This window comes from Heloderma suspectum, chromosome 5, assembly GCF_057233095.1.
Source record: "Heloderma suspectum isolate Gila_16-S chromosome 5, 16-S_ref, whole genome shotgun sequence".
Lineage (NCBI taxonomy): Eukaryota > Metazoa > Chordata > Lepidosauria > Squamata > Helodermatidae > Heloderma > Heloderma suspectum.
The window spans coordinates 46,853,348-46,925,436 of NC_139462.1; the positions used below are offsets into that span (position 1 = coordinate 46,853,348).

A 72,089-nucleotide genomic window follows, 5' to 3' on the forward strand; every position below is an offset into this window, starting at 1 on the left:
AGACAAATGAGTGAAGTCTGAGGCAGAAGGAATGATGCTGTCAAAAGAGCTGGGCAAGTAAGGGGCAAGAAGAGGGTGGTTTGGTGGGGAAACTTTGTTGTTCCTTCTCTCAGTCCCAGATTTGATCATTTAAAACCCAGTAATGTTACGATTAATCATTAAACTCAGTTATACTAGTGCTCCTCACAACACAACTGTAAACTTAGCACCACCTCTTTACCATTTCAATGTAGGTGAAGGCAAGAATCCGGTCCATGTCTCAATCGACATTTGCACTTCTTTGTTGTTGCAGTGCTAATGTATGTCATATTTCATAGCACTGTACAGACACAGGCTGCTTCAGCACTCTCCTCTGCATTGGGCCGCAGGGGCAAGATTGCTGCATGTCTGTTCACCATCTACTATTCAACCGCCAACATCCCCACAACTGGGGTAGTAAATGGCTAGCGCTTTTTTCCAAGTCTTTCTTCACTGCTCATTGTATGTGAAATAGCAACTCTAATCCACTTTACTGATGTTTGTACAAGTTGAAGACGACTTAATATCATCACTACTACTGCCACCCCCATCGCCACTGCCACACACACACACACACACACCCCTGGTCAAGCTATTGTAAACCATCTTGCCTGGTGGGAAGGTCTCATCCCCTGACCTTAAGTCAGGCTGCTGTGCAGCCCCTTGGAGCGTAAGAAGACCAGCACTAGGAAACTGGGTCTTTGTTTGTTTTATTATGCTAATATTGATTTTGCTTTGTACTTAATGAGTAAGTACATAATCTAGAACAGCTTTCCCCAACCTGGTGCCCTCTAGATGTGTGGGCCTGAAATGGCCATGCTGGCTGGAAATGATGGGAGTTGCGGTCCAACACATATGCAGGGCACCAGTTGAAGAAGGCTGTTCTTGATTATTTTCTTGTAATACTGAATTTATCCTGCGTTTATTAATTGCATATTGATTGTTGGTTTTGTCTTATTTAAATCTGTTGCAACACTTTTTATTTTCAAATGTGATGTTGTATTTCGATACGTTGGTGTTTAGTATGAATCACTTTAAGCACGCTGTGGAAAAAAGGCATATAAATAAACTAAAACTAACCCAGAGTAGGAGAATGCAATTGTGAATGCAGCCCATAGTTACTCAAGTAATGATTTTTTTTAATGTGATTCGATCAAAATTAGAAGCTGTGTAAACTCATCACAATACATAATATGTTTGAAAGTGACCCAAACCTTATAGTTTCCCACTTTTTATCATGATAATTTGTATATCTATGTGAGGATCACTTCAAGGGCCAATCATATTATCATTAGCATCATCTATATGATGACATTATCATTAATGCCTCCTACAATGACCTCCTCAAGGGTTGTTGGAATGGCTGGCGAGACCTCAGCCCTGTGCAGGAATGGAAAAACTAGTGTACTTAAACCTTGGCACTGAAGTCTGTTGGAATTCTGGGAAGGATCAACATAACTACTAGATCAGGGAATACGCATTTGAGTACATGCACCTGTGGAAAGTGTTACTCTTATGCACAGTCTATGAGAGAGATGATACAGCAAAATGTCACCTAAGACTAGGGATGTCGGAGAATTTCTCCACGAATCTCCAGGAGGCCGAATGCCAACGCATTCGGGCCCCCGAAATTGGTGGGAAAATTCTCCGCCCCCCGCCCCCCCCCAGGATGGGACTTACCTCTGTCGAATGTCCCTCTTGGCGGTGGGTCCCAGCAGCGTTTCGGCGGCGGTGGGGGCGGCGGCCGGTCTTCCGACTGGCTGCTGCCGCCGCCATTTCCCAGTGAAGTAAAAAAAAAAGAAAAAAAAGTGATAGGCTACGTAATGATTTACGTAGCCTATCACGGCTAGATTTTCAAAGTCAGCCGTGATAGGCTACGTAAATCTTTACGTAGCCTATCACGGCTGACTTTAAAAAAAAAAAAAAAGCTCATACGCAAATGGCGACGCCCATGGGCGCCGCCATTTGCGTTCCTTATTTGGGCATGGGTAGCCTGCGTAAAGATTTACATAGACTACGGCGAAAATAAGGGCAACGCTTATTTTAAAATAAGGGCAACACCGTAGTCTATGTAAATCTTTACGTAGACTACCCATGCCCAAATAAGGAACACAAATGGCGGTGCCCATGGACGCCGCCATTTGCGTATGTGCTTTTTTTTTTTTTTTCAAAGTCAGCTGTAATAGGCTACATAAAGATTTACATAGCCTATCACGGCTGACTTTGAAAATCTAGCTGTGATAGGCTACGTAAATCGTTACGTAGCCTATCACTTTTTTTTTTTTTTACAATTTACTTCTTTATTTCGTGGCTGGGGAGACGGGGCGCTCCCCCCCGGCCAGAATTTCGGTGGGGAGGGATGGGGCGCCTCCCCCCCGGCTTGAATTTCGGCCGGGAGGGGCAGGGCGCCTCCCCCCCGGCCAAGAATTTCAGGGGGAGAAACGGAGCGCCTCCCCCCCCACCGAAAACAGCTGCGGGACCAGGTAAGGGACTTTCATCCATCCTTAAGACATGAACCGTACAATCCTACACATGTTTATTCATGGCAGTGCCGCTGAAATCAAGGCACCTTCACCTTCTCTTAAGCAACAGAATGACTTCAAGGCTGCTTCCTTTATTACAATTCTATATATAGAAATTAATTTTTAAAAAATACTGCAGCTGTCCCCACCCTGGTGCCCTTTAGATGCTTTGGACTACAACTTCCATCATTGCTAAACAATGGCCATGCCGGCTGGGGTATTTGGAGTTGTAGTCCAAAATATCTTGAGGACACCAGGTTGAGGATAAGGTGGTCATACTGTATAGAGTACTGTACAAGTGTTTTTTGGGCCTCGTTATTATCAGGACATCAGTGATAAGAAATTGATTAAATAATAATTTTAGCCAAAAAACACACACATCAGTGTTTGTGTTAGAAAATACATGATCCAGTATTTGAACTGCATTCATCATTACAACTTTGCTGAAAACATTGCCATTGTACACTGATGGGCAGCAATACAATGCATAAGTTATTCCTGTTGTAATGTTTGTGTTTCTATTTGGCCAGTTATTTCAAGGCATATTGTGTACATATTACACAAAAAATAGATTTCCTTTAACAAAACTGCATGCAAGCCTACAAAACGTTAACAAAATCTTCCACTGTAAGTCAGGCTTTGGAGAGACAAACTCAAAAAGAACACTGGTGTAAAGTCAAGAGTGACAGAATACAGCATTAAACCAGTACATTGCTGTGAAAATCTAGAAAATGGTAGAACTTGACTTTAGGCAAAATCTAAATTAGTACAACGTGTTTACAATGCTCTATTCTTAATATGTGCAAAGAGCCCTCAAACATTATTATTGGGGTTGCCTCTCAATTAAGAACCTGTCTCTCCAAGCATCTTCAAGTTTATCTAAGTCAAAGGCAGTTGATTTGCCTAGCAGAGCAGACTTTTGTTCTTAAACTGGAGAACACATAAAAAACGAAATCGAAGAAGTGTGATGTGGATCCACACAGGAAGCTTTTCAAATGGATGGAGGAAGGAGGTTGAGGAAGGAAGAAAATGGCTACTCCATTCCCCAGCAGTAGAAATCAACACTTATATTATGGTGAGTGTAAGAGATGTGGAAGAGTTGGCTGAATGAGTTCTTAGCTCATTCTCAGGATCAGACTGATGCCATTGATCTCCTCACTGAAATCCAGTTCTTGAGGATACACCTCCAAATGACGTCCTTGACGTCAACAGGCTGAACTGGAAACTGGAAGAGCCTCTGGACTGACCAGGACTAGGATAAGGTTCAACCATTTTCAAATGTCAGAAGAAAAGGAAATACCCCGTAATGAAGCCAAAGAAGTACCCATTATGTTAGCATCCCAGTGAAGCCTGCCCAGCGGGTTGAGATGTAAAGAGAGCAAGATGCATCTTGGAGTTCTTTTCGGCAAAGGGCTGATCACAGAATTTTACTTCGATGTTTCCTTCACTGAATGCTTCTCTTCTGTTCTCTTCCAAGGAGACCAGATCTCTCCTACAAATGCCTTCCTTGTGCTGTATCATCGTAATTCCCAAGTTTCCACGTCGCCTGGATGGGGACAGGTTTTCTTTTATAATACAAAAGCAAATAGAAGAGAGGAAGTTTTTCTTGAAGTTCTCATTCATAAAGGCATAGACGATGGGGTTGCAAATGGAATTGGAAAACCCAATTACCTGAACTATACCAAAGATCATCTTAATGGTGACATCATCATACTCCCTTTCAAAATTACCTAGAGAGAGGAACATAAATGTTAAAAACTACCTTTGCAAAGCTAGGCATTATTTATCCATACTTACAGCTTTGTGGCATCCTGTTCAGCACCATGTAAAGTATTAATAACTTCTTGGTTTCAATTATCCATCTGAACCAGAAAACCAGTGCTAATTTTATCCAAAACCAGATTGCTAGCAAATGTAGTCAAAGGAGTATAAATATATGTTCAGGAAATTCACTAAGGAAGAACCATACTATTAAAACTAGAGATGCTGCATACATAATATACACTAAATAACTTGTGCTGAACACATGTAGTGGCTCAGCCTTACAACTGAGGTAGCTACTGTTCTAGCTAGCTCAGTTGTAGGGATAAACCATAGGTTACTACTCTGGTTAACTCTCCCCCGACTCAGAATATCTGGTTTACAATCACTATCAAAAACCCAGGGATGGGGCTGTTTAGCTCTGGAGCGGGAATGACCAGGTGGTGAGAACCAGCATGCTTGTTCCCTCTCTCAGTTGTTGTGATGTGTGAACCAGGCCATCTTCATCTGGTGCCAAGAAGGCATCACACTTGGCACCAGGAAGTGTGTTCCACAGCCAGGTGCCATGGCTGAAAAGGCCTCCTCAGAGGTCTCCACTCCCTTCACTTGAAGTAGGGCCTTGAAAGGTGATCTTAATAACCAGACAGGATCACATGGGAGAAGGTGATCCTTAAAATAACCTGGTCCCAAGCTGTATAGATTATAACCCCTGCCCCAACCACCCACTGGACTAGTTCTACATAAATGCAAGTGTTAAGCAACATGGAAAGGTATGGACATGGACATCTTTGTCACATGCTAGCATCACAACTGAAACTAAGAAATGGAACCAAGGCTACAGCTATGTAGATAGAAGTAAGCTTGATTCTCAGTGGTTCTTGTTAAGTACTATGCTACAATGTGAATGAGCTGCACCCAGCAAGATATCCGGGGTAGAGCAAAACCAATAAACTGACATCACCAGGGCAGATTTATCATAGGAACACAGGAAGCAACCTTGCAACAGGCCAGACTATTTGTCCAACTAGTCTGGCATTGTCTACTCTGACTGGTAGCAGCTCCTCAGGGTCACTGGATGAGGTCTTTCCTGTCCTCTGCTATCTGATCCTTTAAACTGGAGATGCCAGGGATTGAACCTGTACTTTCTGTGTGCAAAGCAAGTGCTCTGTCACTGAGCTATGGGTCTTCCCCTTATTTAGCCTTCACATCACCTGTGTACTTAAGAATATCCCACCCAGTAGTGTAGTGGCAAATTCAGAAGTGCAGGGTCCCTTCGTGACAGTCACAGCCACGCCCCCTCACAGCCACGCCCCCTTCTAAGATTATACAACCCTGTAAGATATACAGCCTTCACCTAGGATCCAAAAACAGTGCAGCTGAGAGTAAGGCAGGGGTATTTCAACCAGACGTCTGAGAAAAATATGCAGGGGTGTTAAGATCTTTTTCACTCACTCATTCCCTCAAACACAAACATTTTAGGTTTTCAAGATATGATACTCTATGGAAGCTTTACCCTCTCAACTCAGCCCTCATGGACAGATCCCTTCTCATTTAAACAGCCCCCTTAAACAGCCCCTTAGCACCCCAACATTACCCATTAGCCTTCCCTAAGCTCCTTCATTATATCTCCCCTGTCCAACAGAAACATCCACACACCCAGCTGGATTAAACTACACACACACACACACACACACACACACACACACAGTGGTGCCGTGATAAATTCGGAAATGCAGGAGCTCATTGTGACTGTCTCCAAGGGCAGTCCAAAAATTTCAGGCAGCTGTGTCGATCCATATCAACAAAGCAGTTCTAGGAGTTTTCATCTCCACCAGAAGCATGTCTTTAGTAAAGCGAGTAGGTCTTAATTGCCCATTCCAGATCAAGTCATCCCAAATACTTTGCATTCCAACATGGAACAATATATTCCATATTCATTCCCTCCACAGCTACATTGAGGATTGCAGCTAAGCTCAGAGGGAACAGGGAATTCTGAGGGGGTGGCAGATGACATCAGAGTTCCTGCTAATGAAAAAGTGCCGGGGCTGCGTCCCTGCGAACCCTGCCTCCACTACACCACTGATCCCATCCACTAATATGGGAAAAATGAGAGAACTGCATTTTGGGCAAGACTGTGATGATGGGTGGGCGGGACTTCCCTGTTGATCCTGGATGGCTGTCTTCACTAAGGAAATCACCATAAAGGAATCTGCAATATACGTGTCCTTTTCTGACCACTCCTATCCATCATAGTGACAGGCATCTTGTGAATACTGAATAATAAAGAGCCACAAGCATCTTGCTGACTTGGCCCCAGTCCTATACTCATGTTCCTAGCGGTAAGCCCCACTAAATTCAATAGGGCTTACGTCTAACTAGACATGTATAGAATTACACTGTTAATCTTCTAAGAAATGTGAATAGATTTTGTAGTTGTAGAGACTCAGACAGTTTTTACTGATTAACTAGCGCAGGAGCAGGAATTTGCAAGAATGATGATTAGGCACTGGTTGCTAAAAGTTTCAAATTGCTTTGCATTTGTCATAAGGAATTTAAATGCCAGCAGTACATGAATGTTCCATTAGTCAGGAGGAACAATCCTACCTTGAAAGACTGTTTCTATAAACCATCTTCATTCACTATGACAATTTCTGCCCGGTATCTGGCACACACATATGGCAGAAGCCTCTCAAATAGCTCCCCGCCCCCACATATGTTGATGTTGACATATTTCCGCCTCTCCCAATATATCCATAAACAGACTAAGAAAAGGGACCATTTTTACATGGCCATAGATCTTATTTATGGTATGTGTTATGTTAACCACATCGCTTCCACCAAACTGTCTGATCATTCTGTTGTTATCTTGGCACAGAAGCTCCCAGGGGTAGTGACTGTGCCTGATCTTAAAATGGTCCTGCATTGGGAAAATCCAATGATGTCCTACTGGATTATATTGAAATTCAGATGTCTTTGTTCAAAAAGGGACAGAGAGATAGATTACAAAGTAAATGTGGCATTTTATTCCTTTTATATTGTCCTTCTTCATTCTGTCACTGAATCATAGAATAGTAGGGTTGGAAGGAGCCTACAAGGCCATCGAGTCCAACCCCCCGCCCCTGTCAATGACACAAGTGGTCAAACAGAGCATCAAAAACACATATACAAATTTAGTCCTGTCCCCTTCCCCAAATCCATCACAAACTTTGAGATGCAGAATCATAGCGGTCACATCTGAAGACATTCTGGGAACCTCTTGCAAAAAACCCCATGAGGTGAATCAGATCTGGATTGTGGAACATCTGAGAACTGGGAAAGTGTATTGAAGTCCCCATGCCATCAACCACCTACCATTCACACAGCTTGTACTCTAACAAATTATCCAAGCGCTTTTCACCAAAAACTGATTGCAGCTGAAAAAATCCTTGGTAACCCATGGCCCAGTTCACATGTAATGAGAAGCCACTGTGTGTGAATTTCTCTGTGGAGCTTCTTGTTGAGGCCAGCTGCCACCATTTTAAATATTTGAGCCACGGCAGGACCGTGCTGTAGCTTGTTGTTACATGCAAACCCGGCAAGGACAGGTTGCTGGGATAGTTGACAAGCCATCCAGAAGTAGGGATGGGGGAGAAATCTGCCACGGACCCCAATAAGGCCGGATTCCAAGAATATGGCCCCATTGGGGCCCGTGGCAGAACGGAGCACTCAGCTCCACCTCCACGTGGAATCCTTCCAGGTCAGATCCGTTGCTGCCTTCATCCTGTGGAGCCGGCCGCGTCCCTGGCGAATGTCAATACGGCCAGCAGCCATTGCCGTGCCGTATTGCTGTAAGTCAGGCTCCAGATGCAAATGGCCATTTTGGTAGTGGGTGCCATTTGTGGCCATTAAGCTGGTAGATTACCCTAAATACGGCACGGCAATGGCTGCCGGCCATATTGACATTCAACAGCGAAGTGGAGCTGGCGGCTGGCTCCGCAGGATCAAGGCGGAGCAGACCCAGCCTGGACGGATTCTGGGGGGGAGGAACGGATCACCTCCCCCACCCTGCGGACACCCCACCACCCGGAATGGGATAAGTGATCTGCCCATCCCTACCCAGAAGCCATGGGCTATTTTGGGGTTGCAGGTGACTTGTTAACTGCCCCAGCAACCCACTGTTGATGGGTTCACATGTAACAACAAGGTATGGCATAGCCCCAGACCAGTTCGAATATTCAAAACACTGATAACAAGAAATCCTGTGGGGAAATTCACCCAGGGTGGCTTCTTGTGACATGCAAACCAGACCATAAGCTTAGTTTACTAAGGATTTTTCAGCTGCAATCAATTGGATAATTTTTTGGAGTACAAGCTGTACAAATGGTAGGTGGTTGGCAGTGTCTATAATTCACATTTTCAGAGAGTTCCATAATTCTTGACCACAGTGAACTCCGGTGATCTGTTCATTTACTCCTAACAGCAAAGCTTAACTGAGAGAGTGCACTGTAATTCAAAATGAAAAGGACCAAAACCGAAGTGGAAATTTTGGTAATTCAAGGAGATTGCTAATCTAAAAACTACACAGGAAGAAAGGAACAAAAGGGGACAGCACAAAACAGAAAGCAGCAAGCAAGCAAGAGGCAAAGCCACAAAGTAGTAGTAGGAAACTGAATGTTACAATATGATAAAATGTATTAACTTAAAGTATGTTCTATGTATAATACAGTTTAACACAAGTTGTTCTATTGTTATTATGTATAGAACTAGGATGAACAAACACGTTTCCCTTTCTATAGTGTTTGCATTGACTGAAGTACAAGTTTGTTCCATCCCATCTGTGTTTCAGTTTGCAAATGTATTTATTAATTTTATTTTATTTTATTTTTATACTGCCCAATAGTTGAAGCTCTCTGGGTGGTTCACAACAATTTTTTAAAGTCCACATGAAAATTCATACCCATTTTCATACACAGGGAAATTTTCTCCTAATATATGCATTTGTTGCAAGCAATTTGCCCGAACATTTACCTTTTTGTATATTTTTCATAATGGACATATTTTTTGTATGCAACTTTCCCTAATGTATGCATTATTGTATGCATTTTTTTGACTGGAGATCTGCCATCTCAAAACTCAGAGGGTGATTGCATTCCAGTTTGTATATTAGGTTCAGGAAGTGTAAATTAGGTTGGGCTGTATTACAACTAATTTCTCTCCCATTCCTTATCTGTATTATGGTCGAGTCCTTTATATATTTCAGTGTTCCTGAAGAAATTCTTTACAGAAACACATCAGGCATTTCATACAATTCAGTATTCCAGTATCATTTTAAGGATTTCCCCTCCCCCTCCCTTGTTTGATAAAAATCCTGACCACAACAATTTCAGAAGGGCAAGCTACTCACTGTACTCTATTATCATGTGCATTACATGAAAAGGAGCCCAGCAAATGGCGAACAAAACCACAACAGTTACCATCATAATGATTGCTCGTTTCTTCTTCCTGAAAGGAGAGAGAGAGAATGTGCTTGTACTGAGAATTTCTAAACATAAGGGTCTGGAGGGGATACAGATGACATGGATGGGGAATGGCTAAAGGTCAATAGAAAAGCACATGCAGAAGGTATCCAATTTGGCATCTTCAGCTAAATGTTCATTAGCAGCACATGGTGGGGAAGACCTTTCCTGAGTCCATAGAAAGCTGCTGCCAGTGACAGTAGACAAGATTAGACAAGATGACCCATGGGTCCAATTCAGCACAAGGCAGCTTCATAGGTTCATATTTTATTACATCTTTGCACCTGATCTGTGGCAAAACCTCCATTGCCACTTGGCAGATGATATATATGATCAAACCACAACAGGGTAAGAGAGCTTACCTGGGGTAGCCCATCCATATGTACTCCATGGGCTGGTTCACATGACACGACAGCCCATGGGTTACACAACTGGGAGAGAGTGGGAGAGCGTGGACACGCTGCCTGCAGAGTACAACCACTTCTATTTTTACTCAGCAACCCATGATCGGCTTCTTTGTAAGTTGCTTAGCGTGTTGAGAGTGCTGAGTTTAGGGGCTAAACAACACAGTGGTTAACCCAACAATATACCATAGGTTAACTGCTGGGTTGTTTAGCCCCTAAACAACCCAGCACTCTGGGTTCAAACACAAAGTTAAGCACCCTACAAAGGAGCCAACCATGGGTTGCTGAGTAAAAGCAGAAGTGGCCGAGTGTAGGCAGCACGTCCGCTCTCTCCCACTAGTGCATGACTGCCTGTGGGTTGTTTAACCAATGGGCTTGTCTTCTCATGCAAACCAGGTCTCTCTCTTTTCCAGTTAATGGAATAGAAAGTCCGACCTGTACTACATCTTTCCTGCACTCTACACGTCTAAGCAGAATGTGTCTACTTTTACAATGAGAAATAGTATTTCAGAATTAAACAATAGAAAAAACAAGAAAGTTTCCGCTACCATCAGAAAAAGAAGATGTTGCCACCACTTCCTAGAAACTGGAGCAACACTGTAGCATAGGCTCCTCCCATCTCATGCGGGGCTTCACACATTACCCAAGTGGAGCTTATCCCAACCGACTGCCCTCGAGATGTGTTGGAGTACAACTCCCATCACCCCGAGTCATTTATGTTGGAAGCCATGGTGTGTCTGGGGGTGACAGACGTTGCAGTTCAACACACCTGGAGGGCACCAGGTAGGGGAAAACTGTCCAAGTGAAAGAAGCTGCATTAAACCAATTCCAATGTTACCCAAGGTATGCAAAAGCAGGGCGGGAGGCTAAGTGGTATAGAATTAAAAAAATATGATTGTGCTGAGATGTTTAATATCATCAACATTTAAAACTCTTAAAACCTGTTGTTAAGTTTGGTTTTTAAATGTTGTTAATCTCCCATGGCTGTAGGTAATCACAGTGTTAAGTTATTATTTTGACATTGGGTGTTGGACAGGACAGGGTTAATAGAGCCAGGCGGGCTGATGTAACCTCCTTAATATTTAGTGGCAAGATCACTGGCTGAATTGCTCTCAATAGCTGGATCTTCCTCAAGTCTTCTGAATGGGGTAGAAAAGAGCAGCTTCCCCTACCCTTAGCTATAATCCAGGTTTCTGTGGGAAAAGGAACAATAGAAACTGCAGATTTGAATTGGGGAGCCAGAACGTGCTTCCTAGAGCTACCAATGAAAAGGCATTGTGCAGCTGTTCTGTCTTTTTTTTTTCCTTAATGGTTTTTCTGCGGTAAGAAGAAAAGATGGAAGAAGTGGTGGGAAAACATGGGAAGATTATGAGTGGAAGACGATGACGTCTGGACCCACCATAAAATACTGTGAATGAGGCCGGATGACAGTGTGATTAAAGCTATGTCTGGCAGCATCCGGACAAACAGAGGTAACAGACAGCATCTGTTTCTAACATCTTATTTGGCCCTAAATATACCCTGTTGAAAAGATAACCCTGTCTACATGCTCGTAGACATTCCAGAAACTCAGTGAGGCCAGAGGTCCTTTACAGAAGCCAATAAAATAAAGCTAAATACATTTAAGAATAATAAAGAATGACAGTACACACCGTGATATTTTGGACATTTCATTCCCATGAATGGTTTGCAGAACAGAAGCATCTCCAACTCTTTTCTTAATCCAGAGCTCATAACCAATCTTACTGTAGAGCAAGAGCATCAGCATCAGTGGGAGAAGGAAGAGAATGACCAAAATGAAAGTAGCATAGATCTTCTGGTGAACAGGACTTGCCCATTCTTCCAAGCAGCAAACATACTCTTTTTCATAAAGGAAGTCATATTTATTCTGAAACAAATTAAATGGAAGTCACACTTAATACAGAAAAGAGTAGTTCCTTTGTCAATGGACTGTAAGAAAAAAATGCATAAATATTTAATTAAATATATGCAAATGCTGACATGCAGACAGTTCATCATACCGATGAACCTATACAAACTGCCTTGTATTAATTCAGACCACTGATCCATTTAAGCCAGCGCACATTAGGGTATCAGGCAGAGGGATGATTCCCAACCTGGAGTTGCTACTCAAGATCCTTTCACTGATAACACCAGCCACACTTTACGCCAAGAATCCTAGCTTATTAAACCAGAGTGTGAACAAGTTGCATGCTATCGCATGCAGCCCACAGCCCATTTGGTCCCACTATGCTCCTCTTACAAGTGGGTAAACAAACAAAGCATGGACAGCTTAGTGTGACATCCAAACCTGGTTTTTTTGTACCCAAACAAGCCAGGATTCATACGCCATCTTTAAACCAGGGTTTGTTGTTGGTTTATAATTCTGGCTCATTTGGGTGAAATAAAACATAATCCCAAACTTGGACTTCACTCTAAGCTCTCCATGCCTGGTTTACCCAAACAAACCAGGAGCAAAGCAGGAACAAACCTTTCCATTGATTTGCATGCGTGTCCTTGGAACTAGATTAATCAATTCACCTTTGCTGTCTTTGTGAAAAGTGGAGAAACTCAAAACATTTTTACTTGGGAGGGGTGGGGGAATCTCACTATAAGAAAGATAGAGAATTACTTACTAGAAGTTAATACACATGCACAGCTTTTATAACATGTCAGTATTTTTCCAATGAGCTATAAACTAAACTAGTATAACAAATTGCAAAGTGGGTTTTGTTTTTTAAAAAAACACTCCATAATGCCTAGTAGCCAAACCATGACTTAAATCAGCTTCTGAAAAGCAGAATATAATGCTTCATGAGCCAACAAGCTCAATGAAACAACAAGGAAAGTTATGGCAAAAGCAAGGTAAACTTAAAAGGGACTATGTGAACTCATTTTGTTCTATGGCCAAAAACAGTAGAGCTAAATTGCAGCAGACATAGTTAAATCAAGTGTTTGACCCAGATACTGTGGCAGGTCAGAGGAAAATTATCTTTAAAGGTCATTCTATAAATCCAGTTGTCTCATAATTATCTGTTTTGTGTTCTTACAATGAAGCCTGATTATAGCAATGGGATATTGTCTTCAACTGACAGAGGTCTCAGTTGTATGTGTACAATACCTGTTCTAAGGTGATTATTTTAAAATATTTTACAAATACTTGAATTGTCTAACCCTTGTACAGTTTCCTATAGCACATGATATTCGTCTTCTGAAAGAAAAACACAGACTACACAAATACTCAATGTAATCATTGGTCTACATAGGAATAATTGCATAACACAACATACCATACCTCTAGTCGCTGTACATGCCACATAGGTGACCCAACAACAGCCGCCAGCAACCAGACTATGCCTGAAAATAAAGAAAGGGTTGTTGTTGGTTTTTAAGAAAAACAACACCAGAAATTAAAGTAACCTAGTAACATTTTTGTTTAAATTAGTGATGTGGCCATATAGAACATTTGGGCCTGGTGACATGTATTAAATTTCTTAAACTGATATTCCGCGTTCCACCAAAAATGGCGCTCAAGGCAGCTAATGAGTAAAATACATATAAATTAAAACATAAAACAAATCAGTTAAAAACACAGCAAAAGAAACAGACAGCATCTAACCAGCTAAAGACCATCAGCTGCAAACCAGCTTACATGTCAAAGGCCTGCCTGAATAAAAACACATTTGCCTGCTGGTGGAAGGGCAGCAAAGAGGGAGCCCACCTAGCCTCCTTCAGCAGGGAGTTCCAGAGCCTGGGAGCGCCATAGAGAAGGCCCTCTCTCACATCTCCACCAAGCGTGCCTCTGATAGTGGGGAGACGGAGAGAAGGCCTCCCCCGAAGATCTTAGAACCTGGGCAGGCTCGTATCAGAGAAGGTGGTCTTTCAACTAGCCTGGTCTCGAGTTTTGTAGAGCTTCATAAGTCAGAACCAGCACTTTGAATTGTGCCTGGAAACAGAGCAATAGCCAGTGAAGCAGTTGTGAAAAAGGAGTCAAGTGCTCCCAGTAACAGCCCCCAATCAGCAACTTGCCCCAGCATTCTGGAACTTCCCCAGCTGAAGTTTCCAAACACTTTTCAAAGGCAGCACCACATAGAGCATGTTACAGTAGTCCAAATGGGAAGTAACACTACAACATGTATTTTAACATTTAGCAAGCATGCTGAAGATGGTTAAAAGTAGGGCTAATTGTGAGACACACATCTTGCCTTTTTAAAATTATTATTCTGCATACTCTTAATTGTATTTCATTTTCCAGACAGACATTTTTACAAATATTACAAGTATTGAATCATACAAAGAATCAGCAAATGAAAAATCATTCATATTCCATTTTACAAATAAAAAAATCAGCTGCTTGTCAGATATAAAGTACAGTCTATACAGCCTCATAATACCCCTAATAAAGAATGTGGATTGACACTTTCTTGCACTTCATTAGACCAATATATTAAAAAGGTCAATTTTTCAACAAAAGGATCATATGACTGCTTGTCCTCCCTCACTCTGATCAAATTTGTAATTTTTACCATAGACGCTATATTCCATATTTTGATCAGCCATTCATCTAAAGTTTGGGCTTGTGCTTTTTTCCAATTACAAGATATAGTTAACTGAGCTGCTGACAGTAAATACTGAACCATTTCCATATCCTCAGCTAAGACCACATCTTTAACTTATCCAAACAATAATACTAGTTGCTGTTGTGGTAATCTATAACCCGTGATCAAATCAAGTTCTTTTATTATTTCTTGTCAAAAGAATTGACAAGTTCTCAATTTTGGGGCAAGAAAATATGAAATAGGTCCACATTCTGGCTGTTACATCTTCAGCAAAGATTATTTATAATTCTGTAAATGTGATTAAGAAATGCTGGGGTTAAGTACCATCTAAATAATAACTTATAGAAGCCTTCCTTAAGGGTGATGCTAGTTACATAACATGTGACATTTTGCCATGGCCATTTCCAAATATCCATTGGAATATCAAAACCAATCCCTCTGTTCCATCTTGCTTGATAAGCGTTAACTAGAGGCATCCATATTCATAATCAGTTTATAGATACTACTTGATAAACATTTAGGATGACTTTCTAACATTAATTTTTCAACCACTGCAACCTCTCTTATTGGCCCATGTTTAATAATTAAAGTATGCATGATATTCCTAAGATGGAGGTATGGAAAAATTGTGGACGGTTATAATGCATTTAGGCACAAATATCCTGATATGATTTGAAAACACCATCTCTAAATCAATCACTGATTTGCAAATATCCATATCGTACCCACAAAGTCGTATCTCCAAGAAATGCGTCTTCCCTAATTTCCTCATTATAAAACGGTGCTGTTAGAGGCAACAGTCCTGGGCTTAATTTTTGTTTGTGCTTCCTCCACATTTTGTATATGTATAAAGTACAGGGGTTTCATTTTATTATCCTTAGGATGCCTTGCCTATTTATGCTGTTTGGTGATATACCAGAATTGCCTAGGACCTTACCAAGCATTGTGTATGCCCTTCTGTTGGTGTACTGCCATTTCATTTTTAGAGGGTGGACAATCCCGTTGTGTCTTTCTACAGCAATGCAGCTCATTGTAAGAATCTCAGTAACTATCGCAGTGGATTGGACAAATGGCACCATCTTGCAGGCAAAGGCACCTAAAAAGGATTGGAATAAAAAAATCTAAGTCATCAACAGCCTCAGTATCCATACTGGTACCACAGAATGAAAGAAATATTTTTTCATTTGTGCCCTGTCTCTGAAATATATTTTGTAAGCTGAAGTGAACTGAAACAATCAATATTGTATTCATACTGACGGCACATTTGTTTGTTCTAACAGGAAGTAACAGTCAACATCAGTTCTGAGATCTGTATTTACGCCCTGGAGTCCCTGACATTGAGGTCAATAGAACAAATATTCTATTATAAATATTAATACCATCTTGCCTGCCTGTCTGTTCTGTATTGTGCGCAAATCAACACCTGTTATGACCCAGCCAAAGTTAAGCACTGATCCCACTGATTTCAATGTGATAAAGAGTGAAGCATATGCTGAATTTTACCATCAAAATCAATTAAATTAACTTTGGCTGGATTTTGTCCAGACTTTATAAAGATACCTTGATCAATAGAGCCCATAGAAGCTAAAATTAAAACTTCGGAATCAAAACTTTAAAACTTACCAGCAACCATTTTAGTCAAGAGTAAACACTGATGGACTTCCGGTTGGAACCAATGTCACTCTGGCAGCTTCCCACGGGTTCTCCCGTGGGAGCTTTCTCAAACAGCTTTTTAAAAGGTTGAAAAACGTTTTCATCTCCCCCCTGGAATTAAAGGGGAGGCAAGGTGGAATCTGGACAACATCTTGGAGAAAAGTACCCCCCTCAAGATAGTGGGGGGCCTGAATTCCAGGATTATCTCCCCAGAGCTTTACTAATGCAAAAAAGCTGTGATGAGACTCCTATTTCATAGGAGAAAACAGGGCTGACGTGTTCCATAATAATATATGCTTCAAGAAATATCAACAACTCCTGTGGGATGATTTAAGAAATATTAACAACATCTGAGGACCTGTAAGATCCGTTTGACAGAAACATGAATGCACCGAGGAGAAGAAAGGGGATGGCTTCACCGCCAACTCCCCCCATACCTCCTGTGTCAAAAGTTTCAAAAACAGAAGATATAGGGGAATTAATTACTCTGATAAAGACTTTATCTTTGCAATTTACGGAGCAAGCCAGAAGGTTGGATTTAATTCCATCACAGCCTTGCAAGGAGCCGTCAATTTAATTAATGCATCACGGCAAAAAATGGAGACGAGAACTAACGAGCTAGAAGACCGAATAGCAGCAAATGAAACTTTGACACAAATTTGTTTTAAAAATACCTCTGACAGAATTTCTCAACTGGAGGCCTTCACGAGAAGATCCAATGTACATATTATTGGGATTAAAAATCTTTCTAATGAGGTAAAATTGCCTATTTTTGTGGATAAACTTTTGCATGAGATACCCCCTATCCCATCAATATTTACTTGATATTGAGCAGGCATTTTGTGTGTCAAATGCGAAAGGGACTGACTATGACATCATAGTCCAATTTGCAAAAGTCTCCACAAAGAATTATATCCTGCGTTTGGCAAGAGAGGGTGGAAGCCTTTCCTGGAAACAAGATAAAATTATGTTATTTCCAATTACATCAAAGAGGTGGCGAATAAAAGAAGGCAATTTATCAAAGCAAAAAATATGGCAAAACAAATGAACTCACAATATTACTTAAAATATCCTGCTACACTTTGTATCGTGTCTGAAGGTCAGATGAAGAAGTTTATAAATCATGAAATGGTGGAGGCATGTCTGAACGTAAAAATGCATGAGATTCCTGTTACAACCCATGAACTGGAATCTTTAAACAAGCTTTGTTAACTGTGTTTAGTCTACATGATCCAGGCTAGGTCAGAAGATAAATTATTTTTTATATATATATATATATATATATATATATATATATTCATTTATTCTCTTTCATCTTTTGTTTTTTCCTGCTTTTCTTTATATTTTTATTTCAAAATAGATATGGTATGTTGTATTTAAATTAATTTGAGGGTACAAAGTGTACTTATATATCTAATATAAAATATAAAATATATTACTGACTGTTGAAGGTTTATTTTAAGTTTTATTATTATATAACACTATATTCCTTTTAAAAAATTATTATTATTAATATTAATAATAATCTAGGCTACTGGGAATGAACTGTAGACCTGTTTCTTGGATATAAGATTGATGATATGATATTGAAATGTAAGGTTGTTTATTAAACTGTAAGATGGTTAAGGTTATAGATACAGTTTGTAAAATAGAATGGCATCAGAGGCTGTGGGGTATTGGCATTTAAATTTAATTCTTTAAGGGGGAGGGAGAGGGGGGGAAGGGGAAGGGGAAGGAATTGTCCTCCTTTTTCTTCACTTTTCTCCTTCCTTTGCCTTCCCCCCCCCTTTTCCCCCTTTCTTTTTCCTTCTCTTTTTGTTATTATGGTGTCCTTATCAGAATATTGTATTGTTGGGAAATTCTAGTATCGATCAGGTTGTTGGTATGTTAGGTATTGTATATTTCATTTATAAAGATAAAATAAATAAAAATATATTCCCCTCCCCCCAAAAGAGTAAACACTGACCATCACTATGGTTATTCAAATGGCACATGAAATTAGCACAACTAAGAGTGCATTCACACTTTTTAAAGATAATTGCGCTTTCTGAATGTGTGAAAATGCTAGTGAGAGTTCTCTCCATTCCATAAATCATAGCATATCCAACAATAGGAACAAAACTGGAAATGTTATACTTAAAAGAAAACAACGAACTCATGGCGAGTTCATTCACCAGACAGAAGCTAAAGACTGATCACAACTGATGGGAGGGGAAGTGATGAAGTGTCCCAGACCTTTTCCAAACCCCACTCCCCTTTTTCTTCTCTTGCACTCTTCATCTGTTATTTAAGCAACACTTTGTGAAGATGGTTTCCAAACTAAGCTTTTGTAAAGTAGGGGGAGAGCACAAGCATGAGGATTGCGCCTGCTCATCCTCCTAATGGTCATCCATGGTTCGGTATCGTGTCAGAAGTGGGCCGTTCAGTATCGTGTCAGAAGTGAGCCAGTTTGCCTAACTGCTAACTGACAAACTTCTAATATTGTGTACCACTGAGAGATTTTATTAAATTCAGCAGTATATAAATGCCACAGATAAAATAATAAACTAATTTAGGGTGCAATCCTATTGGTATAGGCAGCCGTCTCCGAACTGCCTATCTGACGCAGGGCAGGAGCAGCACAGAGGGGATCGTCCCCTCCGTGTTTCATCCGCCCTGCGTTCATGGCTAGACAGCCGATTTTGGCTGTCCAGCCGCAGGAAGTCAGAGCAGGGGGCACGATGGACGACGCATGGGAAGCATTGGAACGGCACTTCCACCCTCCCTGCCCCGGCCCACGCCCAGGAATGCCATGTTTTCACTGCTCCATGCTCCTCTTATGAGCATGAAGTGTGGGGCTGAGCTGCACTGCCTAAAAGGCATCGCGGGATGGGATGGAGGTCGGTTCTCAGGGAACTGACCTATCCTATGGCCATCTAGCTGCTGACTAGCGGCCATAGGATTGCGCCGTTACAGGTTCAGATAGGAAAAGCCATTTTTAAATATCCCACAGGGCAGAAGTGACAGCTGGCTGTAGAAATCAATAGAAAAATCCAAGATATTAATGCAGCTGTGATTAAATGCCAACACGTCCACCCCCAAACAGAAAGGTAGCAGCAAATACAGTTAGTGCCCAGGCATCACAACTGAGGCCGCCTTGTGCAAAAATTAAGCTTTCAGCCACATGCAATGGTAGGGGATCTCATACAGGACAGGTGTCCTACTGACAGACGTGTGAACCAGGGTGGTCCAAAGCTCATACTGCGAACAGAGGTGTGTGCAAACGTCAGATTTTTATTCACGCTTCTTCTGAAACTGAGTGTTGAATGAGGAACTGAGAACCAATTTCAGAGGAACAGACCCTGAACTTAAATTTTGCTGAAGGGCCTGGGAGGAAGATTTCACCTCCCTGTCTGTAGAGAAGGATAGTTGAGCCATATGTACTCCAGCCATCTTCAAAACATTCTGAGTATCTTTCCTTCATAAAGATTTCCAGCACTGTTTTGACAGGCACTCCCATTAAACTTTGTGGATTGAAAAGGGAGATAAAATACTGTGAGGTGAGGAAAAACGCAGTAGAGGATACTCCTTGGAAAAGGGTGACAGTTGGGAGAAGAAGAACTAGATGCCACTCTGCACCAGTGGAAGCAGTGGAGCTGTGGAACCGATTCCAGGTACTTGCGAATGAGACTGGAAGACAGCCTGCAGAGGAAGAGTCACAGCGGAACCTGCATGAGAGTGAGCAAGAGGCTGAATGTCAGTCAAGCAGAGGCGATGAAACCCGGGCCTACAACAACAAGAAGAGAAGAGGAGTAGTAGCGGGAGACTCCTTGCTGCATGGGATTGAGACCCAAGTATGTCGTGAAGACCCATAGACCTGCCAGGTATGTTGTCTCCCGGGAGGATGGATTAGAGACGTGACTGAAAGGTTGCCTGCACTCATAGAGCCCACTGACAGGTATCCCTTTCTTCTCATCCATGTGGGAACAAATGATACCGCCAAGCGGAGCTATGAAGAAATCACGTCAGACTTTGAAACTTTGGGAGGGAAACTCAAGAACTTTGGGGCCCAGATAGTTTTCTCATCCATCCTTCCAGTAGTTAGAAGAGGGATAGAAAGGGAAAGAAAAATACTCCGGGTGAATGACTGGCTACGAAGGTGGTGCTGACGAGAGAGATTTGGATTCTGGGACCATGGGCTACACTTCCTGGAAGATGGGCTGTTGGCAAGGGACAGGTTGCACCTCACAAAGGCTGGGAAGAATGTGTTTGGCCACAGCATGAAGAACTTCATCAGGAGGGCTTTAAACTGAATCCTTCGGGAAAGGGAGATGTAAAGTTGGGAGTAACAATGGACGACGGCTCATGCACCGCAATGGAGAGAACAGCTCTAATAGCGCCCAATAATAGTCTTCAGACACATGTAGGAAAAAAGCCAGACTATGAAGCACATGGTCTTCGATGTCTATATACTAATGCCCAGAGTATGGGAAACAAACAGAACGAACTTGAACTCTTAATACAAGAGGGAAATTATGACTTGATAGGTATAACTGAGACTTGGTGGGATGACTCTCATGACTGGAATACAGCATTTGAAGGATATAACTTGTTCAAAAAGGACAAGAGGAACAGAAAGGGAGGTGGGGTTGCACTGTATGTGAAAAATACATATCTCTGCACAGAAATACAGGAGGATGAGCTTGGTCACCCCATCAACAGCATCTGGATCAAAATAAATGGAGCAAAGGAGAAAAGGAACCTGGTGGTCGGAGTCTACTACCAGCCACCCAATCAAGGAGAAGACAAGGATGAAACTTTTGAAAAGCAAATAGCCAATGTTTCAAGGAAGCATGATGTAATAGGAATGCGGGACTTCAGTTTCCCCAATATTTGTTGGGAGACAAATTCTGCAAAACATGGCCCCTCCAGGAAATTCCTGACTTGTGTGGTGGATAACTTCCTCCTACAGAAAGTAGAGGAAGGAACTAGAGGATTGACTATCCTTGACTTGATCCTAACCAACAGAGACAACTTAGTGGATAAAGTAGCAGTTACAGGAACTCTGGGGGAAAGCAACCATGTTATACTTGAGTTCACAAACCTTGCAGGACACCACTGGAGAGTCTTGTCCTTCCATAGCCTCTTTTCCCTTTTTTGTGTCTAGCTTTCTGATTGTTCTAGACTAGTCTGTGCCTGCTCCTCTACTCACTAGAGGTTAAAAGCAGAGTTCCACTAGTGTGGAAGTGTGCGTTACAAGAAAAATAATTTTAAAAAATGTTAGGGGCCTCCCCCTTGACCTCCCCTGCTGAACTCCCCTGGCCAACTCCCCTGGCCAACTCCCCTGGCCAACTCCCCTGGCCAACTCCCCTGGCCAACTCCTGTTTTCTCCCCTTGTCCACTCACTCTGGCCGCTCACTCTCTGGGAGCTTGCTGTCAGGGTTGGATCGGAGCCCAGAGAGCCCCAAAGCAGTTCTGATTCTGAGGAAGAGATAGAAACCATGGGAGAGGAACCCGCGCGCTGTTCAGACATGCAGCCGGGGAGAGAGCCCTTCCTGAGAGTGATAGTGAGAGTGGGACACATTCCTGAGTGGGACACTATCACACATTCCTGAGAGTGATAGTGACCCTGGCAGGGAGAGGGAGGTGCTATAGCAGTTTCTGGACGCTAGGCGACAGCGCAGCATCAAGCAGGAGATGGTGGGCGCTGAGAGGAGGCGCTCACCCCCTTTGCATGATGGCAACAGCGGCACCCCGATGCCCCACAGGAAAGGGGTGGACTCTCTCCTCCTAGCCCATAAGTTCACAGGTTTCCCGCCTTACCCTCCAAATGGATATCAACTGATTCCTAAGGCTAGAACCCCCGAGTAGGCAGCTCTCTTAAGTCTCACTCGTAGGAGCAAGCAATTAGCATCTGTAAGTGTCACTAGGTTGAATAAAGCCTTGGAAAAGAGCCCTATTGTCTGCATGTTGATTCTGGCTACCTGAGGATTCAGAAGGCAGCAGGGGTGACCTCCTGACACTTGCTTGCTTCTGTAGTCCCTGGAGCAGCTGGAGCAGCTTCCTCTGCTCTGCTCAGCTGGGGGGCAGGAAACAGACTGAAGCTTCCTGCCCACAGCTGCTGGGAGTACTCAGGCCACACACACCCAATTCAGTTGGAGCTCTCAGGAGCACCTGGTGAGCTCACAGCCACTCAGAAGGATAAAGGACAGCCCCCTGGGCTTCCTGCAGCCCACTTACCTCTTTGCCTCTGACTCCTTTGTCTCTTCTACCACCTGGTGAGCTCACAGCCACTCAGAAGGAAAAAGGACAGTCCCCTGGGCTTCCTGCAGCCCACTTACCTCTTTGCCTCTGTCTCCTTTGTCTCCTTTGTCTCTTCTACCACTGCAACTCCCCTGGCCAACTCCTGTTTGCTCCCCCTGTTCGCTCGCTCTCTGGGAGCTTGCTTGCTTCTGTAGTCCCTGGACCAGCTGGAGCAGCTTCCTCTGCTCTGCTCAGCTGGGAGGCGGGAAACAGGCATTGAGTAGTGGGGTGGACTTGATGGCCTTGTAGACCCCTTCCAACCCTACTATTCTATGATTCTATGATACTCTATAAAAACAAGCTTTAAATATTATCTACCAAAGCTCTGTTTACCTTCCAGAGTGATAGCTGTTCAGCTCTTTTGAAAGCCCTGTTTATTGCCATGGAATTTTGCCTTTTCACATTACCCAACAAACTGTAAAGGTTTTAAAGCTTTTGCTTTCAGCCCCCAGATGTTTAATTTCTTGCATTTAGCTTATTTGTTAGGAAATGATTTCTGTTCTCTCACTGTTTGTCATTTTAACTGCAGAAATGCTCTGCTTGGTTTACAAATGACAGATTATCAGCCATATTTAGGGAAAAATGAAGGCCGAAAATTCTTTCAGTAGCTTCAATCACCTTAATCAACATAAAAGCAAAAGACTAAAGTGTGGCTTTACAATATTTCGCTAGAAATACATTTTACTAGAGTACAGGCAATTTCCAGGCTCAAGGGTTTTATGCCTACAGCATTTGCACTGAAATCTCAGGGGCCCTTCTACAGTTTATAATGCCGCAGCAAAAATGAAACACAAGTGATATACATTTCCCTCCCACACACCCACACACCCACAAATCTATTGCAGTGTGGTATTCACAGGGAAGTTGCTGCCAGTGTTGAGACTTGACCAGGGAGACCAGAGCTTTAAGAAAGAAAGAAAGAAAGAAAGAAAGAAAGAAAGAAAGAAAGAGAGAGAGAGAGAGAGAGAGAGAGAAAGAAAGAGAGAGAGAGAGAGAGAGAAGATCCTGGCCCACAATGCAAGTTGCCTTATACCAACTCAGACTCTTTGACCTGGTTCACACATTCACCTCAGCTCACTGTGGTTTATTAGCCATGGTGAGTTGTGACACCTGCAGGCACCAGGTTGGCAATCCAAGCCCCTGCTGCCATGGCTTCTTGTTACATGTGAACCCAGCAAGGATGGTTTTGGGGGTGTTTGACAAGCCATCCAGGACCTATGGGCTTTTAGGGTTGTGCATGGCTTGTCAACCACCCCAACAAACCACCCTTGTTGGGTTCTCATGTAACAACAAGCTATGGCATGCCACCGCCGTACCCCGAATATTCAAAATGGCCACCGTGATGAGAAGCCTGTGAGGAAATTCTCCCACAGTGGCTTCTTGTTACGTGTGAACTGGGCCTTTGTCTGTGTAGCTCACTATTGTCCATTGACTGAATGACAGCTGCTGTCCTCTCCGAGGCTTTCAGCAGAGGTCTTTCACATCCCTTGCTACCTGACCCTTGAACTAGAAATGCAAAGGATTCAACCTGGAATCTTCTGGATGCAAAGCATGAGCTCTAGTGAAAAGCCCATGCTGCTGCTGCTCCCCAACAGTGTCAGTTCCCTAGAAAACTGGATTCATACTGTGTGGCGAGGAACTGTGTTAGAGGAGAGAGCTGTGGGGAACACAGCCTTCCCTGCACCCCCTATGCTAGCCCGATGCCTTCAGGGGTGCTGGAGGATCCTGTCCCATTGCCAGTGTCGAAGAAAGATTCACCTTCCTGTCCAGTTAACTTTTGTATATGGAATGTGAGGGGCGCCATCTTGTTCTTTGCTTCAGGCACCAAAATGTCTTGGGTCAGCACTGGCAAGAACACAGCCTCTTCCCAGACTTCAAAGGATATGTTACCATGATTAGTCACCTATTATTTAGGCTGTGGTTCTCCTTCCTCGTTTATGATGTGAGCTAGAGGAACCTTTTCACCAGATGTCGTCTCTTGAGTTTACAAGCAACTCCCAAACAAACTCACTGTAACCAAACAACCGTAGTAAACTTACTATTTTTACTAAACTGAGAGTCAAACCAGAAATAGGATGTTTTCTCTGAAGTAGGCTAAGATTCAAAATGAACAATAGAGCACAATGCCAAATTCCCCAAATAATATTAAATAGATGCTCACCAGCAAATGCTATAACATAATTTTTAAGATGTCATTCACTCAACAGCCAAACTTTTGGCCACTTTCTGCAGTACTGGACACAAAAGCTCTCTTCACACCTGACATTTTATCCCACTACAAACCGGTCCTTTTGATTCCTGATCCTTTCCAGGATTTAGACTGGCCCTGTATACAGGCATCTCTCATAGCGCGTCCCTCTGCTCTATACCTTTTCTCTCCTGAAAAACCAGGAGAGAAGGCTGATCATGCCCCCTCTTTAATGAGCTTCCGTCGTGCATTAAAAACGTGGTTGTTCAGGCAGGCATTTGGGGTGGGTTAGGGTATTTTAAAAAAAAATTATGGTAGAATTTTATTGTTTTAAATTGTTTTATGGTATGTTGTACATCGCCCAGAGTGGCTGGGTGACCAGCCAGATGGGCGATTAATAAATTTAATAATAATAATAATAATAATAATAATAATAATAATAATCATTGGTTCCTGTGACATGACTGATGGCTCTGCCAGTCCCTCCACTCCTCCCAGCAGGAGGGAAGTCAAAAGCCCTTCTGGTGACTTTAAAGATGGAAGGAATATTCCTTCCAGATGCATTTCCTTGGGTCCTTGTGGTGCTTCCACAGGAGACTTCCCATCTACTGGCTCCCCCCCCCCACTGTTGTTGCTCTTCCCCCTTATTCTGGCTTCCCAGCAACCCTGCAAGGTGGGCTAGAAGAAGAAATAATGGCTGGCTGGCTTCGCAGTCATATGTATGTTTTCACAGGCGTGAGTGCAAGTCCATTCAATGGCTGTATGAAAGAAGTCCATCAAACTGGTGAGCAAAAGGCAGAAGAAGCAGTCAGTAAAGTCACTGGGAGGGGGAAGTTCCAAGTAAATGCATTGAAGGGGATGACAGCTACTCTAAGTCGATTTACAATGCACTCCTATGCATGCCTACTCAGAAGTAAGCCACACAGATTACAATAGCACTTACTCCCAGGAAAGGAAAGCCCTACAGCCAATGAGTTTACTCAGAAGCAAGCATTGCTGTGTTCAGTGGGATCTCAGAGAAGCATTTGGGATGGTTAACCACTTTACAGTTCAAGAGCCTGTAGTGGAATGGGAGAGAGGCAGAAACGTCAATGGAAGTGTGGTCCAAGATCTGCCCCCACCCTCCCACTGATTTGTTGTCCTGACAATGTTATTCAACACTGCCAGCAACACCCTCTAGCACACGCCCACACAAAGTGGGACAAAGTGCTAAAGGGCAAATACACAGGGGGGAAATGGCGATTTCAACTGCAAGCATAGAAAATGCCTGGTTTCCCCCATTCTCAGATAACACAGGAAGAGGGAGGGGAAGTTGTGAGATAGCAACACAAGAGCAGCGGCATCGTTTAATGCTCCCAGGAAAACCAGTGATTAAAGAAGAACGATCCTGCTAAAAAAAAAGAGAAAAAAAGTATGAAGGTGGCCAAGGATAAAAACAAACACCCTCTTCCTTAATGGAACAGAGCTTCTGCTAAAATAGCACAAATCGTCAATAAACTCAGTCTCTCACTGTGCAAGCAGAAGGAATTTGAGGTCAACCTCGATCTCCACTATCCAGTGAAGGATTAATGTAGCTCCCTCTGGACCAGGCACAATGTAAAGTTTAAACTTGTTATCTCCATAAATGTTGCCCCCTCTCTTCCCAAAGCCAGCTTCATTCCTTTTTCCCTCGATCTCAGATTCCCACCATAAAACAGTATCTCCATTATGGATGGTTTAGGCATTAGTCCTACAGACAGAGCTGCTTGGAACTCATGCCAATAGATGGGCAAGTATTGTCTCAACAGCAATATATCCTTCCATAAAAGGTGAACCCCTGCACAGAGATATCAATTAAAATAGCAGCGGGGTGCACACTGGTGGGAAAGTGGAAAGCTATGCTGAGGCATGCAGAAGGTGAAACTTATTACTTATTCAGAATGTAATCAAAGGAACTCTTTGTGGCAGCTGCCTACCCCTTATCCATGATTATCCCCACATTCATTTTATCTCCACAGGCAAGCCAGCAGCCCTTCAGCATGCACAGGGCAAAATAATATTCCCTGTCCTGCCTCTCGCTGAGCCATGCAGACCATCAAGAGCCTCCAGCAGGGAGAAATCAGCTGCTCTCTGTGGGGTTCCCGTTCCTTTGTTCTCCTACCCCTTTCAAAGCTGCTTTACACACAGTAATACAACACTTCCGCCGCCATAGCCAGGATGGAGGTGCAGCGATGGAGAAAGGGTGCACAGGTTACTCTGCTGTCCATAATGCTGATTTCAAGGGCACTGTGATAAGAAGAATGAAAAGACCAGCACTCCCACCCACCCTAATTTGATCGTGTTGCTTTCAAACCTTGCTCTACAACCGATTACTTGCCAACAAAAGCTTTAACTGTTTCAGCTGTCTCTCTGTTATTCCGAGAGTTAGCAGGTAGGTATCCAGGGCTGGCCCTACCATTAGGCAAAGAGAAGCAACCGCCTCAGGCAGCAAATGCTGGGAAACGGCCACAACTACCTCCCCAGCTGTTCCTCCTGAGCTGCCTGGCATTCCTCTTTGTGAGAGGACAGGCTGTGTACGCCCCAGAGCCCCCTTAACTAGCCCGTTGCCTCAAATGCAGTGGAGGACACTATAATTGCTAGGGCACTAGCAGCTGAATCCATTTGCTAATCCAGCTGGCTTCTGTACATGAAATGGGAAGGGGGCACCATATTATCCTTTGCCTCAAGCAGAAAATGTCTTGGGCTGGCCCTGTAGGCATCACTGCCATCCTGTGTGTCACTTGCCTCAGCAGCACTCTTCAAGAGGGAACATCCAGGGCCCCACAAATGTTTTCTACTTCTACTCCCCGCCCAAGCTGGAAGGTTGCATCTTTTCTTGCCTGCACTCTAGCCCAGGGCAACATGTGGTCCTCCAGATGTTGCTGGATGGCATTGGCTATAGGAGTTGCAACCCAACATCTGGAGGACCACACGTTGCCCACCCCTGCTCTAGCCACGACAGCACTGGCAAGCGCAAGTGGGCAGCCTCTCTCCCAGTAAGTCACAGTCCCTTTGGTTTCTGCTGGTGTGATAAAAGCATGCACTTAAAGAAAAGCGGGGCGGGGCAAGTGTAACAAGGACTGCTGGGACAATGGAAAACAGCTACTGGTAATCAAATGAACATGAAGGAGGTTCTGCTCTGCTGGTTGGTGCTGAGCTAAAAAAAATACCTGATGGCCATCTGAATGAAGCCATCAGTCCTTGCATTACTCACTCTGATGGGCTATACCATGCAGGTATATACTTCTTAGCCCCTTTTCCCAGAAACCTGAGACCACAGGCTGAACCTGAGATCTCTCCTTTGTACTGTCCTGTTCCAGTTAATTAAAGGTCTGGGTGGGGCAGGGGTCCCCAATGTGGTGCCCACAGGTGCCATGGAGAGCATGGGCACCTCCCAGGGCACCCACAAAGCCCTCTGCTCCCTGCCCCTGCAAAAAAAAAATTTTTTAAATAAAATCAGTGGAAAACATTAGGGCAGTTATCTTTCTCTCCCTTTCTAGCCTCACTATTGCTATCCCGCCAACTCTTTAGCTCACTGTTTTCCCCCCTCTTGGCCTCTAGCCTTGCTCTTTCTCTACCCTTTTGCCTTGCTGTTTCTCCTCCCTCTAAGCCTTTAGCTTTGCTATTCCCCCCCCCAGACACACACACACACACACACACACATATACCTCTTAAGCTCACATTTGACTAACCAGGCCTCCATGGTAACTATTATGTGACTAGCCACGTCCTCGGTGGGAGCCACTTTGTGGTGATTCCCCCAGCAATTTCTCAAATTCCTCAATGTGCCCATGGGTCTAAAAGGGTTGGGGACCCCTGGTGTAGGGCACCTTTAGAGGCAGGCCATGCGACTGAGATTGTCCAATTGAAGGGGGGTGGAGAGAAGGTGGTGTACCACAGGTCTCATCTCTGGAACATCTCCAGTAGTTATATGGTTAGAGTTTTGTGCTGTGCGGCAGGAGCTGTAGTTTCTATTCCTGTTACTGCCACTTTTACATTCTGAAACATTGTTGCCAGCCAGTCCCCCACCCCACCGCGTCCCACCACAAAACATTGGCTTGTCTTTGCAGGGGCTGTGTTTCCATCTTCCTGCAGTGGGATTTCAATTCCCACATCATTCCATTCTTTCCTGCTGAGCTACTACCAGCGATCATGGGTGTGCTTGCTGTTACAGATCCCATCCTTTCTTGTCCCAGTGGCTCCTTTCTCCCTCCTTTCCAAATTGCTTGTTCTGTTCCCCTCAAAGTGGGTTTCTAGCCTTTTCTGTTGCAAGAAACAGAAAAGTGCACAGACAACAATTTGATGTCCCTTCCTATGAATCTCTATTTAAATGAAATGGAGTTATGCAAATACGGCTTCACACATGCTAGTACTGTCACTAAAATAGAGTATCTGCTTCAACTACATGCAATTGCCTCTATGAAGTACTTTTGTAGAATGGCTGAATAAAGGTTTTTTTTTCCTTTCTCATTCCTCAGACAGTTTTATTGGTTTGAACAGGCGGTGTGACAGCAGGCTACAGCTTTCTGGTGAAAAGTGATAGTAAGTCTAATAAAATAAACAGTTTGCATATTTAATTCAGCCAATTTCCAGACATTTTCTCCTCAAGCACCTTCCCACTACAGCTGCATTTACATATATTTCATTTCCTCAAGATCAGTATATTCTACTGCATTTTTAGTGTTTGCCTCAAGTTTTCCAATGTCAGAAAGGATGAAGAAATGTACAGTCAGGGCCAGAAATATTGGAACAAGGATAACTGTTTTGGCAGTTGGCCTCTGTACACCACCACATTGAAGTTGAAAGGAAACACACCCAGATGGGAGCGAAGTCAGGACTTTCAGCTGTAATTCAAGGGGTTTGACAAAAGTGGGGCACTAACCATTCAGGAAGGACAGCCAGTGGCATACACACAACCCCATCGTTGGTGGCTCATAAGTAATGGAACAAACCAACATCATTTCAAACTTAAGGATCGCCTTTAATACCTGGATGAAAATCCTTTGCAGTCAATGACGGCCTGAAGTCTGGAACCTATGGACATGACCCAATGCTGAGTTTCTTCCCTCGAGATGCTTTGCCAGGCCTTTACTGCAGCTGCCTTCAGCTGCTGCTTGTTTGTGGGTCTTTCTTCCTTCAGTCTTGTCTTCAGTAAGTGAAAAGCATGGGTTGACATCAGGTGACTGACTTGGCCATTGAAGAACATCCCACTTCTTTGCCTTGAGAAACTCTGGAGTAGGGATGTATGAAAATCACTTACCTTTCGTGGATTATGCTGATGGTGCGGGGGGAGGCGTTCCGTCCCTCCCCCCAGAATCCTCGCCGGGGGGGGAGGCACTCCGTTCCTCCCCCCCCCCGGAATCCTGGCTGGCCGGCTGTGCTCCGCAGCAATTCTGCGGAGCCGCCGGCCGGCTCCGCCAGCAGCCGGACATCCGGCCACTGGCTAGCAGGGATGCAAATGGCGGCGGCCGTAGCCTCCACCGTTTGAGTCCCTGCAGTCAGCCATGATAGGCTATGTAAATCTTTACATAGCCTATCACGGCTGAGTAAAAAAAAAAACGCGTGTACGCAAATGGCGGCTACGCTAGACGCTACACTATTTGCTTTCCCCTTATTTTCGCCGTCTTAGTCTACGTAAATGTTTACGTAGACTAGACGTGCCAAAATAAAGAACGCAAATGGCGGCGCCCATGGGCGCCGCCATTTGCATATGCGCATTTTTTTGTGTGTTTTTTTAAGTCAGCCGTGATAGGCTACGTAAAGATTTACGTAGCCTATCACAGTGTTTTTTTAAAATCTAGCCGTGATAGGCTACGTAAATCTTTACATAGCCTATCACGTTGTGTTTTTTTTAATCCTGGAAATGGCGGCGGTGGTAGCCGGTCGGAAGACCGGCCGCCGCTGAACTGCCGCCGAATCGCCACCGAACTGCCGCCGAACCGCCGCTGAACTGCCGCTGCCAGGAAGATTCACCCCAGGTAAGTCCCGTGCCGGGGGAGTGGTGGTGGGGGTGGCAGGCCGTTCCGCCACTGATTTCGGTGGGCCGAATGCACTGGCATTCGGCCTCCCCAAGATCCGTGATGGAACTTTCGTACATCCCTACTCTGGGGTAGCTTTTGCTGTATGTTTTGGGTCATTATCCATCTGCAATAGGAAGCAGCGTCCTATCAGTTTGGCAGCATTCGGCTGAATCTGAGCAGAAAGGATAGCCCTATACACTTCAGAATTCATCCTGCTGCTTTTATCAGCAGTTAGTTCATCAATAAACACCAGTGACCTGGTTCCATTGGCAGCTATACATGCCCATGCCATAACACTGCCTCCACCGTGTTTGACAGATGATGTGGTATGCTTTGGATCATGAGCTGTTCCTTTCCTTCTCCATACTTTTCTCTTCCCATCATTCTGGTACAAGTTAATCTTGGTTTCATCAGTCCAAAGAATCTTATTCCAGAACTGGGCAGGCTTTTTTAGGTGTTTGCTGGCAAAGGCTAATCTGGCCTGGCTGTTCTTGAGCGTTGCCAGTGGTTTGCACCTTGTTGTGAAGCCTCTGTATTTACATTCATAAAGCTATCTCTTGACTGTAGGTGTTGATAATGACATGCCTACCTCCTCAAGAGCATTCTTGACCTGGCTAGATGTTGTGAAAGGCTTCCTCTTCACCATGAGCAGAATTCTGCAGTCATCCACTTTAGTTGTCTTCCGTGGTCTTCCAGGTCTTTTGCTGTTGCTGAGCTTGCCAGTTAATTCCTTCTTTTTCAGGATGCTCCAAACTGTTGTGTTGGCCACTCCCAATGTTTTTGCTATCTCTCTGATGGGTCTATTTTGTTTCCTCAGCCTAACGATGGCCTCCTTCACTCGCATGGACACCTCCTTGGACCTCATGTGGGGAGTTCCAGTGAACAGCTACCAAATGCAAATGTAACATTCAGAACCACCTCCAGGCCTTTTCTCTGCTTGATTGGTCATGGGGTACCCAGGAAACAGGCCACACCTGGCCATGCAGCTGTTTGTCAGCCATTCGTTCCATTACTTATGAGCCACCAACGATGGGGGTGTGTGTATGCCACTGGCTGTCCTTCCTGAATGGTTAGTGCCCCACTTTTGTCAAACCCCTTGAATTACAGCTGGAATTCCTGACTTCGCTCCCATCTGGGTGTGTTTCCTTTCAACTTCAAAGTGGTGGTGTACAGAGGCCAACTGCCAAAACAGTTATCGTTGTTCCAATATTTCTGGCCCTGACTGTATTAGCGTAAAGTGGCCATTAATGCTGTGAGGGTTTATAGACAGTGCAATCATGTTTACTCAGAAGTAAGTTCCACTATGTTCAATGGGACTTAAACCCAGATAAGTTTCCATAGGATTGCAGCCTAAGTAGCTCCACAACCTTAAGGAGATAGGTAGCCTTTCATTTTCTCCAAATATTTTAAGCTCTACTCTCCACAAATTATCTTGTTCTTCTCCAGATTTTAGCAAAATAACATTATCCTTCAGCTTTCCAAGTTAGCTAGTGTGATGCAGTCGACAACGAGCAACAGTTGACATAATTCAGAAGGCTTTCGGTTTATTATTGTAAAGTGGTAAATACATTATTGGAGTTCCCATAATGCAGTGTGGTTGGCTTCCAGGCAGATAACAATTAGAAGCCAACAGCATATGAAACATCTTTTTTCATGTGATTTTTGTACAGAGGGTCAAGTTAGAAAATTAAGAGGGGATATTCTGATACCCATATTGCCTAGTAACAATGGAGTATGTCTGCCTTAAAAAGCACTTTATCAAAAATTATAAACTGGTTCAAAGAATTATGTTAGCTGAGCAAAAAAAATAACACCTGGTATACAATTTAAAACAGTCAAGATGGGGGGGGGTGAAATTCAAAATTCATCATCACTTTCTTCTAGAATAGAGGATTCCTAACTTAGAGCAATATTATCTAATGTATTAGGTTAAAAGAACTGTTTTATTGTGTAATTAAGAAGATGGTATGATTGAAAGAAAGAGGTATGGACAGAACAACCCTATAATCACATTAGTCAAAAACCAGAAATATACCACTGCTAGGCCAGCAGAATGGCTGCCAAATCCCACACAAAATACATCGCCACAAAATACAAAAACAGCGTAGAAAAGACAAACATGCTCCCAGCGTTCCATGGTTTCTCACCACCAACATTCTCCCTTGTGAATTCTTACTGTGCATGGCACTAGAGATATATAGCTCCATGCCCTATCATCCAAGTTACTGTTACTGTACCCTACATATGCCAACAATTCCTCCAGTTTTTTTACCCCCATCTTTTTAATCTTGAATCATGGCATTAGCTATCTTTTTTAGGCTTCCACATATTTCTCAACATATGCCGTAAGTCTCAAGTGCTGATGCAAATCTTTATACTCATTTCTACTAATCTTTCTTAGCCATGTGTCGTGGTTGAGTAGTAGTGGGAATTAAAGAATTCTTACCACACAGGCCAGGCCACACTTGCAAAAGCCTCTTTATTTCAGAACTGTCAGGAAAAACAGATTAGTTGCAGCGGATCTCTCTCAATACACGCAGGCATGAGAGAGAACCCTGTCACATGATGCTTTGCATTCTTATACCCAACATTTGTCACAGGCTGCTCTTTCCATCGCTCCCCTCTCCCATCTTCCATTGACCATTAGGCAATACATTGCAACTCTGTGAGCTTAGTCAAATGGTACTTTCCAGCTACATAGGATATGACTTAACCACAAACCTGTGGTGAGAGCTAAAGCATCCTGTTATGCATGAGAAAGACAGCATGAATGAGTTTCTAAGGAAGGCTTCCCAGCACAGCTTTTACCAGAATACAGGCCAGAGAGTGGAGGCTCACAAGATGGAAGGCAAGACATAAGATGGTGTCACTCTGGTTCATGGCTCCCTTCCACCACACATGTAAGCCTCCAGATCCAAAGATATTAAATCTCTGTTGGCAATATAAAGGAGTTATTTTGCTGTTCATATTTCATAATTCATGCCTAAGAAGTTCATGCTCAAGGGTGCATTCCTATACTCAAGATCCATCGGTTGAGGAAAGATGAAGAGGTGGCATGCCAGACTCATGTCTGGTATAGCTCAGTGGCACAGCACATGCTTTACATATAGGAGCTCCCAGACTCAAATCCAGGCTGAGTCTGCAGCATCTCCAGGTATGGCTGGGAAGTGGGAACACATCCCTGTCTGAAACTCTGGAAAACCACTGAGTTGGATGGACCAATGAGCTGGATGGACCAATGAGCTGACTCAGTATATAAGGCAGTTTCCTATATTTGCGTTGCATTATAAAAATGGCTCCTCCCCGCCCCCCCCCCCCGGAACAACAAGATGGCTGCCGGTGAGCATCCAGAGGACCCAGGTAAGGAGCTGGTGGCTGGGCAGCAGTGGCCCAGCTGGGCTGGGCTTCCATATCGCGCCAAAGGGGGCTGAAGTGCTTCGGAGCAACCTAACTCCCTTGTGCCATTTTGTGCCACTCTGCCTTGCCTTGGAGGCGGCATGAGGGAGCTCAAAGTGCCCTGCTTCAACTCAGAGCTCAGGCTTCGGGCCGAAGTGTTGCACAGCCCTATGAGGAATGTGCTCTGTGCTCACACAATCCTCACTCCTTTCCAGGCTCCAGCTGTCTCCTGCTGCGCCTCCTGCCTGGCAACAAACATAGTTTACAGTGATCAGGTAGATTGCATAGTTTTCCTCCAAATCAAAAGAAGTATGGTTAGAGGTAACTATTTTGGCCCATCAACTATGTGTGAGTTAACTTCTCTAACTGATAAGCAAATGACGCATAACCATAATACATTGCCTGAATCATACATGATTGTCATGGTACTGTCACTGTTCACAGAAATCGCTATGAATTCATTATACTGTCAAATATATGAAAGGGAATAAAAAAAAGTTCCTCTATGATAATGATCAGGGGACTGGAAACAAAGCTCTATGATGAGAAACTGAAAGAACTGGGCATGTTTAGCCCTGAGAAGAGAAGACTGAGGGGAGAGGTGATAGCGCTCTTCAAGTACTTGAAAGGTTGTCACAGAGAGGAAGGCCAGGATCTCTTCTCAATCATCCCAGAGTGCAGGATGCAGAATAATGGGCTCAAGTTACAGGAAGCCAGATTCCAGCTGAACATCGAGGAAAACTTCCTGACTGTTAGAGCAATACGACAATGGAACAAATTACCTAGGGAGGTGGTGGGCTCTCTCACACTGGAGGCATCCAAGATGAGGCTGGACAGCCATCTGTCGGAGATGCTCTGACTTGGATTCCTGCACTGAGCAGGGGCTTGGACTCGATGGTCTTGTAGGCCCCTTCCAACCCTACTATTCCATGACTCTATGATTCTTTAGAACCCAAATGTCATAAAAGTATGCAAGTTTCTGAGTTCTCCAGCACTCTTCATCAGGTTAGGTGGTACAAAAAGCAGCCTGATTAAGCATTCTGCAGAACTCAAAAGTTTGCACACTTTTGTGGCATTTTGGTTGGTCTTAATAAAGGTATTGCCCAAACTGTGGATTTGGGACTCATGGACTAGCATGGCTATGTTTTTAAATCTGATTTTTGAAGGTCAGTTCACTTTACACAGATTCTTAGATATCACTTCCATCTGCGTTAGAAATGCACAAACAAAATCACACCAAAGCCATTTGCTTTTACGAATGGCTGGAATATTAAAGCATGTCAGGGAATTCTCTTTTATTTTAGAGAGTACAAGGCATTAAGCAATGGTGAATGTTTTAGAGCTACAGCCACTGCAGAGAATACATTTAGTCCTAACAGACTTCAGTTGTATGAGGGGAAGCACTGGGGACCAGAGGTCACTAAACGCAGAGTGTCTTCAATATACACCAGCACATGCTGTGTTCATGCATACAGAAGTAAACAAGATTTCAGTTTTCAATTGTTATTGTTATCAATAAAACCCCTTTTCCCCTCTAACATCTTTTGCACTGTATTCAGATATGACTATTAAAGATAAGCTTTGTTCCATTATTGTTAGCTCAGACAATACCAAACAATGGATTGGCTCTACATCATCATAGTACCAAATTTAAGACCAAAACATTTATAATTGCTTCCCTGGATGCTTCTAAAGCATTTGACAAATTGGAATGGCCTTTTTACTTGAAATGAACAAACGTTTAGATATGGGCACAAATTTTATACATGTATTTCACAGACTCCATGACTCCAATCAGGCAATAATTTGGATCCAAATCAATGGACCACAACACATTATGAATTTATATGCATATGATATACCCCTAATTTTGTCAAACCCCAAAAATGAGTTACTAAGGTTACTACAAATCATAGCAGAATATGGAAAACAGGCAGGTTTGATTATTACCAAAAATAAAAAACCTAGACTTACATATAACTCACTATCTCAAGAAAATAAAGCAGAGGGTATAGGAATATCTAATATAGAAATGTACTATGCAGCTTACCAAATTAGACAGCTGCTGCAAATTATAAATCAAAAAGGTGAAAAAATCTGGACTGACATGGAAAGAGACCTAAAATCTACAGAAGAAATACAAGGCTTGATCTACAGAACAGTTAAATTAAAAACCTTCAAAGAAATAGAAAATCCATTTCTTAAGTGTACATTATTAGTTTGGTAGATAAACTCATGCCTGACCCCACTCCCATTATCCCCATTCTGTTACATCCCTTGTTCTACAACAAAGATAAGCTTCAACAACTCCAGTTATGGGGCTCAAAAGGTTTATATAGGATAACAGATCTATACACAGGATTAACCCCCCAAACAGAAACACAAATCACGAATCAGCTACAGGAAGAAAATTCAATTGGATGCAAATACAGCAAATTCTCAGTCCTTCTAATAATCTAACCATAAAGGCACAAACAGTACAGCCACTAACGGCATTTGAAACATTAGTAGTGAAGGAAAACATAGAAATCAGAGGAATAACCTCAATCCTGTATGGGCTTAACAGCATTTGAATCATTAGTAGTGAAGGAAAACATGGAAATCAAAGGAATAACCTCAATCCTGTATGGTCTTATCTCTGATTTGCAATTTGGAAATACAAAAGGGATCAAACAAATATGGGGAAAGGATCTGGGCATGCAAACTGAGCAAACAGAATGGGTATAATTATGGAGACACAGTCCAATGAAATCTATTTCTACAAAAATAAAACACAATTAAAGTTTTATACAGGTGGTACTTAACACCAGAAAAATTAAGCCAGATATACAAACTAAGTACCCCTAAGTGTTGGCTGAAGTGTAATATGACTGGTACATTTTTTCATATGTGGTGGTCATGTGTCATTATACAACAATTTTGGCAGGAGGTGTTTGTAGAAGCTGGTAAAATAACAGGACAAATGATTGATCTGTCTCCAGCTATGGGACTGCTATCGAGATATGACAGAGATGATGACAAACTACAATACAAAGAACTATTGGCTTTCTTATGGGCAGCAGCCCAGGTGGAAATTGCAGCCAGCTGGAAAGGAACACACAAACCCACATTACAGCAATTTCAGAGTTTGGTCAATCATTCTTATGGAAAAGCTGACCCAAGTCACAAGAGCAACTAGGAATGTTAACTATAAACAAGACTTCTATGCAACTTGGCATCAATTTATAAGGTATATGATTAGGCACAAGGAAACATTAAAACCACCACAGACTCATGGTCAATTATGGAAAGTTTTCTTAGGATAATAGGATATGAACAGAGTAGGATAAATGAACAGAGTATAGGTGAGGCAATCTCTGTATTGTAATGTAGGATATTGATGACAGATGTAGTCAATGTATTCCCAAATTGTCTTATTGTTTATTAATGTTTTATTTGTTAAAAAAGAAATATTTATATATAAAAAAGAAATGTTGCCAAACCTATGTGACTGCACTGATCTGAATGACCAGAGTTAAGCCAGTTTAAAACAAGAGCTTTTGACAAATGAAGTTTTATGTATTTGATGCAGGGTTCGTGATGACACCAGTCAAAAGCACAATAATCTGTCTATTGAGTCATTCAGGCACATCTCCCCTCCTACTAACTCCATGCCTCAGGGTGTGATTACATCACAGTGTAATGAAACTCTGTGTAGCCAATGAATTTTGACTGAAGCTACATTTGAGGCAAAACTCCTTGGAAAGGAGTTAGAACAGCAGTAACTGCAACATTTCTCTCTCCCTTAGCAACATTTCCAAAGGAGAGTTCACATATCTCTGATGTCAGTCTTTACACTCTGTAGCTATGCTATGCATTGGGGTATTAATGGTTTTTCACATCATAAGAAAAAGAGAGGTTATATGTATATAAGTCGAATTATGAATGAATTGAGTATCAGATGAGGTTTGTTTATTTACTTATTTATTTAGAGCATTTGTACCCCACTCTTCAGCCAAAAAAGGCTCCCAGAGTGGCTTACAAAGGTGCAGGAGCACCGTTAAAAATTTTCAAAAGCTTTCACAGATTCTCCTGGTGCTGCTGACATTCTCTGCTTCTAAGTCCTTTGTGTTGTTTTGTTTTTCTCTTTCTGTTGTTCCTCCCAAAATGTCATGAATGTTTCAAGAACTCCCAAGACAAATGTGGCAAGAATTTTCTAGTGGCAACAACCATTCTTGCTTCTGAGCTCTACATGCATGATGCTTATTTTTATTATTTATTTATTATTAAATTTATTAATCGCCCATCTGGCTGGTCACCCAGCCACTCTGGGCGATGTACAACATACAATAAAACAGTTTAAAACAATAAAATTCTACAATAAAAACATTTTCTAAAATACCCTAACCCACCCCAAATGCCTGCCTGAACAACCACGTTTTTAATGCACGACGGAAGCTCATTAAAGAGGGGGCATGACGGAGTTCCCTAGGGAGGGAGTTCCACAGAGTGGGGGCCACCACAGAAAAGGCCCTCTCCCTCGTCCCCACCAGTCTAGCTGTCCTGGCTGATGGGACAGAGAGAAGGCCATCCGAGGCTGATCTTGTTAAGCGGCCTGTCTGGTGCTGCTGGAGGCGCTCCTTAAGATAGGCTGGGCCGGAACCATATAGGGTTTTAAAGGTCAAAACCAACACCTTGAATTTGTCCCGGAAAACAACTGGTAACCAGTGCAACTCCTTCAGCACTGGAGTGATGTGATCTCGCCGTCGGCTGCCTTTAATCAGGCGAGCCGCCGCATTCTGTAGCAGCTGCAGCTTCCGAACCATCTTCAAGGGTAACCCCACACAGAGTGCATTACAGTAGTCTAAACGAGAGGAGACCAGGGCATGTACTACCGATGGGAGCAGATGGTCGGGAAGGAAGGGCGCAGCCGCTGTATCAGATGGAGTTGATACAGCGCTGTCCAACTCACAGCTAACACCTGAGCCTCCATGGACAGCTGGGAGTCCAAAATGACCCCCAGGCTGCAGACCTGGTCTTTCAAGGGTAGCCGTACCCCATTCAACACCCGGTCAACATCCCCTAGCCTCCTCTTGTCTCCCACCAAAAGTACCTCGGTCTTGTCAGGGTTCAGCTTCAGCTTATTCCTCCCCATCCAGCCACTCACCGTCTCCAGACATTTGGACAGAGATTCTACGGCCAACCTTGGTGAAGATTTGAATGAGAGGTAGAGCTGCGTGTCATCTGCATATTGATGACACTGCACCCCAAACCTCCTGATGATAGCCCCCAGCGGCTTCACATAGATGTTAAATAGCATCGGGGAGAGGATAGAACCCTGTGGCACCCCACAAGTAAGTGGCCACGGGTCCAAAACCTCCTCTCCCAGTGCTACCCTCTGGTACCTGCCGGAGAGGAAGGATCGGAACCACCGCAATACGGTGTCTCCAATGCCCAACCCCTCCAGGCGGTCCAGGAGGATACCATGGTCAATGGTATCAAAAGCCGCTGAGAGGTCGAGGAGAACAAGGAAGGAGCATCACCCCTATCCAGAGCCCTCCTCATATCATCTACCAAGGCGACCAAGGCCATTTCTGTCCCATGCCCAAGTCTGAAGCCCGACTGAAATGGGTCTAGATAATCAGTTTCTTCCAAGTGTGCCTTCAACTGCACCGCCACCACCCGCTCAATCACCTTGCCCAAAAATGGCAGATTTGAGACTGGGCGAAAGTTGTTCAGAACTTGAGGATCCAAGGAGGGCTTCTTTAAGAGCGGTCTTATCACTGCCTCCTTGAGGGCTGATGGCATCACTCCCTCTTCAAGGGAGGTGTTCACCACCGCCTTGATCCCCTCACCCAGTCTCTCTCTGCAGCCCATAATGAGCCAAGATGGGCAAGGATCAAGTAAGCAGGTGGTCGGCCGTACAGATGAACGCACCTTGTCCACTTCATCAGGAGGAAGAAGCTGGAACCGATCCCACAAAACCAGTTTGCCACAGGCCGCCTCTTGCTCACTAACTGTATCCACAGCATGCAGAGTAACACGCCTAATCTGATCAATTTTATCTGCAAAGTGCCTTGCCAAGGCCTCACAGGAGGCCTTAGAATGCTCCAGTGGTTCCGGAGCCACAGGACCGACCAGGCTCCGGACCACTTGGAACAGCCTCCTGGGACAGCACTCTGCAGACGCGATGGAGGCAGCATAATATTCCTTTTTTGCTGCCTTCACCGCCACGTGATAGGCTGAAGATACAGCTCTAGCCCGTGTCTGATCGTCTTTGGAGCGAGACTTCCGCCACCGGCGCTCTAGCCGTCTCACCTCCTGTTTCAGAGCTCGTAACCGCGGATTGAACCATGGTGCAGTCCGAGCCCTGTTCAGGGGGAGAGGGCGTTTCGGAGCCACCCGATCTAATGCCCCAGTGATTGCGGCATTCCAGCCACCCACCAGGGTCTCGACCGAGTAGCCGTTGGCGTGCCCCAGATAATCCCCAAGCGCGTTCAGGAATCCATTTGGATCCATAAGACGCCTGGGGCGGACCATTTTAATGGGTCCTCCACCCCTGCGGAGGGGTTGTGGAACCGAGAAGTCCAACGTCACCAGATAGTGATCTGACCATGACAAGGGGGTGGTGGATATACCCCCAACTTCCAGATCACTCCCCGCTTCTCCAGAAACAAACACAAGGTCTAGTGCATGACCGGCTACATGGGTGGGCCCAGTTAGAATATGGTGCAGCTCCCAGGAGGCCATGGTCTCCATGAAGTCCCGAGGTGCTCCTGTGAGGATGGCCTCCAAATGTACGTTGAAGTCCCCCAACACCAATAAGTTAGGGGACTGTACACGCACATCAGAGACCACCTCAAGCACCTCGGCCAGGGAGTCAGTCATGCAGCGGAGTGGACGGTACACGAGCAGAATCCCCAGACTGCCCTTCGGGCCCAACCTCCAGTACATGCACTCAGCAACCTTGGTATCCCGGAGAGGGGGTCTGGTGAAGACCAAGGACTCTCGGTAGATAACAGCCACTCCCCCTCCCCGATCCCCAGCCCTCGGCTGCTGTACATACGAAAATCCAGCTGGACACATGGCTGCAAGGGTTGGAGCAGCAGCCTCGGCCAGCCAGGTCTCCGTAATACATGCCAGGTCTGCACCCTCATCCAGGATCATGTCACGGATGAGGGAGGTTTTCTGGGTAACAGACCTGGCATTGCAGAGCAGCAAACGAAGGCCAGAAGATGGGGTCACGCCTCCCCCAGCCATCCTTTGGCTCTGGACAGGCCTGGAGCAGGAGACAGATATTACGCATCTCTCCCTTGTTCCCCTTACCTGGCATGGCCTGCCCCTAGTGCTCCGCCAGCGCCTGCCGCCCAGCCTCGGTCTGTTCTGGCCCCCAACACTCCCCCCACTGCCTCCATCAGGTGGACACATGCCCCCTCGCTCCCGCCTATCAGGCAAGCTACCCACCCCTAAAAACACAACAAAATCCCCCAGAAAAACAAAACAAAACACAATTAAAAATCCCATTAAAAATAATGCCAGGCAGGAGTCCACAGGGAGGCCTGGTGGTGGTGGCGGCGGCAACAGCAGGCCCAGCAGCGGCAGGCACACCTCTTCCCCAGTGGTGATGGTATCTTCTCCTGCAGGCCCTGGCTCTCCCAGGCCACCTCAGCCAGCCAGCTTATGTAGCCCCTCCAGGGAGGGGCAGGTGGAGCAGCACAGCTGGCTCGGTACCTGGGGGCCTGGTCCTGCAGGGTCTGGCGGTCCGCCAGGCAGAAGTCTACAGGGAAGGCCTAGTGGTGGTGGCGGCGGTGGCAGCAGCGGCGGCGGCTGCCACCGGATGTTGCTGGATGTTCCCCTTCAGGTTCTTGAAAGACTAGCGTTGTTTATATCCATGATACTGCTGTTAATGACAGCCACTCCAGTCCTGTGACTGACTCCTATCTACACTGAGCTAATAGCGAAAAGTAATAAATTGTGGCAGCAACAGTAATTGACAGTATTTCTTCCCCCTTCCCAGGTGAGTGTGGGGGGGTGGAATTTGGGGCCAGGGAATGGGTGGGGAGAAGGTTTAGCCCCACCCCATCCTGGGAGAAATGGTCCTGATCCAAATCAGGGTCACATGCACTTACACAAGACGAAGGAAAACTATCACACATAGCTACACTATGGGCTGGTTTGCACCATCACCACAGCCCACTGTGGCACAAGCTGGGAGCCATAAATATTCAGCCCCTGTCAGAGTGTTGCTGTGATTTGTTGTGTCATCCAAACCCAGGCAGCAGGAGTTGTTTGAGGGTTAAACAACCCTCATATAACATATGGTCTGTTGTAGGGTTATTTGAGGGTGGTTTAACTCTCAAACAACCCCTGCTGCCCAGGTTCAGATGACATGACAAACCATGTCAATCCCTTGCCAGGGATTGAATATTCAAAAAGGCTACTGGCACACACTGCAACTTAAATAAGCCATGGTAGCCTGCAGCGATTCTGTGAACCAGGTCTATGTGTGATTAGCTGAACATTTACTTTGGCCCTGAGAGGCAGAGCACCGCAAGCATCAGCGAATGGCAAGAGCAGATTGCCTTGCACAGGCAAACATGGCAGCATGGGGGAAGAGGGGCTGGGGCATGGGCTATTCAAGAGGAAAGACTGGAGGAGAGGAGAGAGAGAAGCTGAAGGCTGCAGGCAATCCCCTTTTGCTGTTGATGAGGGTGGATGAGTGGCTGGTCCCTGGAAAGGAAAGGTATGGGGGATTCCAGGGATGAGGGAGATTCCTCCCATGTTGCAGAGGATCACTGTGCAGACGGTTGTGACTTTCCCCCCTCTGTTTCTTTGGCTATGTATGTGGTTTTCCTTGTTTTATTTTTTGTGGAGAGCATGCTCTAGCTGTTGAAGCTATGGCTGCTAGGGATGGGGGAGAATTTCTCCCCGAAACTTCGGGGGGCCGAGTGCCAACGTATTCGGCCCCCTGAAGTAGTTTTGGGGAGAAATTCTCCACCCCCCCGCCCCCCGCACCCCCCCCCCCAGGATGGGACTTACCTTTCACGAATGTCCCTCCTGGCAGCGGGTCCCGGCGGCGGTTCGGCAGGTCTTCAACAGGGGCAGAGGCAGCAGCCGGTCTTCCGACCGGCTGCCACCGCCGCCATTCCAATAAAAGTTAAAAAAAAAAAAACGCCCCCGTGATAGGCTACGTGACGATTAACGTAGCCTATCACGGCTAGATTTGCAAAGTCAGCCATGATAGGCTACGTAAATCGTCACATAGCCTATCATGGGTGACTTAAAAAAAAAAAAAAAAAGGGCATACGGCTAATGGCGGCCCCCATAGGGAGCCGCCATTCACATTCCTTATTTGGTCGCTGTAGTCTACGTAAAGATTACGTACACTACAGCGAAAATAAGGGCAACACTATTTGCGTTGCCCTTATTTTCGCCGTAGTCTACATAAATCTTTACATAGACTACAGCGACCAAATAAGGAACGCGAATGGCGGCTCCCTATGGGGGCCGCCATTTGCGTACGCGCTTTTTTTTTTTTTTTTTAAGTCACCCATGATAGGCTACGTGACGATTAACGTAGCCTATCACGGCTGACTTTGCAGATCTAGCCATGATAGGCTACGTTAATCGTCACGAATCCTATCACGGGGGCGTTTTTTTTTTTTTAACTTTTTATTTCGCGGCCGGGCGAGGCGAGGCGCCTCCTCCCCGGCCTGAATTTCGGCCGGGCGAGGCGGGAAGCCTCCCACCCAGCCTGAATTTCGGCCGGGCGAGGAGGGAAGCCTCCCCCCCCCCCGGCCTGAACTTCGGGGGGAGCAGCGAAGCACCTCCCCCCCACCGCGAAGCAAGCTGCGAAACCAGGTAAGTGGCTTTCGTGCCCCCCTAATGGCTGCTAAGAACTTAAGAGCTTCTTCACCCGGAGCTTTTATCCTGCTAGTGAGATTCATTACTCACGTAAGTTTACGGGTCTCTTAGATGATGTCCCATGTTAAATGACCTTTATTCCATCTTTAAAAAATCAAAGATAATGAGCTATCAAATTACAGCACTTGAATTCCACTTGAGTTCCCTCATGAAAAGAGGAAAACCTGCACTAAGAGGAGCTAGGCCAATGAAACATATGGAAGACTCAAATAAAGGGGAAAGGCGGGGGGAAGAAGCGCATGTAAAGGGGGTGCTTTGTGATCCTGAATTTAAAACGGAAGCAGAAAACCCTGTTTTAAATGTGGGCTTTTAGCCTTTTGTAGAGATGCTCTTACTCAAAACATACCATGCCAACTTCAATAGGGCTCTTAAACATTGCAGGCAAGAATGCTTAGGATTGCAGTGTCCTTCTTTTATGCCTCCTTTGCTTTCCCACTGCTTTTTTTTTACATCATTTGTCCTCTGATGTCTCTCCTTCTTCCCAAAACTCCAACAGCATCCCAGTTTCATTTCCTTTGAAACTGCTGCCAATCCTTATCTCCTCCCAGACCCCTTTTATTTTTAAAGTACTGGAGAAGGGGAAGAAAAGATTAAGCAGTCAAAGCCTAAGGATGTCATCAAACCTAATTAAAACAAAAGAGATAGCTGTGCTGGTCCATGAGGAGAAAAAAATCCAAAATCCGCAGTTGGGCAAAACCTTTATTGGACCAGCCAAAATTCCACAAAAATGTGCAAGCTTTTGGGCTCTCCAGAACTCTCCATTAAGCTAAGGCGGTACAAAAAGCAGGGCATCAGGGAGAAACAGAAAGTCCACAAGTTTGGCCCACTGTTATGGCCATGAGGTCTGAGGTAGGTACACCCAGTTTCAGATTGGAGATGTACAGTTGGAATGAATTAGTCAGTGGTAGGTGTTACAGATAGTACTTTGGGCTAGAGAAGCAATAGCTGATCTCCATTTCTGAAAATATAATTGACAGCTGTAAGCCTGATCTGCCTCTTGCCTTGGGAGAAACATAGAGCAGAAGTGCACAGAAACATGTCAGTCCTTATATTAGCAAAGCAGGAGGTTAATTAGCAAAGCAGGAGTGATGCCCTAGTTAAAAAAAAAAAAAGGCACTTGACGCCAAATTGTGAGCATTACCTAAGGATTGGAGGAGATGGAACCCTCAGTACAAAGTCCCTCCTCAGGTAGTAGAAAATCTTCCTCTGGTGGGAGATTCCACCCTACATTGTATTTTCCAAAGCACATAACCTCCCCCTGCCCCCAAAGATAGCCAGTCCACAAAAAAAAAAGAAAATCCAAAATCCAGCTAGGTCATTTTAGTTGGTCCTAATAAAAGTATTGCCCAATGATGTATTTTTCACATAACCAAGAAGAAAACAATGAAGGGAGGAGCAAGTACCATACTGACTGATGGAGGATGAACTGCCTGAAGGCACATGGTATTTGCTGAGGACAACCTGCTTAAAAAAGAATATGGCACTAACTAATCCAACTTTTTCCAGACTTTTCCAATAACAAACTACTTCACGCTCTTCCTCCACTATGCTTCTACCTTCCTCCCCTTGCTTTTTGTGTATTTTCTTATCTCCCCTTTTCTGCTATTCCTCTTTCTGTTTCTCATGAGGTTTGCTTTGGAGATTGAACAATAGATGCTGGGATATATTTGAATCCTTCTGGTCTTTCACATGTCTTTTGTAAACTTTTTTTTTTTTTTTTTAAGGCAAATGCCTTTTAGGTTCTATTTGCTTGCCTTTTAATTTACACAGCCAAGCTACTCAAATACACAATATTAGTGTGTGTGTGTGTGTGTGTGTGTGTGCGTGTGCGTGTGTGATTTAAAGTGAAGTAGCTGGATAATTACAGAGATAATATTTATTTATTTGTTATTTTATTTATTTAAAAAACTTATTGGCCACCTTTCAGGGCAGAAGCCCTCCCAAGGCAGCTCACAGCAATAAAATACATAAAAACAGTTAAAATATTAAAAGTGATAAAAAATACAATCACTATAAAATAGTGATAAAACCAACTATAAAAGCTGGCAGCAGCAACAGTCATCATATTAAGAGAAGGCCATGGTAAAATATATGTTTTCAAGGCCTTCTTAAAAGCCTGCAAAGATGAAGCATGGTGGACTTCCGATGGCAACTTGTTGCAAAGTTGTGGGGCCACTGCAGAGAAGGCCCTATCACGTGTGGTCACCCACCTAACTGCTTTCATGGATAGGCAGATGAGAAGGGTCTCTCTTTCTGATCTTAAAGGGTGGGCAGGCTGATATGTGTGAAGGCAGTCCTTCAAGTACTTTGGTCCCAAACAGTTTAAGGCTTTAAAGGTCAAAACCAGCAATTTAAATTGGGCTCGGAAACACACTGGTAACCAGTGCAGCTGGTTCAGTATAGGCACTATGTCATCAAATTGCCCCCCCCCCCAATACTCGGGCAGCCGCATTCTGCAATAGCTGAAGTTTCTGAACCATCTTCAAAGGCAGCCCCATACAGCACATTACAGTAGTCCAGCCTGGATGTGACTACTGAATGGAAAACTGAGGCATGGTCTGTCCTCTCCAGACAGGGCTGCAGCTGACATACCAGCCTAAGCCAGTAAAAAGCACTCCTGGACACCACAGCCACCTGCCCTTCCCCAGTTAGCTCAGAGTCCAGGAGGACTCCCAGACTGCACACTTGGTCTTAACCCCATCTAAGACCAGTTGCAAACCTCCATCTGAAGTAGTTGGTTTCCCAACCCACAGTACCTCTATCTTGTCTGGATTAAGTTTCAGCTTGTTCACCCTCATCCATCCCAAAACAGCCTCCAGACACTGATTCTATACTAGAATCATAGATTTGGAAGATACCTCGGAGATCATATAGTTAGGGATTTATGAAAGTGACTTACCTTTCGCAGATTATGTTGATGGTGGGGGGGAGGCGTTCCGTCCCTCCCCCCAGAATCCTCGACAGGGGAGGAGGCGATCCGTTCCTCCCCCCCGGAATCCTCGATGGCTGGCTGTGCTCCGTGGCAGCTCCGTGGAGCAGCCAGCCAGCCAGGCCCAGCCCAGCGCCGTCCGCAGCCGGATTTCCAGCCACAGAGCTCTGGGGGGAAAAAAACAACAACCCGCATACACAAATGGCGGCGGCTACGGCCACCGCCATTTGCGTTCCTTATTTTTGGCTGTCTGAATCTACGTAAATATTTACGTAGACTAAGATGGCCAAAAATAAGGAACGCAAATGGTGGCGGCCGTAGCCGCCGCCATTTGCGTACGTGGGTTTGTTTGTTTTTTAAACCCACCCAGCCATGATAGGCTACGTAAAGATTTACATAGCCTATCACGTCGTGTGTTTTTTTTAAAAAAAAAACCTAGTCATGATAGGCTACGTAAATCTTTACGTGGCCTATCACATCTTTTTTTTTTTTTTTTAACAAGACTGGAAATGGCGGTGGCGGCAGCCGGTCAGAAGACCAGCCGCTGCCACCGCTGCCACCGCCACCACCACCTGGAAGATCCGCCCCAGGTAAGTCTCGTCCCAGGGGGGATCCGTGGGGGGGTGGGGGGTGGCAGGCCATTCCACCATGGAGTTCGGGGAGCCGAATGCACTGGCATTCGGCCTCACCGAGATCCGTGGCGGAATTCTCTGCCATCCCTACATATAGTCCAACCCCCTGCTCAGGCACTGCTGTGCAGGGTCTAGCAACAGCATCCCTGGCAGATGGCCATCCAGCCTCTGCTTAAATACCTTCAGCAACGGAGAACCCACCACCTCCCAAGGCATGGAGTTCCACTGCTGAACAGCTCTCACAGTTAGCAGATTTCTCCTAATATTAACCAAATATCTGCTTCCCTGCAATTTCCACCTGTTGGTTCTAATCCTTCCCTTGGCAGCAACTGAGAACAAGTCTGCTTCATGTTCTGCATGACAGCCTTTCAGCTATTTGAAGACCACTATCATGTCTCCCCTTAATCTTCTCTTCTCCAGGTTAAATATAGCCAGCTCTTTCAACTGTTCCTCATAAAACTTGGTTTCTAGACCCTTCACCATCCTGACTGGTCTTCTCTTGATGTGTTCAAGCATCTCAATATCCTTCTCAAAATGGGGCACCCAGAACTTGACACAGTACTCCAAATGTGGCCTGACTAACACAGAGTAGAGCCAAACTATTCCTGTGATCTGGACACTATGCTTCTGTTAATGCAGCCCAGGAGTGCATTTGCTTTCTCAGCTGCCACATCACGCTGCTGGCTCATATTCAGCTTGTGATCCACTAAGACACCTAGATCCTTTTCACATGTACTGCTGCCAGGGGGATTTCTCCACGGCAATGGAAGGAGAAGCGAATGGAGGATTACACGGATTTTTTCAAGGGATTGGCTTTGGTGCGCTTTGGTCTGCGCAGGGCTGCACGAGTGAGTGCACCGCACCAGTATAAGTCGTTTCACAGAACATACTTCCGGGTGGGGTGTGGAGTGTCAACCTCTTTTATTGGTTGACTGGCTGCTCAACCAATAAGAGAGGTTGACTCTCTTATTGCCTGAGCAGCCAACTTCTCTCTGCCTTAAACCTGTCGAAGCTTGAACAATCTCCTTCTCATTCCACGCCTGCCCCCCATTACTTCCTTCCTTAAAGCAACAAAGAACACAGTGTTCTCCCTGCCATGTTGCAATCAACTGAAGCTTCGAAGCTGTGACATTAAGGCTCCTAAATGCATTATTTAGATTCATGGGAACCTCAGTAACTTCGGGAGTGCATATTTCGGAAACAAGCCTCATTGATCACAATGGGGATTACTTCTGAGTAGACACACTTATGATTGCGCTGGGAAAGGCAGGGATGAGAAACAAAGGGATGGGAAACCACCCCCCTTTCTAACCCAATGCTGCTCAGGATCGGGTGATCAACGATGGAAGTAGTTACTTCCAAATGGCAATAAACCAAACAATGGAGAATTGCAGCTTCAAGGTAGCGCTTTTCAGCCTTTAGGAAGTTAGTGCTTTAAAATGTGCTATTTTATTGGGGGGGGGATCTCTGTAAATTCTGATGTGTTCACTCAGGGCCTCATTGCCTCATTGGCCACAAGCCTCATTGGCCACAATGGGAGTTACTTCTGAGCAGACACTACTTGGCTTGTGCTGGAAAACAGAGGGACAGGAAACACCCCTTGACCAGGATCATGGTGAAAAGCACACCCTTGGGCAGGGCTAGCATACCCGAGGTAAATGCATGGATTGGAGCACACAACAACTATACCGCGGAGAACCCAACTTAAGGAAAAGAATTGGACTTTAAGCAGTCTCAGGAAATCCAGTTTTTCCATGATAAGCTCTGGGCTGGCTGCTGGATGGTCATGATGTCATGTAGCCCTAACGACCTCCAAATGCAACCTGCTCGGAGTAAATCATTCATGGAGACACCCCACAGGTCCCCCCATCCTATACTTGTGTCTTTGATTTTTTGTACCTAAATTCAAGACTTTACATTTATCTCTGTTGAATCTCATCTTGTTAGATTCAGCCCAATGTTCCAGCCTGTCTAGATCCTTTTGAATCTCAATCCTGTCTTCTATGGTGTTTTCTCCCTCCTAGTTTTGTGTCATCTGCAACTTTGATAAGCAAATCCTCTACACCCTCATCCAAGTCATTTGTAAAAATATTGAACAACGCAGGGCCTAGGGCTGAGCCCTGCAGCGCTCCACTCAAGTCCTCTCTCCAGGAGGATGCCAAGCCATTAATTAACACTCCTTGAGTGTGTTTTGTCAGCCAGCTGTGGATCACAACTTAATCAATGAGTGCTAATTAATAGCTAAGCATCTTGTAAACAAAAAACTGCTGCTTTTGGTAATTTTAACAAATAATGCAGGGCTGGTCGCACCACTTTTCTAAATGATGTATGTTCACAGATGTGAGTTTGTGCTGTTGTGGGAGACTATGGCAAAATAAGCCTGACTCATGAGCAAAGTCCCAAATGGATATAAGCATTATAACTTGCAAATTAAACTAAACAAACAATATTCCAGCCTATCCTGGTGGCTCAGGTCACCTAACAGCAGTTTATTATTCCCTCACCAGGTATCATCTGAAAAGCTGAAAAGTGCTGCAGTCAATAAATTTTTGACTGCATCTTAAAAATCAATGGCAGAAATCATAGGCTAAAAAAAGACTGACCAAAGGAGTGGGGATGAGAGAGAGACAGACAGACAGAGAAAGAGAGAGAGGCTTCTGCCTCCATCAGTGGCACTCAGCTGTTGCATTTAAAAATCCTTTAAAAAAGGATTAAAAGCCAGGGTAAACATTTAGGTATTGCCTTCCAAGTCAAAGGCATAGAGGTGTCAATGTTCAGTATTTCCTAGTGACCCAAAATTGGATAGCTTTCTATTATGAAAACTAGAAACAAGGCAGAGCTCTAGGATATAAAGACTGGCTTTAACACAACAGCTTTAACATGAGATACCATACCATACCTACACTTAATTCTTATTTTAAAATAAACATCTTGCAGTTATATCCTCTCCAAGAATTCTCTCCATCCTCTATTCCTGAGTTCCCAAGTCCTGTTTTTGAAATCCAGCAGCTTAGTGTTGTTGATGAGGGCAGAAGTCAAAACATCAAATTAAATACGCTTAAAATGATCTCCTGTTTCATCAGTCACTCTTTTCACCTGTATTATTTAGGTACTTATTAGTTATACTTCTATACCACTTACTATAATAAAACCTCTAAATGGTTTATGAGCCAGAGTTCACATTCCTTAAGAGCAGGGGTGTCGAACCTCTTTCAGCCTGAGGGCCCAAGTTCAGTTTCTGAGAATCTCTCGGGGGCCACATTCCAGTGGTGGGCAGGCAGAAGGCAAAAGGGGGTGGGGCCAAGAATACCAGCATATTTTAGCTTAAAGCCCTTACTGCCAGTAACTAAGCCGTAGGAGAGGCATTTCAACCTTTTAGAAGGGGAGGGGGAGGCACATAAGTTGGTAAACCTCCAAATGATCAGCAGTCAGAGGAGAGAGGCAGGGCCATCTGGGGTGCACCATGCAGGCTGGATCTGGCCCACAGGCCCAAGGTTCAACATCCCTGCTTAAAAGCATTGTTTCTCAAACTTTCTACCTTAGGGAAATCTTAATGGTCACTGGAGCCTTGTACACTTTTGTGTGGAAATTCAGCATATGTGTGTAGGTAGCACATGAGAATGTGTGTAGGTTGTGCACAGTGAAAGCTAGTGGCTTTGATTCCAATGGGGCTGTGAATCCATTCCGGGTTTCAGTGAGAACCAGCCAGAACTCTACAGGGCCTATCCAAGGTGCTGAACCCTATCCCCCAAATAGGTTCAGCACCTTGGCTAGCTCCTTTAGAGTTCTGGCTTGTTGAAACCCGGAATGGATTCACAGCCCCACTGAAATCGGAGCCACCAGCCCCACTGGTTGTGCACGAGAATGTACGGGAAGACGTACAAACTTGCAAATGACCCAATGCAAATTAGCTTCATTTGCATAGGAACATTTTCTGAAAAAGATTCCAATTCAAAATTTTCCAGAAAACCCGCATGACTGATGGCACTTGAATTGTGTATATGCGGGAAGAGGCTGCTATGTTACACTGGGGGAGGAGTAAGGATGTCTTGTGTACACAGATTGGAGTGCGGAAACATGTGGCTGAACCTGTGCTGTTACCCCTGGCTCCATATACTTAGTTGCCCAGCCCCAACAAACAGCATGGGGATTATGTCATTTAGAGTACAAGCCTGTGGGACAGAAGTATCATGGGAAAGTGTGATCTGGGCACAGGGTACTTTCAGGTCTTTAAGAGACTTTAAATACTTGAAACTACAAACATTATATTATTATCTCTCCCTTTCTAATACACAGTCAAAATATACATGCATATGCATACACCATCCAACAATCAACTCAATGAGCATTCTCAGGTGCACATGGACTTTCCCTGTCTTGAGATGCATTCCCATACATCTCAAGAGGGAAATTCATATGAGCATTCTTTTGTACATTAATGTAAAGTAGGGCTGTACATTAACCCCCCAATTCACCTTGGAGGCCTCTTCAGGGCTTCCGAGGTAGGTCCGATTAGCTTTGGGCTGATTTGGGGGGGGGCGTCCCACATTGGCCCCCAGAGCTGAAACAGGATTCAGACATCCAAATTGCAGTTTGCTCCTCCCCCCCCCGCACCCCACCCAGCCCCCAGGTCATTACCATCTCCAGGGGGCCACCTCCATTGCTGCTGCCGCTGCCAGCTCCTGGGCCCTGCAAGATCTATTTCCATAATAAATACAAGGAGTTGCCATTTTAAAAATGGCTCCCACCCCTGGAACAACAAGATGGGTGCCAGTGCATGTCCCGAAGGCCTACAAGTCCCAGCATCCCTAAGCCAGCCATGCTTAGGCTGGGGCAACTGGGTGCTGTAGGACTTTTTTCTGTCTAAACATGTATAGGAGTACACCCTAGGGATAGGACTAATGGTGCAAACCCACTCCCTCCTATGAATATATGGAGCAGGTAGGCTGGCAGCTCCTCACATTCACATATTCATCCATGTATTTGTTTGTTTGTATTGTATTCATTTCTATACCACCCAATGCCCAAGATCTAATGCAATAATATAACTATTATATCCCTCGTTACTGCACAGTGTGAAAAACCTGAAAGAGGATGACCTGCCATGGCTGTAATTAGAAAAAAATTACTTGGGGGCAGTGTACTTTTTGGGGAATAGATTACTACCCTATACTCATGAGGACTGGTGTAATGTAATGTAGCAGGTGAGTAACAGGTACAGTCATGACGTTTAAATGTCACCTGCCATGAAGGCAACAGGTGGCCTTAGGTAAGCTTCTCCCTATTAACCTGCCATCAGCACTATGGTGATAATACTCACCTGCCTTACAGGGATTTTATAAAGATTACAAAATAATGTGTGTGAAACGGAAGTGTGTTGAACACTCAAGTCACTATACAATAACTAAGTATTATTATCCTCTACTACAATCCAGTGTAAGCTTTGTAACTTTACTCTTGGGGTTTGTCCACATTTTTGCAACACTAATACCAGTAACTTGGGAACCCGTATAAAATCACACACATACCCATTAAAATGCAGCTCCATGTTAAATGTGACTTAAAATATTCGTTCCAGTAGTGTCCTGCACATAGCATCCTGACTGAACTTCAGTTTATTAGTTCATGTTTTCCCTGAAGTCTAGTTCTGATAGGGAGGAAAAGCAGCAAGAGGGAGGAGGGCAGGCATACGGCTTCAGACCCTGCAGATTTATTCACATCACCCACTGATGCACAACAGACCGCTGGCCCAATCCAGTACAATATACTGACTGATTCTCCAAGGGCTAAGCTGCAGGCCGTTTCCAGCATCATAGAAAATAACTGCTCCAATTGTTTCACTTTGGGGTTCTTAAAATCAGTAGACATTTGATACCTGAGAATGTTAAATATTAGTTTGAATGAATATAAGATGATACAAAATACATATTTTTAAGCTAGTAAGGAAACTATATTTCTATCTATCTATACATACACATCTATACATACAGCTGTCACCGCCTCGCCTGTGTTATACAGTGCAATTCCCTGTGGACTAATGTGATACTACTGGCATCAGCAAGGGAGTCTTATGGGTGGTTTGTATGTGTGGGGAGAGAAAGAGGTCACCACCCTCCCAAAACCTGCTTTTGTTGCATGCTCAGGGAAGACAGAAGGGTTTGGCTGCCTCCTCCTCCAAAGCTGGCACACGTGCAATATTTAAAAAAACCTCTACAGTCCATCTAGTATAATACAGTTTTTAGGCCAACTCAAAAGGTCACAAAAACGTGCACATTTTTTTCTGACCTTTGAGTTGGGCTTATAAAGATATTACACTCTGTGGATTTTGGATTTTTGTTCTTATGCCTAACAGGGCTGCCTTTGTTTTTAATATTTGAAAAGATATTTTCTGTAGCTAAAAAGAAAAAAGGAACCCCAATCTATTCCTTGGTTTGAGCAAACTCAGAGCGTGAGTGCGGTGAATGGAATGAGGTGGGAGCGGGGTTTATACACCACCTAGTGGAGGCTCCAATTTCAGTGGGGCTGTGCATCCATTCTGGGTTTCAGTCAGAACCAGCCAGAGCTCTAAAGGATCTATCCAAGGTGCTGAACCCCATTTCAATGGGCTGTGAATCCATTCTGGGTTTCTGCCGAGACTCTGAAGGAGCTATCCAAGGTGCTGAACCCTATTTTGGTGGGCTGTGAATCCATTCTGGGTTACAGTCAGAACCAGCCAGACCCCTGAAGGAACTCTTCAAGGTGCTGGGCCTATTTTGGGGGTGGGGATCAGCACCATGGATAGCTTCTTTAGAGTTCTGGGTGGTTCTGATGGAAACCCAGAAGGGATTCACGGCCCCACCAAAATCGGAGCCTCCACTGACTCCCGCTGTCGGGCCCAAGGTCTGCCTGGCAGGAGGAGTCGAGACCCCCCCCCCGCCCCGCCTCCCTCCCTGCCCCTCACTCACCCCCCAGCCAGTTGCTGGAGATGTTCTGCAGCATGGTGAAGGGGACGCAGAAGAAGGCGATGAGCAGGTCGCTGAGAGCCAGCGAGCAGATGAAGATGTTGGTGACGGTGCGCATGGCTCTGCGGCGGGCGACGACGTAGAGCACCAGGCCGTTGCCGAAGAGCGCCAGGGCGAAGGTGAGCACGCAGGTGAGCACGAAGGCCCGTTTGGCGCGCCCGGGCAGCTCCGGGATGTAGACCAGCGGCTTCAGCCCGTAGAGCGCGATGAACTGCTCGCGCGTCACGTTGTTGTCCCGCAGGAGCTGCGCGAACTGCTCCGGGGTGATGTTCAGCGCCCGCATCGCAAAGGCGGCGGCGGCGGCGGCGGCGCGGCGGGGCGGGGCGGGGCGGGCAGGTCAGCCTCCGATCCTGCGGGGCTCGGGCAGGGCCGGCCGAGGTTGCCCTCTCCCGCGGCGGGGCGGAGGAGCCGGGGGCATTGCTGCCGCCGCCGCCGCCGCCGCGTTCAGAGAAAGGAAGAACCCAGAGCGGTGCGCCAGGAACTTCGCCCGAAGAAGCTGTCGGAGGCGCGGGCGGAGGAAGGGTCGGGCCAAAGGGGGCGAGTGCGAAGGCGGGGAGAGCCTCGGGGAAGGGGCCGCCGGCCGCCCGGGCTACTCGGACGCCTCCGCGAGCGAGCGCCCCGCGGCCAAGGCGGCCGAAACGGGGAGCGAGCGGATCGCGCCGACGGGGAGGAATCAGCCAGGGGGCGCCGCGCGCGGCGGCGGCGGGAGCCTGAAAGTTTTGAGGCGGCGGCGAGCGACGAGCCCCGCGCGCGCCTCTCCCTCACTCGACTCTCAGGCTCGGCGAAGGCCGCCCAGCGCGGTTCCTCTTTCGTCGCTCGCGCCCTGAGCCAATCCGTGCGCAGAATAAGCAGCGCCCCCTCTCTTCTTCGCGGGCCGCCTCCCTTCAAAGGCTCAGCGCGGCTCGGTGCCGCGCCCCCCGTTACGCGTGAGTTGCAGTTGAAGAGGAACTACTGATTTGGATGACCTGTGGTGGGGTGCAAATTAATTGAATATGTTGAGATGGATTGGATGACAAATGAACTGGCTGACTTTGCCTTACTAGGATTAAATGAATCCTATTAATTATTTTTTAAAGTGCATATTTTGATATGAATTAGCATTTGCACATTTTATAGCGATATGCGTTTAATGGGCCTGGGCCCTGCATCTTTTAAGTGCCTAGCAATACCTTGGACTCAAACTCCCATCAGCCCCAACAAACTTGGCCAGTGATCAGGGGTGATAGGAGTTGTAGTCCAATATCTGGCAGGCCACAGGTTTCCTATACCTGCTCCAAACTTACGTTCTTCCTCTGAATCACTCTGATCTTTGCGGAGGGAGAGGGAGCGAGGTATAATCATATTTTCTTAAAACAGTTCCAGAGTTTTAAAACAACAACTACCTTCATGGGTATTCACATATCAATACTTGGTCTGGCAGGTCAATATGTTTAAGTCAGAGTCCGACTGTAAGGATGTAAAAAACTCAGAAGGGTGCCCCCAGTGTGTTCAAAGGGGATTGATCCCAAGTAACAACGCACAGGAGCGCAGCCTTAAGAAGCAGGGGTGGGAGTGGGCCCTGCCTGGGTGTCAGGCCTTTGCAGCTGCCCAGGGATACCAGGCCTGTTAAGAAGACATCATGACTACTGGGCACATTTCTACATAGCCAAAGTTTGCACTGCTTCATATGAATAGGTACATTGCAAGGCTGAAGTTTTTCAGCCAGCAGGCTTGCAACGAAAGTCATCTTCTCTGCCATTTACATTTTCCAGACTCCAGTCTGGAGTGGGGTGGGGGAAACCCAATAATTGTTCATCTACTCATTTGAAGTAGACTCACGTACCAACTCAGACAGTTCTTTTAGCGTGGCTACAATTAGCTTAATGGATATGTAGTGACAATATGTGGTGACAGTTGCTTCTACAAGCACGAAGCCACCTTGTCATTCAGCAGCAATGAAACAATGGCCAGATGAACTGCACCCTAGAGTAATACAGGAACTGGCAGAAGGACTCTGAGAAACACTCTCTATTATTTAGGGTACCCTAACAGCTTTACAGCCTCAAATGGCGTAGCGGACGCCATTTGCACCTGTAAAGCTGTTAGACTAACCTAACAGCTTTACAGCCGCAAATGGCATAGTGGACACCATTTGCGTCCGGAGTTAGCCCAGCGATACGGCACGGCAATGGTGGGTGGCCATATTGCCAGCGATGCAGACATGGAGGCTGGCTGCACAGGATCACTGCATGGAGGAGCCGGCCCAGACGGATTCTGGAGGGAGGTGAAGGTGAGTGCCCCGTCCTGCCACAGACTCCGGAGGCCGGATTCTTTGGAATCCAACCTCACTGGGGTCCATGGTGGAATTCTCCACCATCTCTACTTAGTAGAAGGCAAATTCCTAAGATCTAGCTATATAGTCAAGTGGCCAAATGAACCTTAACCTTAAAAAAAGTATTTGAGTCAGGGATGGCGGTTTGGTGTATTCTTATAAGAAAGCAGTGGCCTTGTTTAGCCATCATGCTAAGCCATGATGGTTAGGAGTTTTGAGCTAACCACGTTGGCTTAGTGTGATGTCTGAACAGGCGTCTGTTCCAACCATGGTGGTTTATTAACTACAGACTAACCACATTCACTAACCACTTGCTGCAAGATAGTTAGTGGGCTCTACCATGGCTTAGTGTGATGTCTGAACAGCCTCTGTGGTTAATTGACAGCTGCCATAGAGCTCTGTGGCAAGAGTGGCCGAAGAAGGAGTAGCCGCGAAGCACCAAAATGGCCAGCAACACCAAGCACCAAAATGGTTAGAGAATGGTTAGTCTAACCACATTGTGGAACATAGTTACCTGCATGTGTGGCAGTAGCACTTGCAGTGGTTAGCAGTAACCATCATGCACCATGGTTACCTGCATGTGTGGCATAGTTACCTGCATGTGTGGCAGTAGCACTTGCAGTGGTTAGCAGTAACCATCATGCACCCTTCTTGAGTGTGCGTCTGAATAGGGCCAATATGTTCCTAAAAATTAACACAGCACACCACATTTTCCTATCCTTGGTTAAGCAGTATAACAGCAAAACACTGATTGATTGATTGATTGATTCATCCATTCATTTAGTCATTACATTTTTTTTATTGCCCAAAGTTTTCTGGGTGGTTCACATCAATTAAAACCACAAAATGCAGCATAAAATACATTATAAAAATTTAAAAGTTTAAAACTACAATATAAAATAAATGTAAAAACCAGACAGGACTGTGATGGGTAACCTGATCCCATTGGAGGCCAGCTAAAAAGGGTGCTGCTATGTCTCTGATTGCACTGGTCCAAGGTAGTCGGTATTTTGCACTCTTTTTTTTTTTTTAAAGTCGCAACATGGAGATAACTCCAGATACATCAGCTGTGCTGTACCTGCCATGGAGGTCCTAGCAAAACATTTTCCACCAATCTTGACAATGAACACAAACAACTCCTCGAGCAATTGGCCTTGTTAGCTGCAAATGTCAGCTGTTATTATTGTTTTAATCAAGTTTTTATTTATCTATGATAGTAAGCCACCTTGAGTGCCATTGTCTTGGTAGAAAGGCGGTGCACAAATCAATCAATCAATCAGTCAATCAATCAACCAACCAACCAACCAACCAACCGATGTTTTAAACATTTTTAGCAGGACAACCTTTAAAGATAGTTTGCCATTGAGACATTCATGGGTCAATGACAAGGATGCTCAGGGCAGCATTCATGGTCAGCCCCTACCATGAGGTGAGACAGGTAGCACAGGGAAAGAGCCTTGCTGTGGTGCCCCATCTGTGGAACTCTTGCTCAGGAGAGGTGCCTCGCTCAGAACCATATCTCTTTTCGGTACCAGCTGGTGACTTCTTTATTTGGATGTGATTATCCTGGCTTTTAGAAAGGATGCAAAGATGCATCTTTTTAATTTCAGCTTTTAAATTCTGTGGCTGTTTTAATGTTTACACCAGATCAACTGTACTGGCGGAAGTGGACTTCTCCATCTGGTACACAGAGAGTTAGGAGACCCTGCTGAATTGGATGAGCTGTGGCATGGGGGAGAGGGAACCCCAAAAGCGGGTGAAGGGACCTCCTGTGAGTGGAAGGCAGATCCTGGATCCAATCCTAAATGTTTTACTGTTTTTAATGCTCTTGGTTTCATTTTATTGTGTTAAGGTTTTGTGATTTAAAATTGTTGTACACCACCTTGGTGGCTTTTTAGCAAATAAGGCAGTATGTCAATGTTAATACTGAATAAGTAATAATATTTCCCCAGGCCTTTTAACCTGCATTTAAATCTGTTGGATGCTGCTGGTCTCTTTTATGCTTGCTCCCCTTTAACTCCATAATAAATTTGCTTGCCTTTAAGGTGCCACAAGATGGTTGTTTTTCATGCAACAGTCTAAAATGGCTACCCAGCTGGTAATTAATAATTACTTTTGGTTGTTTTAACTAAATATTGGATGAGCTACCCAGAACTTTGTTTTAAAATGAAAGGCAGGATACAGAATGCTTTAATAAATACATCCACCCACCCACTCATATCAAAGTATCCCTGGCACATCACCTTTCCTTTCCACCCATGGCTCTGTTCACTTGTCACCCCTGATTCCACAAGCCAACAATGCCCTTTTCACAGCTGCAGGGCTGGGCTCAATTGTTAATGAAGCAGCAGTGGCTACTGCTATGCCTGTGCTGGGGCAGGATTGGGTTCTAGAACTAGATCAGGATTTGGTTTTAGAACCAGTTTGGGAACTGCGTTCTAGAACTAGATCAACAGGACGAGCACTTGTTCCCTTTCACTGGAGCTTCTCCACATCAGGCTTTTTATCCTGCAACTTTACTGGGGCTTCTATTTCCAGATTCTTTGTGGGATTAAGATCAGCTCCTTCACACACACAAACACACACACACACTTCCTCTTTTTTTTCAGGGGCTGCAAGTTCTATATGCTTCATTATACAGCCACTAGGTGGCACTGCTGTTTTAACACAACTTCCTCTTTACATGGACAAATTCAATTCATTTTTTTTTAATTACCTCACTATCTCCATTTCAAATAAAGCCATGGAAATGTTCGGAAAGCATGGGATTGGTGCTGGAGGTTGATGATGTCATATAAAGGACCCGCAAACATCTGTGAGTAGTCAATCTCAATAGCAGGATAAAAGCCCTGTGTGGAGAAGCCCTTGGACTCTCCTGCCAGCACAGAGCCAGCACTACCATTAGGCAGACTGAGGCAGGCAGGCAGCTGCCTCAGATGCTGGTGGGCAACAATGTTTTTCCTCAGCCCTCCCCCAGCCATTCCCACTGAGCTCCCCCTGCCCCTGCTGTTCCCTTTAATTCTCCACAGCAGTTCCCATTCCCCTGAGCTGTACTGGTTATGCTTGCTAGTTGTTGGCCAGGACTAGCCTAGTTGGCTTCTCCTAATATGGCACAGAAACCACCACTGGGAAAGGTAGCTAAGTGAGCAGGCAGAGCAGTGGCCACATTCTCCTGCAGGCATCGCACATACACTTGTGGTCCTCTGCTCACATGATGCAGACTGGTGTCACTGCTACTGCACTTCAGTATTTGTTGGAGAGGTCAGAAAGCAGTAACTGAGCAAAGCAGTAAGTATGTAAATGGCAGTGGGGCATCGGAGGACAGTGCTGTGTGTGCAACATGGCCTGCCCTGTGCCCCCTATGCTAGCTGGTTTCCCGCAGGTATAGAGGATGTTAACATAATGCCAGCACAGAACTACCAACCCAGTCAGCCTCTGCCTATGAAACACAGGAGGGATGCTCTTGTCCCAAAGAGCAAAATGTCTTGGAGCTTTTCTACACGAGTCTTTTATTGTGTACTTGTGATTGCTCACTCATGGTAGTTTGCAGGTCCTTTACACAACGTTGTGATCCTCCAAGGTCTCTCCTGTGCTTTTTCAACCATTATAGTGTTGTTGTTGTTTTGTTTGTTGTTTACACCAGTGTGGTGTAGTGGCTAGAGTGCTGGACTGGGAATCGGGAGATCCGGGTTCTAGTCCCCACTCGGCCATGGAAGCTCACTGGGTGACTTTGGGCCAGTCACAGACTCTCAGCCCAACCCACCTCACAGGGTTGTTGTTGTGAGGATAAAATGGAGGAAGGAGGAGGATCATGTACGCTGCCTTGAGTTCCTTGGAGGAAAAAAGGTGGGATATAAATGCAATAAATAAATAAAAATAAATTAACTGGGAAAGTGTGGTATTTTTTCTGAATGGCCTCTATAATGCCGCAGAAATTTTGTGTAATTATGCAATTCCACTATACCACAGTGCCACCTAGTAGTTGTATAATGGAACATATAGAAAGGCAGAGAGAGAAAACTTGGGGTGGGGTGGAATCTGTGTAAAGGAGCCGATCTTAATCCTGCAAAGAATCTGTAAGCAGAAACCTTGGTAAAGGTGCGAGTTAAAAGTTTAATGCAAAAAAGCCCATGGACTGGCCTCGCTACCCGGTCCTGTATGCCCTTGCATCAGCTCAGGGGATTAAGGGATAAAGCTGTATCTTTTTGAAGAGAGCTGATTTCACCAAGCTAAAAGATAGTGCTGTTTAAGATTAACTTCTCAAATTGAACCTCAGTGCTCCCATTGGATATGTTTTCCTAAAAATGTTATTAAAGAAAGACCAGCTAGGAACATAAAGATTTTAACTGGAAAACTAGCCAGGTAGCTATTATAAAGCGAACACATTGAAGTCTTAAGGTAGGCTATACAGCATAAAATTAGAAATACTTTGTGACCATGGTAATGCTTTATGCCTTTCTCTATGGCAGCATACTCAATATAAGAGTCAGACAAAACTGGAGAACATCCAAAACACCAGATGGAAAAGAGACAATAAGTCTCGGGATGTAGGAAAATAAAGTTTTATTCTTCAAAGTAGCCCATATGTTCATGGCCCTTCTTCAGGGGCTACAAAAATATGGACAAAACAACACATGAATATACATGTCTATGCATGAACATTTAAAAACATATTAGACTATATAAATATGCTAATACTATGTCTATGTGTACTTACTTAAAATGTGTAAATAGCCTGCAAAGATCTCTGAAAAGATGCCTCAAGGAATAAATCCTGTGACTGGTGACATAATTTGTAAGCAGCAGTTTTTCTAAGTTTTCTTTAAATCATTTCAGTTGTACTCATAATTATACTCGTTAAATTCAAGGTCTTTCATTTCTGGACATATGCCACACTCTTAGGAAGTATCTGCATTGGGCTACTTTGAAGAATAAAACGTTATTCTCCTGCATCCTGAGACTTGTTCTCTCTTTTCCATCAAGCATACTCACTATAGCAAGACAAAACAGAAGGTAAAGTAGAAAGTGGAGACTGGGTTCATAGTGAAGCAATCACACTGCATCTCCACTGCACTGACAAATACAACATCCATGTTCGCTCTCTGTGCATTGTAACTGCATGGAGGGAGAGAGTGGGGCTGAGCCCCATGGGACCATCCACACTGTCATCTCCCCAGCCCTACCGCACATACATTGGGGGGTGATGTCTGTAAAGCGGGCGGGGGGGGGTTGCTCTATGTGTGTCAGAGCATCCTGCAACAGCCTAATCAGGCTTCCTGCACTGAGCAGGGGGTTGGACTTGATGGTCTTGTAGGCCCCTTCCAACCCTATGATTCTATGATTCCTTTTGCAGACGTTGCTCCCAACATGGTTGGTGGTGGCAATGGAAAATGCAGTGGTGGGGGCCTGTGGAAGTAGTAACTGCATGTAGGGGAATGGCTGAATAAGGCTACTGTCAATGCACATCTCACCAGGGTTGTGTGAATCTGTGTTTAGTCCTCTGCACCTCTCAGAAGTGCAAGGTCGGAACCTCCCTGAGTGCTGCAAACATATGCTAGTGGAGGCAAAATGTGCCATCTAGTTTTTGTAGGCAGGCTGCTGTCAAAGCACCTCCATATCAATGCCACATGTGCAGACCTGAGGGCTCTTTGTTTAGCATTTTCTTTCACCATCCCAATTTCGCCCTTATTCCTGGGTGATTTATCATGGCATGCTTCTGTCAGAGATTTTACAGCACATGGCTCTGCATGGACCCCAGCCTTACCTTTTTTCAAGCTGCCTTGTCCAAGGTGAAGGATGACAAATTTATTACATGTATTAATTGTCTCATAAAATATATTTCTCTAGGCATTTTACAACTCTGAAAGGATGTGCCAGGAGCCGCTGCTTTGGGTTGTTGCATACATTTGGGAAGATTCTGTTTTTGTTAAACCTATGGCAGCTCACATCAGGGGACTGCTTAGCCACTGGGAAATATATTCTGCAACAAAGTAATGTGGAAATATAATGCAATCTTTTATATGGAATCTCAAGGGTGTTTGCTTCAGAGGACAGATTCCTTAGTTAAGCATCCAGGAGAAATGTAAGATATGGTTGAAGATACAGCACCCACCCACTTGTAAGCTATAAAGCTTGACGATTTGACCTTCTCTTAACATGCACTATGCAAACAAAGGTACTTTCAGACAGAGGGCCTCCGTGCTAGCGATCGGAAGACATTGTGCAGCTATTCCATCTTCTCCTGAATGGATTCTCTGCATTAAAGAAAAAGACAGATAAAGCAGTAAGAAACACAAGAGGGTCATGAATAGAAGACTACTATATTTTAGAAGAAGCAGTAAGAAACATGAGAGGGTTGTAGGTAGAAGACGACAATATGGATTTTTAAAATTGCTTTTCATGATAAATTAACTTCCCAAGGCAGTTCTTACTCAGCAACACTCTTAAACAACCAGTCACAATCCGGTCTCTTTACACAAAGAGCTAGAGCTGAGCCAAAATGTCTCAAAATTAGTTTTCTAATTTAATTTTAGAATGTTTACTTCCTGCTTCCCCTGAACTGTTAAATGAATTTCAGCAGAGTCCTCCTTCCACCCACAGCTTATTTCCTGCAGCACTCTTCCCAAAGGGCCTTGGGCAGAGAAGCAGTCACCCTCAGGGAGAAGGGTTCAGCAGTTTTCACCCATGCACCCTTTTTTATTTTAAAACATGTTTCTGCATGGTTGGGAAAGTCTTATATTTAAAACCCATGGAATGGTTACCATAATATCAGGTTTGTTTGGGTGATTTTGCAGAACCATGGCAAGGGTTGAGGCTGCAATCCTAAATATGCATTTACTAGCGAGTACGTTCCATTGAACAGAGTGGTACTTGCGAGTAAACATGCATAGGACTGCACTGCCTGTCAGTACAAAAGGAAGACCCAACTGTAGGCTGGAGAAAGACATGAGCTTTCAAAATAGCTGGAAGTCATTTGAAAGAGGCATTGCTTCCCATGGTGTGTACACACACACACACACACACACATTTTGTTCCATTTCCTCTGGTCAAACAGGTTTTAAAACTCTACCAAAACCCAGGCAAAAGCCATACCACAAGCAGCCATTCTTCTTTCAAATGATCTTCAACTCTCTGGGGAGCATCAATTATTATCTGTCTCCATCTTCATGCTGTAGGTAGGGATGTGCGAAAGTCACTTACCTTTTCGAAGGGGGTGATTCGCGGTGGGGGGGAGGCGCTCCGCACCTCCCCCTGAAATCCTAACCTGGCCGGCTCCACTCTGTGGCAACTCTGTGGAGCCGCCAGCCGGGTGCATTCGCAGGTGTGCGGAGCCTGCGGACGCAAATGGCAGCGGCTACGGCAGCTGCCATTTGCGTTCCTGTTTTTTTGCTGTGATAGGCCACGTAAATATTTATGTAGCCTATCACGGCAAAAAAACAAGGGCGCAAATGGCGTAGTGGCTGCCATTTGTGCCCCAGTCTTTCACTGTGATGCACTGGCATTCAGCCTCTTTGAGATCCGTGGCAGAATTCTCTAACATCCCTAGCTGTAGGGGAAGAAAATGATGACATGGAAGACCATGAAAGCAGATGAGACAGAGCAGGACTGAGCACAAGAGAAATGGATAAGAGGAGGCACAAGAATTGCAGCCCCAGTAAAGCTCAAACTAGAAGTGATGGGGCTTATCAAAGTTCAGGTGTACTGGTTAGAATCATGGAGCTAGACCAGGGAGACCTGGGTTCAAATGCCCCCTTGACCCTGAAGCTCAACCGTGTGACCTTGGGCCAGTCACGCATTCTCAGCCTAACATAACTCATAGGAGTGGACAGATTGAAGGGATAGAGGGGCACCTTTGAATTTGTTAGCCACTCTGAGAGCATAAGTAAGAAGTGGAGAAGTGATGGCCCTCCAGATGTTGTCGGTCTACAAATCCTATCATTCCCTGAGCATTGGCTATGCTAGCTGGGACTGATCAGATGTGGAGACCAGCAACGTCTGGAGGACCACAGGTTCCTCCCCTCATTTTGAACAGTGGAACAAACATTGCTGACAAATATATCTCTGGAATAACAAAGTAACTACTGGAATTGAAGATGGGAGAAATTAAGCAGGCTCAAGCTGAGATTCGTCTGCGTGTCATCTTACTGTCCCACAAGCTGCCCCCCCCCTAGAAATAAGTAAGTTAGCCTTCAGAATTTTGACTATTTGATTTATTTTTACTTTAAAAGATTATATGCCACTCTATATCAGATGTTTTCAGGGCAGTTTACAAACACATCTTTACGAGTATCTTCTAGTTCTCAATAGGCAGTAGGTTTTAAATATTTTGAACCAAGCCTGTGTGAAAGCGCACAGTAGTTCTTAATAATATAGTCCTCCTGTGTGCCAGACATCTCCCTCCCAGAAGGATGGTCAGCATTTGTTCCTTACTACCATTAACACTCCTGTGGATTCACGATAACTAAGCTAATGGAATGGAAAGCAGACTCTCAATTATATGATCAGTTTTAAGTCCCACATCCTCCAGCCATCTCAAGACAGTTACAAAGGCTGTGGTTCCTTACAGTCCATTTTGTAACATGGACAAAAAACCACTGAAAATTCATTTGTGGTCCTAACTGATTTTCTATAATGGGAGGCTAGGAAAGGAAAATTGTTCCAATTAATTATATTAGGACTTTCAGCAATCTTTTACCAAATGAACATAGTGGACTTCTTATGCTGCAGTTCTTCCAACATAACAGTGTGTGTAAGGAACAGTAGGCAGAGCTGGAAATGGTCTTTTTATTGAATCAATACACACCACTTAAGTTGGCAGTGTCCATTTTTAGATTACCAACTGCATCTGGTACCACACTTCAGTTGAACAGAAGTGTGAAGCCAGGAAACTGAAATAAGTAGAATATTTATTTTGCAAATGAAAGTTAACACATCTGGAAATATTCAGAGTTAAAGTCTAAGGGATTTTTTTTCCCTTCAAGCTTTCTTAACATATGGTTTTGAAGATCTGAAGCATTAATTTCAGTCCGAAGGCAAGTCTCAAAGAATTCATTCAAATAAAAGACCCTGGAATGTATCTATAGAAGCAGTACATCTTCTGAGAAATTAAGACAGTCATTTGCAAAGAGTAATTCCTACTTTTAAATCCAGTCAGCCATTGGAGTAAAAGAAATGTCAAAAGCACAGCTATTTTATTTTCTTCTCTTAAAATAGCTGAAAGAAAAATATTATCTTCCAAAGTGTAAAGAAACTGAAGTCATTGTACTGCTGTGCACAGAGACTGGGTGAGTGGGGTGGGGGGTGGGGGGTGGGGATGTGTGTGTGGGAACAACATACTGGGAGATTTGCTCTGCAATTATTGCATCTTTCTTGGCACACCTTGTGGTATTCTGGTATGGATGCATATCCTGTTCTGAATGGCAGAAGCTGTTGGAGGCTTCAGCCTTTTCAATGTGAGTCTGATCAGAAGCTTTTGGATCTGTTCCAAGCCCACAATTCTGTGTGCAGCAAGAATGAGTAATAGTGGGACACCTCCCGTTTTGACACCTCCATTAAATATACAGGGCCAGCCCACAATGTTTGACAGCCTAAGGAAAAGGACAAGATGGTGCCCTCCTCAGTTCCACACAGAAATGAATTGGACTGGCAGTTGAATTTTATCTCAACACTGAAGATGGGACAGCGTCTTCCACTACACCTGAGGGCAGCAGGTTAGCTTAGAGGGTACAGGACAGGCCATGTGGCACACACAGCTCTATTCGCCAAAAGAGGGGAATGGCCAGGAGGCCCAGGAGAAAAATGGCCAGGGGGTTACTGCTGCTGCCTCATGGCATCTGCCATCTGAGGCAGTTGCCTCGCTTTGCCTAATGATAGGGCTGGCCCTGTCCTTAAGTTATGATAAGCATCCAATAGTCATGTGTCATTCTCCTATAGGACCTGTGAGAAGATGGGGGAGGCAGAGGGCCAAACCAGATATCAATGGGTCAACCACACTTGCTGTTTGGGTGTCTGTTCTACTCTCATACAAATCAACAGGTGAGTTTTAACATCAAATGTGGTATGTGAGGAAGGCAAACTGAACTTTCCCATGCCTTCTGTTCCCATGTTCTCCCAGGCATTTTTCTCCCGGCCCAGCTACAATGTTGAACCAATTCAGCATGGAGAGGGAGAAGGGTTTTTACAATGGGTTGAGTTCTCCTCGCCAATGCACCACCCTGTAAAAGTTAGCCCCCAGCCCTGCTTTATACCTATTCAGGTAGACACCTGAATAAATGTAGCTGATCCCGGCACATCTGATTTGGATCTGTGAGGCTCCTCAGGATGTACAAGAGGGACTTGTAAGCAACAAACAACCATGGGTCAACTCTGTGTCTCTGTGTATACTGTCCATTTGTGTGTTTTCTATGTTTTTTAATTTTGCATATTGTATTTTTAATGTTGTTAACCTTTGTAAACTGCCCAAAGAGCTTCAGCTATGGGGCAGTATAGAAATGTAATAAACAACAACTGCTGCTACTCCTCCTCCTCACAGGAGGATTCCTCTAGCAATACAGTAAATTTCGGATGCTTCATAAAGCAATACAGGACCAGAACAACATGGGGAACCTGTGCTGGTCCCAGGCGCTCCATCCTTCCCATCTGGATTTGGCTCTGAAAGTCCAAGGAAAAGTGTGGGTGCATGGAGGGTAAGGTGTAAGCAAGCACAGTTTCTGACATTGCACAACATCACTACTGATCACGGGGCACATCAGTTAAGGCATCAGACTAAACTCCCAATTTCCTGGCTTTGGGGAGCTCAAGCCAACATGAGATAGCCCTAACTCTGGTCTTAAACCAGCAGGTTTTTTATCATTGAATATGCTCTATAACTTATGCCTCATCGTTGTTAACTAGAACACTTTCAGTTGATCGGCTTCTCAATAGATGTTCTGTAGAGTACAAACAATTCCTCATTTCAGACAACACTGCAGAATAGCTGTCTCCAACCCAGTGCCCTTCAGTTGTGATGGACTGCAACTCCCATCATTCCCAGACAACATGGCCTTCATGTTGTCATGTTGACAGCAGGGGTGTTGAACCTCTTTCAGACTGAGGGCTGACTTTAATGTCATAGAAGGTCTCGGAGGCCACATTCCAGTGGTGGGCGGGGACAAAGGCAAAAGGGGAGGGGCAAAAACAAACAAAAGCTACCAGCATATTGTAGCTTAAAGCTCTTCCTGCCACTAACTAAGTCTTAGGACAAGCATTTCAACCTTTTCGAATGGGGAAAAAACCTGCACAAGCTGGGAAACCACTAAATGACCGGGTGAAAGTGGGAGGGGCCAGGGGAAGGGAGTATGGCCATCTGGGGAACCTCAGAGGGCCAGTTTTGACCCAGAGCCTAGGGTTTAACATCCTGCTGTAGAGAATCAACTTTACCCTTCAGTAGGAAATTGAAATGTAGCTTTGGCAAAAGATTGGTTTCAAGAAGTTCCCTGCATGACACTTCAGGAACAAATGCTTCCAGCCCCATGCCTCCAAGTGTATATGTTCATTGCATATTTTAATATAGCTCGTCCCCTTTGGCGCAGAACAAAAGGCAGGCTCAGACTGCACAAAGTGTTCTGCGTGTGCTGGAACGCTGAAAGTTTTCTGTGATTTGGAATGAGTGCTGGGTAGTTTGTGTGTAGCTGATGGACAAAGGTTTACCTAAGTGACCTGAAGAAAAAGAGGGAAGTGTGCAAAGCTCCAGGCAACTGTTGCCAAGGAGACTGGAGCATTGTCAGGAAAAAAGTGGCAGTGAAACTCTGGTGAAGGAGGAGAGAGTAGGGATGTACGAAAGTCACTTACCTTTCCGCGGATTCTGTTCATGGTGGAGGGGGAGGCGTTCCGTCCCTCCCCCTGGAATCCTCGATGGGGGGGAGGCGATCTGGTCCTCCCACGGGAATCCTCGATGGCCGGCTGTGCTCCGCGGTGGCTCCGTGGAGCAGCTGGCCAGGCCCAGGCCAGGGCCATCCGCAGCCGGATTTCCGGCCGCGGAGGGCTCTGGATTAAAAAACAAACAAACACGCGTACGCAAATGGCGGCGGCTACAGACGCCATTTTTTCCCCTTCATGGATCACTGCCTTGTTGTGGCGAAGGGGCTTGCATAACTCAGTGAAGCCATAATCTATGCCATGCAGGGCCGCCCAAGACGGACAGGTCATGGCGGAGAGTTCAATCTTGCCATCTCATGTTTGACCACCTCTAGCTTACCTTGATTCATTGATGTCCACTGGTCCACTGGAGAAGGAAATGGCAACCCACTCCAGTATTCTTGCCAAGAAAACTCCATGGAATGTATCACAACGCTAAAAAAGATGATGCCGGAAGATGAGCCACTCAGGTCAGAAGGTGTCCAATATACTACTGGGGAAGAGCAGAGGGTATTTCCAAGTCGCGCCAGAAAGAGTGAAGCAATTGGGCCAAAGCCAAAAGGACACTCAGCTGTGGATGTGTCTGGTGGTGAAAAGAAAGTCCGATGCTATAAAAAACAATATTGTTTAGGAACCTGGAATGTCAGATCAATGAATCAAGGTAAGCTAGAGGTGGTCAAACATGAGATGGCAAGATTGAACATCGACATCTTGGGCATCAGCAAACTAAAATGGACAAGCATGGGCGAATTTAATTTAGGTGACCATCATATCTACTACTGTGGGCAAGAATCCCTTAGAAGAAATGGAGTAGCACTCATAGTCCACAAAAGGGTGGGAAAAGCAGTACTGGGGTACAATCTCAAAAACGACAGAATGATCTCAGTACGAATCCAAGGCAAACCATTCAACATCACAGTAATTCAAGTCTATGCCCCAACCACTGATGCTGAAGAAGCTGAGGTTGATCAGTTGTATGAAGACATACAACACCTTCTAGAACTAACACCAAAAAAAGATGTCCTCTTCATCAAAGGGGATTGGAATGCTAAAGTAGGAAGTCAAGAAATCACTGGGATAACAGGCAAGCATGGCCTTGGTGTACAAAATGAAGCAGGACAAAGGCTAATAGAGTTTTGCCAAGAGAACACGCTGATCATAGCAAACACTCTTTTCCAACAGCACAAGAGGCGACTCTACACATGCACATCACCAGATGGTCAATATCGAAATCAGATTGATTATGTCCTTTGCAGCCAAAGATGGAGAAGCTCCATACAGTCAGTCAAAACAAGACCTGGAGCTGACTGTGGCTCAGATCATGAGCTGCTTCTTGCAAAATTTCGGCTTAAATTGAAGAACATAGGGAAAACCACTAAACCATTCAGGTATGACCTAAATCATATCCCTGATGAATATACAGTGGAGGTGAGGAATAGATTTCAGGGATTAGACCTGATAGACAGAGTGCCTGAGGAACTATGGACGGAGGTCCGTAACATTGTTCAGGAGGCAGCAACTCAATCCATCCCAAAGAAAAAGAAATGCAAGAAAGCCAAGTGGCTGTCTGATGAGGCTTTACAAGTAGCGGAGGAAAGAAGGGAAGCAAAAAGCAAGGGAGAAAGGGGAAGATATATCCAACTGAATGCAGAGTTCCAGAGAATAGCAAGGAGAGACAAGAAGGCCTTCTTAAGTGAACAATGCAAGGAAATCGAGGAAAACAACAGAATGGGAAAGACTAGAGATCTCTTCAAGAAAATCGGAGATCTCAAGGGAACGTTTTGTGCAAAGACGGGCATGATAAAGGACAAAGAAGGCAGGGACCTCACAGAAGCAGATGAGATTAAGAAGAGGTAGAAAGAATACACAGAAGAACTACACAGGAAAGATCTTAATGTCCTTGATAGCCATGATAGTAATGTCCTTGATAGCCATGATAGTGCGGTCACTGAACTTGAGCCAGACATCCTCGAGAGTGAAGTCAAGTGGGCCTTAGGAAGCATTAGTAACAACAAAGCTAGCGGAGATGACAGAATTCCAGCTGAGCTATTTAAAATCCTAAAAGATGATGCTGTTAAAGTGCTGCATTCAATATGCCAACAAATGTGGAACACTCAGCAATGGCCGCAAGACTGGAAAAGGTCAGTTTACATTCCAATTCCAAAGAAGGGCAACGCCAAAGAGTGTTCAAACTACCGCACAATTGCGCTCATTTCACATGCCAGCAAGGTGATGCTCAAAATCCTACAAGCTAGGCTTCAGCAGTATGTGAACCGAGAACTACCAGAAGTACAAGCTGGGTTTCGAAGAGGCAGAGGAACTAGAGATCAAATCGCCAACATTCGCTGCATCATGGAGAAAGCAAGAGAATTCCAGAAAAACGTCTATTTCTGCTTCATTGCCTACGCTAAAGCCTTTGATTGTGTGGATCACAACAAACTGTGGCAAATTCTTAAAGTGATGGGAGTACCAGACCACCTTACCTGTCTCCTGAGAAACCTGTACGAGGGTCAAGAAGCAACAGTAAGAACCAGACATGGAACAACCGATTAGTTCAAAATTGGGAAAGGAGTATGACAAGGCTGCATATTGTCACCCTGCTTATTTAACTTATATGCAGAGTACATCATGAGAAACTCCGGGTTGGATGAATCAGAGGTCGGAATTAAGATTGCCGGGAAAATTATCAACCACCTCTGATATGCAGATGATATCACCCTAATGGCAGAAAGCGAAGAGGATCTAAAGAGCCTCTTGTTGAGGGTGAAAAAGGAGAGTGCAAAAGCTGGTTTGAAACTCAACATTAAAAAAATGAAGATCATGGCATCTGGCCCTATCACTTCCTGGCATATAAAAGGGGGAAAAATGGAAGCAGTGACAGATTTTACTTTCTTGGGCTCCAAGATCACCGCAGACGGTGACTGTAGGCATGAAATTAAAAGACGCTTACTCCTTGGGAGGAAAGCTATGGCAAACCTAGACAGCATAGTAAGAAGCAGAGACATCACCTTGCCAACAAAGGTCCGTCTAATCAAAGCTATGGTTTTCCCAGTTGTAATGTATGGCTGTGAGTGCTGGACTATAAGGAAGGCTGAGCGCCGA

General features: G+C 44.8%; 1 protein-coding gene across 2 annotated transcripts; it reads right to left on the reverse strand.

Moving 5' to 3' along the window:
• Positions 1-2,929: 2,929 nt before the first annotated feature.
• Positions 2,930-55,615, reverse strand: QRFPR (pyroglutamylated RFamide peptide receptor). Of its 2 annotated transcripts, none has more exons than XM_084860260.1 (7): positions 54,725-55,615; positions 15,697-15,855; positions 13,496-13,557; positions 11,853-12,088; positions 9,755-9,782; positions 4,212-4,270; positions 2,930-4,105 (listed from the first exon to the last, which is right to left on the reverse strand). In XM_084860260.1, the coding sequence occupies exons 1-6, from the start codon at positions 55,062-55,064 to the stop codon at positions 4,229-4,231; spliced, it is 867 nt and encodes a 288-aa protein (XP_084716386.1). In that variant the 5' UTR covers positions 55,065-55,615; the 3' UTR covers positions 2,930-4,105; positions 4,212-4,228. The 2 variants fall into 2 exon arrangements, with proteins under 2 accessions (XP_084716386.1, XP_084716385.1); XM_084860259.1 differs by having other exon boundaries at positions 9,685-9,782; positions 54,725-55,064.
• Between the last annotated feature and the right edge of the window lie 16,474 nt (positions 55,616-72,089).

Coding starts and splice junctions, on each gene's coding strand:
- QRFPR (XM_084860259.1), bottom strand. CDS start 55,064: ATGCGGGCGCTGAACATCACCCCGGAGCAGTTCGCGCAGCTCCTGCGG. Junction 15,856..54,724: donor CTCCAGCAACTGGCTGGGGG/GTGAGTGAGGGG, acceptor AATCCTTTTTAG/GTGCCTTTGCCTGCAAGATG. Junction 12,089..13,495: donor GGCATGTACAGCGACTAGAG/GTATGGTATGTT, acceptor AATTTGTTTCAG/AATAAATATGACTTCCTTTA.